The following is a 69,620-nucleotide window of genomic DNA, read 5'->3' on the forward strand; positions in this document are numbered from 1 at the left end:
AAATACATTTTTTAGAATAAAAGAAGTTCTTTTTTTATTAAATTTCAATATGAAGAGTTTTTTTCTTTAATTTTTTCTTGAATAAGTCACATTCAAATTTTGGAATTTTAATAACAAAAATGTGTTTAGCCGATGAATAATATTGATTTTATACATTTTTTTCTATGAATTGCTGATTTCTCGTCTTAAAATTCAAAATAACTGGAGAATCTGACTTAATGAAGTAATTTGGCCAACAGTATTTTGCAAACATTACCTAATTTATAGCATTTGTTGAAAAATGAAAAATTCATGTATTTCGTTATTTATTCATCCGTCTATTTCCAGGAACAAAATAAGATAATATTAGTAATAACAGAAAGTATTATGAGTAATATCTCTAACAATAGAATAATAAGAGAATGATATCTAATAATTATATAAGGACAAGTGAGATGGAAGTAGAGTATAAATATTCTCGCGCGCGCACGTTCTATTTTCACATTTTCGGCGCCATTCGGTGCTAGTCGGAGCGTCATGCGTAATTATCACGGAATTTGATATCGAAAAGTGCGCGCTCGCACCCCTATATAACGAATACAGGTTTCGGTCTTTTAATTATGGACTCATTAACGAGCGGTTTAACCTGAAAACTTTGCGCCGCGAACCTCGTTTGTTTTCTGTACCTAATGTTTATCTTTCACGGTTCCCCGCGCGTCGCGACCGCGGCGATTCAGATGCGATTAAAGCACCGTAGGGAAGGGAAGAGGTGGGGAAGGGGGGGGGGAGGATAGCGATTACGGGGGGGCCCCGCTGCTCCTATACCGCATGCCGCATTTACGTAAATTCCTCTTGTTTACCTAGCGACATGAATATGAAAGAGCTCTTCTGGGATAATTATACGTAATTTTCGCGAGCGGCTCTCATTAAAATCGTTACGGCGGGTTCTTATTGTCGTTTTTTTATCTCGATCCGTCGAAGGTGGGTAACGAGCGCGCGTACCAAAGAAGCGGCGGGCATGCAGCATTATCATATTAATATTGTTAGCGAGATAATATTCGCGCGAGTCGTTTGATGTTACGAGGTCATAATCATGTTCAAATATCCTTGCGCCGGCCGTGGACTCACCGTCTCTAATTAACCCTTCGCAACTCTCAGTCTGGCTTTCCAGTTCTATACTCTTAGTCGGCTCTTTGATACCGTTCCCTCTCACGGAACCTTATCAAACGCGTAAAATTAAATATGTTATTATCAAGGCAATGCACACGCGCCTATGTGTGTGTCTATGTGTATGTTTGTGTATATGTGTATGTGCGCAATTGTTTCTCAAATTTTGTAGATCTTGACGAGATTATTTATTTATTTTACATAAGTTAATGCTCTTTGATATGCAAAAGAAAGCGAAATATAATTTATCGTCGAAAACGATATGATAATGGTTCGGAGTTGTCATAGAGGTGGAAAATCAAGAAAACCGAGAAAAGTCACGGAAATTTAAAACGTCAGGGAAAATCTGGAACCTTGAACTTTGCTCACAGTTCCCTCAAATGCTCTTAACTCTATTCTTTTGTCCACTACTCATTTATTTATTTTTTGTTGGTCTGAATTTGCATTCAGGATTATATTATGTTACTAATTTTTACGTTTGTATTGTTTCTAATAACATAAGCTACCTTTCCTGCGATTCCTGCTTCTAAACCTAAAGTTTAAGGTTACATATTACTCATGGAAAATTTTCCACTGTCCTCTGGGAAATGTGGAAAAGTCAGGGAATTTCAAAATTCATTTTCTGGCACAATCCTGCGATTACATAATTATAAAAGTGTACGAATAAAGTTGTGGTTAAAGAGACTCAGAAAATTATAAAAAAGATCAATTGAATTGGAATATTCATTAGCTGAGACACACATTCTATTAATGTAATTATGTCTTCTATAAATGGTTCGGTAAAATTCGAAAGAAAAACATTGGAAGCGCATATTATTTTGGGGAATGCATGCGAGCCGACGAACTCTAGAATTTCCGAGCAGACAACATTACGATTGAGAAAGTTAAATACAAATATCAGATTAATGGATATGCGTCTTTTCTCTTAATATTAAAATTACGTGATATTCGTATCATGAGGAAAAAAGGGCTAGTATTCGTCTCCTCAGCTTCCACTCGGCTCTAAAAATATTAGTTCCACATTAATCTTGCGAATGCATCCTGCATCTTTGAAAGGGCCATTTTCGTGGGTCGCTCGAGTTCGACCGAATTCGCAGAGTTAATGTAGAACCGGGATCTCGACTCGGGTAATTATGTAGGTCTTCACAGGCTGGAAATTCTACGTACATATGTCGACTACATCGACAAACTGATGTTTGAACGCGATTAGGGTAGAAAATTCACGGCTAAGAGCGTAGAATGTTTCAAGTTCGGAACGCGCCCGCAAAGGCTGCGCGACTGAAAGCTGAGGAAACGCGAAAGTCGGTCCCTTTCCTCTCCCAAGATATAGATATTACACGAGCAGGGCGACACGTGTATTCGCGCGGGACTAATATGCGCCGCGACTGGCGTGATTAAGCGCGCGTTTCGCATGAATTTAGACGCGCCGGAGACGAGATTAGTCGGCGTCCCGACTGGCCAGCTGGAGGAGGGCCGCGATCAATTGGAGATCCGATGTCTCGCCGACGCCAATCCGCCAGCCTCGATCCTCTGGAGGAAAACGAAAAGCCCCGGCGTGACGGAGGTGGCCAGTATCGGCGAGACCCTGCTGTTCTCACCGATTTACAGAAACCACGCGGCCGTTTACCTCTGCGAGGCGTCGAACATCGAAGGCGAGAGCAGCCCGGTGTCGGTGCAGGTGTCCGTAAACTGTACGTAATGTCGCCGCCGCGATCATCTCTATCCGAATCGCGTTTCGAAATTGTCGCGATCCGTAATTTACAGGATAATAGTATATAATACGTAATAATAGGGACATTCTATACCAATTTGTGGCATTCGAATAATGAGTTTTGCCTATCGATATAATAGGGCTGTCCGTATGTTCGTCAGCTATCAGTAATACAGGCATACATGTGTCATATAAATTAGAACCAAATGAAAGTTACATGCCACTAAATGATACTCCCGTCATTTTTAAAAACATATTATAAATTCATTAAAATTTTATCATAAATTAAAAAAATTTAATATAATTAGAATCCCAAATATTTAAACTTTCAAACAGGACAAAAGTCATGTATTTTATAACACGTGATTATTGTAAGAATTTATTAATTTATTTTCACTATGAGATTACTTTGTCACTAATCGGGACATTCATCTTATGCGATGATTTTCACGCCGGCAGCAATTGCAAAGAGAATTCTTCTCTCATTGTAATTCTTCGCACTCGAAATTACTATGAGAGAACAACGTCATAAATATTTTTTAATACATGAATATGTAATTTGAAAAAAACAAAATTTCAGTGGAAATGGAAATAAATAGTATTCGAGCGTAAAAATACGAACATCACGGTATAATCGCGAGTGAGTTTCGCCGTGAATGATCTAACGCCGTTTTTTTTTCCATAGATCCGCCAACGATCAGCGCGGTTGGACCGGACCGCTTGACCACAGCGTTGCTGTATTCCGGTGCGTCCTTCGAGTGCCACGCTGACGCCATGCCGCCGGCCGAGTACAGGTGATCCGTATTGTTTGCTTCACATGATTAGGCCTCGTTTGAATTCTAAACGTTTTTCGAGCGCAATATAATTCCTCGTATATAGAATTACTATTTGCGGAACGAAAGCAGCATGCTGTGTAGTCTCGATGTCATATTAGATCGTTAATTTATGAGTGCACTTATTTTACGGTTATTTTAGCCTTTCCCTGTCGATGTTGAATTCGCAAGATAGATATTGCCTGGTTACTTTTTTATATATCTCCATATTTTATATTTTTAACTCTTCCGACATTGTATAATTATCCATTAAAGCCTTACATCCGCGCGATGATATTGCATCACTGATGCAGTTTTTTCGAACGTTTCTAAATATAACTTCTCATGTAAAAAAAAAAAGATATTGTCCGGAACGAATGTAGCACGCTTCGTGGTCTTTATATCATTAGACTACCAGATTATGAATATACTTATTTTGCATTTCCAATGCGGATATCCATCTCTCGCAAGTACCTGCCGCGCTTCTTTTTACATATCTCTGTATTTTATATTTGTCATTCTTCCGACGATTCTCTAATTGGTTTACCTTTTTTTCTTTCTTTTTTTTTTCTTTTCATGTCCACGATGATATCATATCATCCGCGTAATTTTCCCGAACGTTCCGAGCACTGTATATTTTTTCATATAAAAATACCGCCCGGGAAGGAAAAAGTGTGCTTCGCAGTAGTAGTTGTGTCATCAAACTACCAAATCATGAGTATCATGAGTGAGTAGTTTATCATGAGTATACTTATTGTATATTTCGAGCACGCCGATGTCCATCTTACAAGTACCTATTGCTTCCCGCCACGTGTTATATTTTGTATCTTTATATTATATTCATATTATATTCACTTATATCTTCATATTTCACATTTTTAATCCCTTCGGGGATCAATAACTCACAGATACTCATACCGTACTAATATCAATAATATTTCACCAATATCGATCGAACAATATCAATGTGTTACCGATATTGATCCACGATATTTCGATATTATCGGATTATTATTGCATCCCAATCTCCGAGGACTGTGCGCGCGCAATCAACGCGTTCCTTTCCAGCATTGAGACCCTCATATTCGCGAAATTTGACATCGTAACGTCGTAACGTTTCTTCACAGAGAAGCGTTCCCATCCATTTTTCCGTTCTTCGTCTTGAATTTCTCCCTGCTGCCGGCACATAGACCCGTCTATATCGCGACGGATTCGCGTCAGGAAATGTCTTTAACGTGCAAATTTCCGTGCGGCCACGTGTGTGCAGATGGGCGCAGGTATTCACGGACGGCCGGATGCCATTGGAATGCGGCACGGGGCAGCGATTGATCCTGACGAACGTGACGTACGAGCAACAGGGCCAATACATATGTCTCGCCTCCAACAAGATCAATGGGAACGTCAGAGAAGTTAAAAGCGACCCTGTGTCCCTGCAAGTGGTCGGCGCGCCACGGGTAAGACGGCGACGGCGGAACGTTGAAAAAGTTTCGTCGCAAATCAGAATTACCGGCGCGCCCTGGACGTGTGTGAATCGCGTTTCCCGCTTGTATCGCCGCGAAAAAATATATCGCTTCATTACTTTGAAGGATTCTGGGTCATTGAATATCTCTGCCCGCGCCGCGGTAACGCGATATCAGCGAGTATATCTCGCTCTTCCCACCGTTCTCGTCCGCTCGTCCGCGTATAATATCGTGGCGAAATTGTCGAAATGCAGTTTTTTTCCCCCACCAAGAGGAAACATCGCTAACGCGTATTAATCGCGTTTCGCTTCGTCACTACGAAGCGGGAAACTGCTTTAGATCGCGCTGACCGCGCTAACTTTGCGGGGAAAAGAGAACTAAAAATAACAAGAGGACTCGGGGCGCATCTGGTGTTTAAAAGGAAATAATTGACGGGCAAATTGAAAGTTATGAACTTCTCCGGATTATCTTCCGCGTGTGTTTTTTTATCGTAATATACACGAAATTGCCTTCGGCGGTGACGTAGTCTCAGCGGCGAAAAGGTTACGATGCTCTTCAATTTGTCGGGTTTCGGAACCGAAACCGATGAAGATATCGCGTCCGACGATTGTGTTCTACGATCGTCTGCATACATTCCGGAGCATATATCTCGCGACACTATTTATTCGTCGCCTAATAATAATGCATCGATATTATTATTTAGCAAGCGTCGCGTTAATATTTCCAGTAATTATGATAAAACGAGCGACGTAGCTCGAAGATTGTTCTTCAAATAACGCGCGGGGCAATGGATGTGTGCACACAGAGGGGCGCGCGCGCACTCGACTCCGAAAGCAATTACAAATAGTGATGTATACTTTGTAATATTTCTATTGTCAACAACGCGCGCATATTACGTCACGTCGAGTTTCATTGCGCGCTGCACGCGGCATTAAAAATCGATATCTGCGTTAATTGTCGCGAACACCATATTGTTCCGTTTAAAATAGTGCACTCGATATTGTGCACCCCATCCCGCTTTTATTTCATTCGAGCATATAAAAATAATCGCGATAACAATTAAATTAAAAGCGTGCCATCCGCTCGATCTCGCTCGTAATCATCTATCGCGGACAATGAAACATATATACAGCCACCATGGCGACCAATCGTCGACTCGACCGTCGAATTTCCCGCCGTATTTAATTCTCGCCGTAGGAGCCGCGCGTAGTTTCGATTCTTTTCGCGTGCACTAGCCGGCAAAATGGCCTTAACCATGCGGTGCAATTAGGTTACCGGTATTTTTCAATCGTACCCGCGCGTCGAGTTTGCTAACATTAACGTAAAGCTGTCACGGTGACAGATTGACCGTTTTGACACATCGCGCGCGCGCTCTCTCTTCTTCGTACGAGCAATAAACGATAAACCAATAATGCATGCGGTTAGAAAATTCTAATGAAACTTAGTTACACCGCGTATTGAAAGTGTCCCGTCGATTAATACGCACCCGACGACGCGCGCTCCGCAAATAAAATCTGCGAATATGCCGTTATGATAACGTGATAACAACGGCGATTAAATTGTACTCCAATTATCGCGACATTACGGCGGCGTTTCGCGACTCGACCGTTCCAGCAGTCGCGATGGTCGAATCCGATAGCTAATTACTCGGCTAATAACACCGATAACGAGAAGAAGTAAAAGAGAGAGAGAGAGAGAGAGAGAGAGAGAGAGAGAGAGAGAGAGGGGGGAAAAAAAGAATTCCAAGTTGTGCTTTGTGATGCAACGCCGTGGGCTCTTTTTTCTCTCCCATCCTTTTTATTTTTTTCTATCGAATTTGCCCACCGGCGAAACGCAGCCGCGGCTTAGCACGGGTCACTGACTATGCAAAGGTTTGATTTCCGTTTCATTTAATACGGGGTCGTTTCATCTGCTAAAATTTAGCAGCGCTATTAATGTCGATACCTCGTCCAAATTGATTTCGGCGTTGTGCATACGCACACACACATAAACACAGAGCGCGTTATATTACACGTGTATAATGTGAGGGTCAAATATCGCGCATAAAGGGAACCCCGATCGCGATTCCGATCGCGACCGCGATTCGCATCGCCGCGGCATCGTTACCTGCCCGCCCGAAATCAGCGCGCGATGATGCTCGTCGTATAAAACGCGAACCGGAAAAAAAAAAACAAGAACTCCGCGTCATACTTCACGATGATACCGTAACGTATGTTTGTTTTTTTATAGTTTTTTTCCCTTTATAATCGAATTCGCGCAGCACGGCGGACGAAACGCAGATATGGCTTAACGCGGATCACCGGACGGCCAGCGCAAAGGTTTGATTTTCGTCATTTAATAGGTCGTTTCATCTGTTAAAGTTCAACGACGCCATTAACGTTCCTACCCCGTTCGAATTGATTCCGACGGGCACACGTATATATATATATGAACACACGCACACGCGCGCGCGTGCGCCACGGGCGTTATATTACACAATGTACAGCGAGAGACGAATATCGCTCATAACGGAGGAGGAAGCGGGGACGATTTTTATCGTGCGATTTGTTGCGCCCGCACAGCGGTGCCTGGAAATCAGCCGAAATGTCGATACGGCATGATCAAATCAATGTTTTAATTATGATCACGGTACCGTACGGTGAACATGACAAGTGTCGCCGCTATAAATATTGGGGGCATGATGAATTGCATTTACACGCTAAATTAGGTATACCTCTCTCTCTCTCTCTCTCTCTCTCTCTCTCTCTCTCTCTCTCTCTCGCGTGCGCGAGATGGAACGTAGAATTTTGAAACGCGATACGGCGGAAATGAATACGGATTATTGCAGCGCATTCGCGTATAATGCGAAAAATGTATCCCGATAATACTTTTTTCATTTCGCGATGCACGGATTAATATTACGAGTTAAATTAAGCTATAAACGGCGGCCTGACGTCATCAATCACGCGTTTCTTTCGCGATCAAATATTTCGTTTGCGCAGCGAATGCCGGATATTATTTCCGCTTTCGCATTTCGTTTAGTCACGTTTCCGGATCGTTTTTATCTAAATTAAATTGCTATTTTTATGAAGTCGCTACCATTCCTCCCGATAACGTTTCTTCCATACACACGCATTCACACACACGTACGCTCTGGGGCGCGCGCGCGCGAGCACCGCGCAGCTTTCAGTGTGTGCGGCGTAATAAAAAGGATTGCGACGATCCATCAGCGATGGTTTCGATTCTCGTTGCAAACATTTCCACGCCGTTGCTGAAAGAGCGATGCGTCGACAAATTTATATCGTCGAACGGATCGACGGCTTTTGTGGGAAATGCGTTATTCACATGTATAATCTTCGAGCTCACCTGAAGTGTCCGAAGAAAGTCTCCAATAAGTTTCCCGGAATTATTAATGCCACTTTTTTATCCGACTTCATTCACCCGGTAAATAGATATAATTTAATATGGTTCATTACAGATAAAATAACGGTTTTTATTTGCGTCTGTAAAGATCTCGGCACTTTACGACGATAGTAAGCGACACTTTTAAAGTAGTTGATACGTCAAACTATTTTCTTAGGAACTTTTTTCAATTTTAGCTAATTATTTATGAATATATTGTCTACACGTCTGTAAATTTAGAAAACGGTTAACCATTCGGAAGCTGAGATACTTAAAGATAACACTTTTTACAAGTATTCTTTTTTAGTTCGACATTAATGTCTTATTTGTAACTTCTATTTTTAATTTCTTCCAAACCATATTTAGGAATTAATAGAAAATTACTGATATTAACACGTTGAGTGCCGAGCCAATTTCACGTATTTTAACTTTCCATTTACACCGCGTAGGTTACCGATGATCAACGATTACCGCATTACATGTCCTTATAGCTCGGTTTTTCATTTTCTGATTAACTTGTAGTTTAGATTTAAACTGATGATAATGCAAAAATTGTGTTTTTCTATCCATGATTAATCATTAAACTGATAATTTTGTAGTAATAATTTTTAAAGTTTAATGATTAATTAAATTAATAATCCAGAGCCATGAAAAACATAATTTTAACATTATTATCAGATTAAATCTGCACTATAAATAAAATAAAATATGAGAAACCGGGGAGATGGGGACACTGTAAGATATATCTTATAATATTTACAAGACTACAAACATTATTATTATGAAGAAGAAGTAACATAAATTATACGTTATACAATCTAAACGCAAAGTCTAATGTGGGCTACCGATGGTCCACGCAGCACTCAACATGTTAAAGACTAATATAAAAACATTATACAAAAATTTCAGAATTATCGATCATTTTGTTTTGAAAATATAATAGAAAATTGATAATTTATACTAATATCCGCGATATACATATATATATACACATATTTATTAATTGATTTTATTAATAAAGCATTAATAAAAAAAAATAAACACCTCCGTGTTTATATTGCATGTATATTTGTCTTAATTTCGCTCAAAATTAACATTTATTATTTAAATAGTTAACTAAAGTTAAATAAGGTAGGAAGTATTTTGTTCAGTAAATAATAAACTTATATAAGGGCCTCCCTTTTGATATCGTCAGTGAAAATCCGGCACTTAACGGGCCAATTCCCTTCATCTTTCAATTGTTGGATACGTGCCGAGGTTACGCCACTTAACACGCGTTGACTGTTGCGCCGATCTCCGTTGATTATTTCACAACTCAATTAAAGTTCGAATATAACCGGAGGCACGATAAATAAATGCAACGCGTGATGCATATATCTGTCAGTTCGTGTAATTGGCTCGCTATTGGTCACATATTTAATTTGTCGTGTACAGTTCGTTATATCTCGCGCGTAAATTAATGAAATGCGACAGTATTACCGGTGATCGCCATGGCGGTCACGTGTTGATAGACAGATAAACACGCGTCCATAGCATTTCTATAGTAATACAGTAAGCCTGAAAAACGGTGGGAAGGACAAACCGGTTCGTCCCAACGATGCATTTGGCGAATCTGTGCGCATTACGACACACTCTCTCCCAGCTTGACGGCTCATCGCGGCGATCGGAGAAGCGGTTTCGCATAAAGGTGAGCCGTGACGCTCACGTACGCCGTTTGATGATCGCGTCGGAGGTGGGGGAGGGGGGGGGGACGAACGAGGAACTTTCTATTCAAAGGACGTTAAACGCGTGTCGCAGGTGGTGAAGCCGGCCATCACGGAGAAGTTCGTCGTGGCGACGACGGAGGGTAGCCCGGCCAGATTAGAGATCAGACTGTGCTCCGACCCGAAGCCGCGGCTCGTAGCTTGGGAATGGGGCAGCACCAGACTGCACGCCGGTTAGACTGCGCTTCCCCAAAATAAACCCCATCGCACGAGAAGTATTCGATCTCGCTTTTGCTTTTGGCTTTTTTTATTTCCTCGATACACGGCGTATTCGGCACGCGTGCCGCCGATTTTTCGGTTCCTCCGCACCGAAGGGGGTGAGCGAGCGCGGGCAAGTGGAAAACAAGCGGGATGAGGGGATGATAATCGAGTCGAGCTCTTCCGAATTAAATCGCTGTTATTTAAACGACGCTACTGTCCGGCGAACACGGGCGACACGCGGCAGCTTTTAACTCGGACAATCGCGTCGACATTAAATGCCGCGTGTTCGACGATTTTACGTCACCGGTCTCGCGCCTGATGTAATGATCGATTTTGCGCTAATTGGTGTATCTCGCGAGAGGATTCGACGGAAAGAGAGAGAGAGAGAGAGAGAGAGAAAAAAGCGCCGCTATTTGGAGAAACACGTCACAAATTGCGTCACGTTGATTTTCGTGCTAACGAAGGGCCGTGGGGGAATTAATCCGGCGTTTAACAGTACGTGAAATAATAAGGTTGTGCCGCAGCGTTATCGCGGCGGAGCGACAAGTGCGTCGTTCGCGTCACACCCAAGTAAACGACAAAGCGCGGCGCGGCGCCCGGGGCCGAAGGACCGAGGAATTAATGGGCCGACTCACGGAAACTTTCTATTAGAGTTTAAGGGGCGCATTGATCTCCCAGCCGCTTTGTTTTACTCCTCGCAACACGATAACGCGGGCACGTGAGCGCGAGTGCCGGCCGTAGATCGAGCTGCCCACAACGACGCGGAGGCCCTTTATCTTTCGAAACGTTAGAAAGAGAGAGGCAGGACGCGCAAGGACGACAACGACGACGATGCGTGTGTGTATGTGTGTGTACCTACGGTACGTACGAGAGAGGGGCGAATTCCGCTTTCGCGGCACGTCGTTCTCGCGCGAAATTATCACGGCTTGGCCGCGACTTTAACCGTGCTCTTTGACTTTCATCCCTGGGCCCTTCGTCGCGCAACTTTCCTCCGTGATATTCCTCCCCGCGGTCGTTACGCGTCCACCTCGTTACCGCACGACGCGTCTCCGGCAAACCGTGAGACGTCCGTCACCGAGAGCGCGCAACGAACCGTTAACGTATAAACTCCGCTTCGGCTTTTGTTTCGAGATACTATAAACGACTGTTCTTCTTTCGCTGCTCCTGTTTCTCTTTCCCTTTTCTACCTCCCTTTTTTCCGGATCTTCTTCCTCTTCTTCTTTTCTCCCCACTTCTGCCTCTGCTTCCATCACCTCCGCCACCGAACTACACAGACCCGTTAAACTTGCCGCCACCACCTCGCCGAGCGAACGGGGAGAGCACTCGAGCTTCCCCGGAATTGCTCTTTCGTATACATCCTTCTTTCTTTTTTCTCCCTTCCTCCCTCCCTCCCTCTCCCTCTCTCTCTCTCTCTCTCATTCTCCTCTGCGCGCTTCCCGGCATAATTGGTACTCCTACGGGTACCTTATCGACGGTCCCGCTCGCAATTACCCCTTTGGTTAATTGATCATTCGCTCGTAGTAACCCGAGAGCCACGAGATCGGTTCGGTCTTGAGACATCCGTCCAATTTCCGCGAGGCCCCAAATCGACGCCCTCTCTCTCTCTCTCTCTCTCGCTCTACCGAATACTCACGCCCTAAATTTTTCCGTTCCCGTCGTCACTCGAGATATCAGGCAGATTAATTAATCTTCGTTAACACGGTTCTTCGCCCCGGAATAATTGTTCCACGCCACGCCAGAGAACGCGATATCCGGGGGATTTTTACACGCCTCCGACGACGTGCGTGCGGGGATACGTTACTTTCGTTTCTAATTTAATATATTTTCGTCAGCTGGTATGTAATTTTCTCCCCCACGATTTTTCTCGATTGATGATTCGCGCTCCTCCGTTTGCTCATCGCTTGATTTTCTATGATTTCCAGTCGTCTTATGGAGTTCGCGCATTAATCGTCCGTTACTTTGCGACGTTTTATTTCAGTTGAGACCGTAGAACCGGATATACGGAATAAGTGCAAATTGTCGAGATGCATGGCGTCGTTCTATTATCGGTAGGTGAGGTTCTGGAGCCGCGCTACCGCGCGCTCGACCTGGAACCGTTGGCTTCGGAGGACTGTTACATAGCGATCTTGGAGCTGACGAGCACGGTGAAAGAGGATCAAAGGCTGTATCACGTCATCGTGGAGAACGACCGTGGCAGTGATAGGCGTGCGCTCATGCTGAGAGTCGATGAGCCTGGTCAGGTAAAACGTCGCATTCGTTGCCATCTATGCAAAAATTACTCTTCGACGATACAGCTTCTGGTATCTCGCTGCAACTGTCCCTGCCTCATGACGTTAGAAGCAAGAAAACGCATGCCAAGGATTCTTGCGCGTTGTACGATCAAATAAAACAAAATATATCCACAAAATGACACTTGTGATCGATTCAGCACACTTGTAAAATTGTCTGAACACTTTTACAAATATACTGAATTGATCACAAATGTCATTTTGTAAATATATCTTTTTACTTGGGCATATAACGCAAGAATGTTTAGTATGCACGGTGAAAATTTTATGTCACATTTAAACTGTTTTAATACAGTAAATTTACACATTTCACATATTCCAAACGATTCACACAAATTTAACACAAGGTGAATACGTTGAGAATACGTAATACAAATATAACGTCAAAAATTGACACACAGAATTAATATCTACAATCTGTGTTAATCGATATTAAAGTATAAAATCTTTTAACACTCACAAGTGTTATTTTAATACTTGCATGTTGAATACCAACTCAACACAATATTGATTTAACATAATATGTTAAATTAACATATTCGTTTGTTAAAAATTTAACACCAAAATTTTGACAAGGACCGATTGTTTTAACACAGATGCACAATGCTTTTTTATTGTGTCCGCTTTTTCGCTGCTGACGTCATCAAACAAGAACGGTTGCAGCCAGAGACCAGTCTTAAATGAACGCGATCTTGAACGCGATCCGAGGCACCGAATTCTCCTTCGCACGCGATACGCGAAAGCGCTATTAATATTCGTGCCGATAAAGCTCCCGGTGGAGATCCCACAGAACGGACGCAAAGTCTACTAAACGATCGCACGCCGCGCGTACATATTTTTTCTACGATACTCTCGGTGTGGAGAGTCATTAAACGCTGTAACGATAATCCGATGGTACTGCAACGTATTGAAATATTTAACGGCATAGTGTACGAACGCAACGCAAAAGGCCGGGGGGATGCTCCACCGCGTACGCCTCATGAATAACGGTGCGAACGTTCGCGCGAAAATGTTTCAGCCGCGCCCTGCACACACATAGAGTATTTTTCTCTGCTGCAGATCCCGCTCGTTATCGGCGCCGTAGCCGGATTCACGGTGCTCTCGGTACTGATAATGGGATTCGTTTGTTTCCTACGTTCGGATAGGTGCTGCGTGGCCAGAAACACGGTGCCGGCGCTGCAGCAAGTGCATTGGTAAGCACGCGATATTGCGCAGCGCGCTGATTTATACGGACGGACGCCGCCGTGGATCACGCCAGCGCGCACGATGCTCCAATATTGTGCACATTGGAGCGCGCGAAGCCGTGCCGCAGGAGCGTCTGCGAATTTGCATACGCGGGGACTTCGGGGATTTTCGCCGCAGAGAGAAAAAGAGAGAGAGAGAGAGAGAGAGAGAGACATGCATTTCAGGGACCGAGAGAGCGAGCAAAGAAAGTCTTCCTCTCCCGAAGCTCCTACGTTTTTCCTCGTCGCGTTTGTCACCGGCGGCTGAGACGGAACGAGTAACGTTTAATTCGCGGAAAAAGAAGGGAGGATCTCTCTCGATGAGAGTATTTAGACATTTTTCTATTTGCGCGCCTTTAATTTCGAGAGGAAAGGAGAATCATTCCTCCGCGTAGCGAGCGTCTTTTTCTCGAGGAGAGGAACGAGTCGTGCCGAGTAACGAGATTAATAAATTGCCCGACAGCCTGACGTTACGCGCAGATTCTTACGGTCTGGAGTCCCTTTTCGAGGTAAATGAGTCATAGAGAGCGCTTTTAAAAAGAATCCCCCGGGAAACATTGCCGCTCGCTCGCTCGCGCATATCACGTGGAATGCGGTGCACAAAGCTTCTAATGAAACGAAACCGAAATGATATCCGCGCGCTGTTCCGCAGTACAAAGGCTTCCAACGCGATGATAGAGGATCCACGCTTGGCGGTGGATACGATGGAGCGTACGAGTCAGCAGTTCGTCCCGGAGAAGCGAGCCAATCACGTTCTGAAGCCCGTCCCGTCGCAGCAATACCAGCAGGAGTGCTATCAGCATGACCCGCAACACCAGCAACAACATTATCAGAGGCATCATCATCATGGGCAGCCTCACGGACAATACACGTTGCAGGTCAGATAAGTTGACAATAAGACAGAAAACAGAAATAAACGAACCCGTTCTTTCGCACAGTGCGTAGTTGGATTCCCCGACGCGTTCCTTTTCTTCCTTTTCTCTCTCTCTCTCTCTCTCTCTCTCTCTCTCTCTCTCTATCTTTCCTACTTTTTTTCTTTTTTCTTCTCTCTCTCTACCTCTCCTTTTCTCTCTCTATCTCTTTATTTTCTTATCTTAGTATCTGTGTCAATATCTATCTACTTAAATCTATCTGTCTCTTTCTATCTATCTAACTATCTCGTATGTACTCCTTTCGTCTCTGACGTGACGTCGTTGCTTCTGAATTGCACGTGAAGTTTGCAGCAAGTTTTTGACACACACACACACACTAAGATATATACACACACACGCACACGGTCCTTTGAGTCCTTTCGACGTTCAGAGTTAGTTATTAGTTGGCTGCGATCGTAGAGTTTTGCACGACATGCTCTACAGTACGTACGTAATATGTCATGTCCAGAGGGTTGTCAAAGAGGAGAAACTTGTACAAATGATACACACTATATACACATCATATGGCAAACTATTATATATTATATAGCATCACTTTGCGTATACACATGCGTATACGATTTCATCACGTAATATTGGAAAGCGCGATCAAACGGGAGCGTTTTTGGAGACCACGGAGATGAAAATTCGAGCCGAAAAGTGATTTGTTTCACCGTTAAAAAGTCCTGTGATTTTGCACACAAAATGTTCCATTGAACAATGTGATATCTCCCGAAGGCATGATTTTCGCGCAAGCAGTCGTCGTTAAGCAGAGAACGCGGTTCGGTCGGATCTCCAATACGGCCGATTCGCGCCCATATTTCCCTTCGCATGCAAAACTCTACTCGCCCGCGTTAATGTACAGCGCATCAAATCTGCTACAGAGTTCTCTCTCAATTTTGCCGAATCACCGGCAAACACACGTCACTAGCAGTAGCTCTCTATTACGCTCCCGACGAGATACTTTTTCAGCTGCTTGCTCATTTTGCACTCGTCTGACAGTAACCAGCTCGACCGGAGCACGCGCGTATAAATTTAATCTCGATGCATTCGCGAAAGCGAAACTGCAAGTGCATGCGACTTGACCCGAATGCGAAACTAACCCCTTCCCCGTCCGGATTATGCGTTGCGATTTAACCGGCGTCGACGGCTCGTCATCACTACGACCTATTTTTGCCCGTTAATTCGCCGGATTGTTTGCCGGGGACTACCGGGTATTATTTATTTTTCAAACGTTCGCTTGCGGGGGCTCGTCAAACGGAATGTATGCACAGAGAGGGAAGTAAAATAACGGCTTGTTTAAACATTGACGCGTCCCAAATCCCCCCTCCCGCCCACTCGCTCACTAACCCATTCACCCACACGCTCATATTTGTGTCCATTAATTGAATGAATGAGCGAGCAATCTTGGCGCAGGAAAAATTCCTTCTACAGGACGAGGAACGGGACACGCTAAATCGGATTAAAAAAGGCAAGGAACGAGGAGCGCAAACTTTTCACCTTTTCTCCCGGAAAGATCTCGAAGGTTTTATATATAAATAAAATATTGTACTGTTTCGATACGTATACACAGTTACACGCGGGCGCACACACATAACCCCGTACAGACACTCGCACAGACACGACCAAACGATGGAGATGTATAAATATAAACACACGCACACGTTACGCTTTAATGTACCGGACATACGTACATGCACCACAAAAACACACTTCTACTGGGTCGTCCAAAAATTTGTTGACACTCCGACCGATGAAAGTATATAAATAACGCGTTACGCCCATTCCCATTCGCGATATTACGCGCGTAAAAGTTTATCGTGACGTTATGGCCGTTATATAACTATTGCGATCACACGTGAACCCAGGTCGCCCCCTCGTCGTCAAGATCTGCGCGGGAAGTTTTTAGACGATCCAAACGCGTTGTGAATTATTACAAATACTAATGCGGTGACAACGCTCGCGCTCGCGCAACTATCGAACTATCACGTTCTCCGATCGCGATAGTCGCTTGAGTGATTTATGCGCTCGGTAGGGTGCATTACGCATGCATTTGGTTGCATCCCGGATCCCGGGCGTCCCACCACCAATTACCGCCATGTCCTTGTTTGTAATTTAATTCAGATGGATGTACATAAGTAGAACGCGTGTCGGCGATAACGCCGCCCTGGACGGGCGATTGAACGCGTACGAAAGAGAGAGAGAGAGAGAGAGTGTGTGTGTGTGTATATGAGTGTGAGTGTGTGTGCAATTTAGCCGTATATCTCGTACTTGTAAAGAAGACAAAAAAAGAGAAAGAAACACTAGCCAGATCGAGTGGAAATTCTTCCCTGCGAAATTGAGTGTTTGATCTCCTAAGGAGAACGACTCGTTGATCTCTGCCGTTTTCCCTACGAGCGTGTGGAGCGGTTGAACTATGCAATTTAACTGCGAGAACAGAACATTTCCTCAACGTCACGGAGAAATTCGACCGTAACGAAACGTGACTGTAACGTTCGAGTGTTTATCAACGATCATTACCAGTAAGCAACGTATAGTTTAGCACATAAGTTCTTGTCTCTAACTTGTCGTTGGATAGTATCATTGAGTCAGTCGAAAAATTCGGCTGGATTTTCTGCCTTTTTCGACGGTAAATCGGCCAAGGGTGTATTGTATTATATGCCAGGACTTTGGCGAAAGATCGTAAACAACGACGTGATTACTTGTGACTGATGAATAATCGGTTTACGTTGAATGCGATAGAGACCAAATGATTAAACGATCGAACTGAACTTTTTGACTGACCGGATAACTGTGAAGTTGTAGATTCGAATCCGGTCGTTCCACATATCTCATTTGCATGTTTTACACAGCAATAATTATAGAGAGGAAATCATACATTTGCATATAATGAGTTGATTCTTAGAAATCTTATGATAAATAAACGCTCGAACAGTACGTCAGAATTTTTCCGGTACGTACGTATGAAGCGTGCTTGCTCATTAATACGGTTAATTGCATGTTTCGAAAGCGCTACGTGCTCGGAAAGGCCAAGAAGAATCGACGAATCGCGTGTCACGACCAACCCTCGTTAAGCCCGAATTCCCTGCCGTCGATTCTCCCGAATTCGCTCGTTTCTCGCGGAGGCAACTCATTTTTCATCCTGTCTTAATTTCGTTTGCATCCAGAAAGGAACGTATACTCTGCAGCCACGCGTTCTGCGGGATTCAAGAACGTAAGACTGACTCGACCGAGATGAGTAAATTTACGCTTTAACCCTTATCGGTCGTAAGTCACCTCTCACGTGACAACAATACTTCGTCGCTGCGGTCGTACGTCACGTAGGAGGTGAAAAGTCGGAACCTGTCGAAACTTGCTCCCTGTCAAATGCAGGTACGATTGCCTTGTCAGTTAAGCATAAGTAACGGAGCATAAGTAATTGACATCTCCAGTGATATATCACTGCCTTTTGTATTCAATTTTTTAACATATTGAGCCCAAAAATGAATAAAGAAAACTGCGCGATATGGAACGCTATCAACAACAGACAATGAGGAGAGATTAGATGGAAAACTACATATATCCTCCAACTTGATGCTAAAGGAAAACATAATGACTGTTTAGTATGTTCTAATCGTAAGTTGCCTGGAGGAAGAAAAACAACAGTATACTTCTGTGAAACGTGCAACAGAAAACCATTCCTTCATATTGGAGATTGTTTCAAAAAATATCATACATTAAAAACTTATAAATAATTATTTGAAACTCATAATATTCGTAATACTCCTTCAAAAAATAAATAATTTCTAACAAAAATGTTATTCTTATAATACTGAAAATTTTTCGCATATTTACCGAAACCAGCTGCAACCTAGTGAGAATCACGCATGAAAAGCTAGCGTCCGATAAGGGTTAAGTAGCGGCGCACTACTTAACGACGGCCGATCGCGTGTCGAGGCTATCCGATTGTTTTGGAAAATTTACACGGTTGTGAGGACAGTCGTGATCGATCGTACTTCACTCGATCGTTTGTCCCCTTTAATTAAAAGTCGTAGGCGCGATTAGTGGATATTGATACTTCAAAATATGATTTTTTGCCTTTTTCTAAAACTTCTTTCGTCCGATCGTTGACGCGTTGTACACTCGAGATACACCAATGAATCGTCGAAAACCATTCAAGGGTGTTTGTATAATAGGTATTAATTAGTCGAAACTATGCTCATTACGACTTAACGACGATATACATATATATATATATATATATAAAATATATTATTATTAATCGAACGCTAAGTGCATATGTACATACGCGTATACATATACTCGCTTAGATCACGATCTAACATACCGAATCGTCGTCCAATAAATGAAAGTTTAACGGTAACAGCGATGTAATCGCCCACTCACGTTCAACACTGCCATGTGCGCCTCTGCATCGCTGTTACAAGCGGTAGTTTAAACTACAACTGAGCCGACGTGATTTTGTTCGCAGTTGTATAGTATAGTCGTACGAATGATTTATCGGTTCAGGAATTTTCGATAAAAAAAGAGAGAGAGAGAAAGAAAGAGAGAGAGAGAGAGAGAGAGAGAGAGAGAGAGAGAGAGAGAAGAAACGGGAACCAAGCTGTACAGATCGTTTCAGAGCGCGTCGCCCGACCCAACGTCCGAGCATGTCGGAGCTGCATTTTTGTATGTACCCCTGCACCCTACGAGATATGTGTACAGAGAAAAGAGAGACTTCCCACTAATTACTTTCCATCCCCGAGCTCAAGTACGACGCACCGTTGTTTGCTGTTATCTCGATCAATCTCCATAGTGAGTAAAACTTGTATCGTATCTCCTGATTGTTGTCGTCGTCGTTCTGATGCGAATTACACCGACTCTGTAATCGGACTAATAATATGATGACGGGACTCCGTTGTACGGCGTATGAAATAGTTCCGAGAGGAGTTCTCGAGTTCTCTTCCGTGTATAAAGTTGTCATTAAAAGGTGATCATACATGTACGCGTATGTGTTGCCCATTTGTCATCGCACCCACGCATATCCCCCGATCCTGATCACGCGCGTAAAAGCCTCTTGGGCCATTACGATTTCACTTTCAAATTTACATCGTGTACGAGTGATGAGCATTGACTTCGTTTGTTTTACACGTTGGCTCGATTAATTTTGCACGTTGACATGAAGAACATTTTTTTTTTGCCGTACAAAAAATCTATCGCGCGCATCATTCGTATTCGTTCTTTGTTATTTGTTTCGTCGGCCCAATTATTCATTGCTCGTTATCAGTCATTGTGTCATAGTCATAAAAATTTGTCTTTATTATACATCCCAGTAAACACCACCAACTAACAGCAACCGACAGTAACATAACATCAGTGTTATAATTTCCCGCTCAATATGTAAATAACGCATGTGCTGTGTAATGTGTTATGTACAGTTACATTGTTGTGCGGGGAATGATAATATTGATGTTACGTTATTATTAGTTGGTGTGCACCGGGATTCCATGTAAATATATTGAATAATTGTATAATTACTATCACATGATTTCTCAACGAAGGAGCATAAATAGTTATCGTATTTATACGATATATCTGTATAATATTTACACGATTACGTGCAGTTCAAAAACGTACGTCTTCGTTTACACACTATGTACATATCTACCGCGTACTGTGTACTTACTCCCTTAGTTTCGATTTTTGCCTGTCATGCTGGATCTACCCTGACTGTTATAACCTGGACTGTTTGGTACCTGCGCCGCGCCGGGGGGGGTTGTAGAAAAAGACCCCGTGCTCTCGCGACTTTACCTCCTCGCGCGCCATGTTTTCGGACGCGCGTAGAATTGCACAGATTGCACACCCATGCTAGTTTCTAGATCCCTGACTGCCGCAAGTAACAACCCGTAGAACGTTGATAGCAATTCGTGCAAGTCAGTGCACTGTTGGCGTATGCATACGTACGAATGACAAATTCGCATTAGCCCTCTTCAGCTCTGCGTGCGTTGAATACGCGTAGAGAACCATGCGTGAATGTTTTCTCTTTCTTGTCTTTTTTTTTTCTCCTTCAGTCACGTTCACTTTCGTTACTTTCCGCCACAATTTATTGAATTAATTTGCAACGCGACTTTTTTCTCGTGCTGTCTCAGCGGAACAGATTGGAATAATTTCTTACGAGATAGTATCTAATACCCGACATACCACGAGAAGATCTAGATAATAAATATTCAAGATTCAGTCGGCCTACGAGCCGTAGCGGGTTAATGCGGATGGAAATTAGCGAGATATCGAGGGTTAAGATCCTAAGATGGCGATTGTGCAGGGGGAGCAGCTGTTTCTCAAACCCGATCGCTTAGCGACGTTGAAGCCGCATTTCAAGAGCGAGAAGCCGCCGCAATACACGACATTCAAGCCGAACTCGAACAACTGAGGGGACTTTACTGCGTTTATTTTATATCGATATACACGCAGATGTGAGAATGAGAGAGAGAGAGAGAGAGAGAGAGAACAAGTGAGAGGTATGGAGTGCGAAAGTGAGATAGCGTAAGAGCGAATGAGAGAAGAATGAAAAAGCGAAGTGGCACGAAATCAAATACGAAAGCTGTAGATCTACTTCTATCATCGTCGATTATTACGTGTATGGAATATAATTTAGGAGAAGAGCGTGTACACACATACACACGTACAAACGCACACGATATATGCATGTAATAATTACGAACGACTCGAAACGAGCGAATCCGTCGTGACGACGAGATTTCTCGCGAAATATACTGCCGAACAGATTCTTCTAAAATAAGACGCACCGATCAACGCGATCCCCAGAACCAATCAAAACGAGAACTACGCGAGGCGTTCGTTTGTAACGCTCACAGGCGAATTTTAATAAAGCAATGATTTTCACCAATCGCTATTTTTATTGACACTTTTTGAGGTTGAGCAGCGCGCATCGTCCGCGAACTTGCAAATAAACGGATCCGATAACAATTATTGCTCATGCATAAATATGAAGAGGAATAAACGCGAGACAATATGACCCTCCGGAAGGAGGAACGTAGCGACGATTTTCCCGCTCGAGCTCGCGAACGATGCCTGGCCGCCGCTGAAAAATGAAACTTTCAGTTGCGCGGGGAACCTCGATCGCTCTCACGATAATTTTGCGGCGTTCTCATAAATCGAATTGCCATCGGTCGTAATATATACAACAATCAAGCGTGTTTGTTATAAATAAACTTGCAACATCGTATGTAAACCCCTCCACTTTTAATCCCAGTCTCGTGCGACCGAACGAAAAATTGTGCCACTCTTAAACTGATATTTTCATATAGTCAGATCTTATATTTAAGATCGTCTTAAGTTCATCTTCAAATACTATGCAGATCGTATTATTGGCTACAATGCGCCTGAGAAGATGAACTTAAGACGGTCTTAAGTATAAAATCCGGTTATAAATACCATAGCCTTGGTCTTTTGAAAGTCTTTTTCGTCACGTAGAACTTATCTGTTAGTGTTTCGATTCGCAAATTTTCGGATATTCTATACGGAGAAAATATTGCAGTAAAAATTACCACCAAATTTTGTAACGCCGGGCCAGAATTATGGCTGAAATTATGATGTACGTTGTATATCTTTAATAATGTATATCATAGATTTATTTTCTGTTCCTGAACTAGATAGCACTGTTCCATGCTAGAATAATACAAGTATATCATCATTTAACGTTGAAAGAAAGGAAAAGGAACGAGGTTCCAGTGCAGCCTTAATTCAAGGACAAAAAGCAGATCTCTAATCTGTACACATCATTAAAGATTACAATACACATAATAATTTCCACTACAACATTTTTGTGCCATCAATCATTATCAATTTTATATCGTAACCGATTGAATGTATTTCGATTTTTTGGCACTTTACCGTCGCGCTTTAAGATCGTTTCACGCCGCAGCGAAAATCGCGTTTCGGTGGACTGAGCGATCGTCCACAACAGGCCGATCTGCCGGTGCAGCAGAGGGCGGCGCAGCTCAGCTTCCTGCTTTTGTATCTCGCGCGACGCGACGCGCAATTAGGAGAACACCCGCCACAAGTGTGCGCCGCGAGGCACACGTCGCAATCGCAGGTGACGTTTCCGCGACAACTCCTTCCCGGCCATCTCCCGCAGCTCGCACAGGGACCGCGACGGGGAAGTCGCGAGACGTCGGGCTCGCGCGATATCCGCGTGTCGTTCCTCCCGGCCGACTCGCTGGCGACGTTGCTGCGCGCCGATATTTCTCCGCTGGCGGTTTCCTTCGCGATGATCGAAGCCTCTCTCGGTGTCGAGTCTTATGTTATTCAAATTCGATTCGATGGTAGTGGAGGATTAAAATTGCAAACCAGTGGGAATTTTAAAGCGCCAGTCGAAGGGAAAACATTTCTGATTGTTGCTCCTCGGAGTGTGGATGTAAAAAGCGCTTAAGGGCTTAAGTTACTTTTCGCTTAAAAGAAGAAACACCGCCGACAAGGGGTGTTTCTTCGGAGCGGTTTGCGAATAACTGACGTATTTTCCGGCACGCGCACTGTTGTTCGATTTATCTTCCCGCAAATTCCTTCTAATGTATGATCGAGCAAAGTTCTCGGATTTATCAGATTTTTTCTTTTTTCGTTTTACTCACTCCCGGCAGTCTCGTGTCGCCGTTGAATAGCATTTGAACCTGGTGGCACCTCGCCGTCAGGTTTCCGCGCTCCGTCGACGCTAACTGGAGAAGACCGGAACACGGCAGCTGGATGGTGCTCGTCGACGACAACGAGGTCGCAGCAGATCCCACAACCGGGACAAAGAACACCGCACGGCGGCGGGAATGATACTGGACGCAGCATCACGGCTCTGCATCGTTAATTCTGTAGAGGCATAAAATGAATAAAAAATCAGAAAGCAATCGAGAAATGTAATAATTAATGAAAGTTGCTCGAAATTTGCTTTATGTAGAATAAATTAATCTTCCCTAATTTCATTAACATTACAATGGAAGAGTAAAAGTAATTTTAGACGGCTTCCCAATTGGAATTAATAGATTAGCGAATAGATTAACACGGAACAGTGAAGAGAACGGTGTACTTATTTCTGGTAATTCGAAAGTCGAACGAAAGTTAGAACTCACGTTAGAAATCACGTTAAACGTGATTGTTACGTACTCTTTCGTCTCTTCTCGCCCGTATGATCGAACGCGACGATACAAATCTTCGAACGATGTACGTAACCATTAACTCCCGTCGGCCATTATTGCGCTCGCACTGAAGTATACGCAAATTTCAAATTATTCTCCGACTCGTACTCGTCTGTATCTCTATCGGTAATATACCGATCAATGGAATCCTCAGTTGACCGACCGTGGCGCGATGTATTTGACTGGTATTATGAGGATTCACTCCGATGTCCGACGTACGACGATCCGATATCCAATAGGAGATTTTACTTCATTTGTCTTCGTCAGAAAACGTATCCTATTGGATATCAGACGTCATATGTCGTATATCGGAGGCACTGTAAATTCTCAATTATATGCATCGTACGATGAGTTTATCGGATGTGCCGATTGGCTCGATAGAGAATTTCTAGGACATCTAGAGAAATTGTCGGGTACTCTAGAAATTCTCCATCTGACAACCAATCGGTATATCCGACAATATATATAATCCAGCCTTTAGCTAAGCTTGAAGTTGGTCGCTAACAATCTATACTTCCATAATGAAAGGTTTCTAATATCGTATTCTAATATCGTTGGATAAGATCCATTTGACGCTTCAAAATATCTAACTGCATAAATTGACCTATTCCGAATGTAATAAAAAATGTAGAAACTTACAAAATGTTAAACGAACCGCACTCGACGCCGAAAATCCGGCGGATTAGTTCACAGCACAGGATAGAGGACTCTCCACCCGAGCCAATAAGATTACGAAGAAGAAGATGGCGTAGCCTCGTGTTATGATGTAAGAAGACAGGTTTATTATTTTTTTTTCGAAGAACTTTCTGAACTGACGTGCATTGGTGCGATAAGTTAAAGCCAGCGGTACACGGTGCTTATTTTCGTGCTGGATTGCACGTTGAATAAAAATACTGCGTTCTGATTGGTGCATTTCCGAAAATAGATGGAAATACACCAATCAGAACGCAGTATTTCTATCCAGCGAGCAATCCAACACGAAAACAAGTACCGTGTGCCGCCGGCTTTACATCATGCCTCGTGTTAGCGGGTCCCGCAAACGACGTCGAGACACTCGAGGGTAATCAGGACGCCGAAGTCGATGTAAAAGATATAATCGTGCACTCATAATCATGGCGGTACGTGTACAATTTGAGAACAATAACGAGGTTGGCGTTTTTGCAAAATTGACAAACTCCTATTGCTTGGTAGCAATTGGCGGTTCCGAAAACTTTTACAGGTAGGTATGACATCACCGAGAGAGAGAGAGAGAGACAGAGATAGAGATAGAGAGATAACGTAATTTCGGGAAATTGCAGTTTCGTTGTTAAGAATCTGTTTTTTATTTGCTTTGCATATTGATAATTTTTGATGTGATAGTAGAGATACACCCCTTTAAATCGTAAAGTTAAAAATTATAAACCACGTGCTCGCGTAAGAGAGACGAAATAGAGCATTGATTAGGAATGGCAATAGAAACTCAGGTGTTTGCCTCACTCAATTAACTAGTTAGTGGAGAAAAAACTGTCTTTTTTCACTGTCACCGTCTTGCCGCCCTTACGTCGCTCCCTTCAAGAATATTATGCTACAGAGAGAATATCTAACCTCGTATATCTGTCCTTCAATGTTGTTATTAGTCAAGAGTGCTTAATCTATATACCCGAATCTATTGTAAATTGTATATTTGTAGAATTATGTACAATTAGAATTATATACAAACATACGTTACAATATATTTCTTTAAAAGTAGAATAGATGTGCAATTCAGGTCATGTAAAATTAATCTAGCTTGGAACGTGTTAACTCATTATAAATATTGGTTAAATATATATTTCACTGTCACTGTGTTCTTACAATCTTATTACCACTTGATTATAATTGCTATAGTTCCACCACTATATTATGTTGTGTATGCATAATGTTATTATATTATGTATGCATAATGTTATTTCAGTGTATTCGAAGCAGAATTATCTGAGACGATTCCAGTTGTTCACGCATCTATAGCTGGATGTCGTATTATTGGTCGGCTATGCGTTGGTAAGTACATAACAATAAGAATAACTGTTTTTACATAACCAAACTTGAGATAACCAGTACTTAAAAATGTTATGAATACCGCAAGTTATTGTATATAAACAAGACGATACTATAATATGTATACAATGTATGTAAATACTTTTATGACCATAATATAGGAAACAAAAATGGACTGTTAGTACCAAACACAACGACAGACATAGAATTGCAACATATTCGGAATTCTTTGCCAGATAGTGTGAAAGTACAAAGAGTAGAGGAGAGGCTTTCTGCTCTTGGCAATGTTGTAGCATGTAATGATTATGTTGCTCTTGTTCATCCTGACCTGGATCGGGTATATAAAATATTTTTTTATATTAAGGAATAAACAAAAATTTATAATTGAAGCATGCCAATTTGATAATACCAAGTTTTCACAATCTTGACTCTTAGGAAACTGAGGAAATTTTGGCTGACACACTGAATGTGGAAGTATTTAGACAAACGGTCGCGAGTAACGTTCTCGTTGGATCATATTCAGTCTTATCAAATCAAGGTGGTATGGTGCATCCAAAGACCTCTATACAGGACCAAGACGAGTTGTCATCTCTTTTACAAGTACCACTTGCGGTAAGACAAGCTGAAAAAGCCCAACGGGAGCTTTTCTTTTTTTTTTTTAACTGGTTTAATTGTATTTTAGGCTGGTACTGTAAATAGAGGTAGTAATGTAATTGCTGCTGGTATGGTTGTAAATGATTGGGTGTCTTTCTGCGGCATGGAGACTACTTCAACCGAACTCTCAGTTATCGAAAGTGTTTTTAAACTTAACGAAGCTAACCCAGCTGCTATCACATCAAGTATGCGCGCGTCTCTTATAGAAAGGTGAGATTCTAATTTGAATATAGAGATTTAGTAAGTAATTTATGTAATTATGTTGATGATTTTTTATATACAAGACTTTTATTCCTCAGTATGTCATAAAAATACAAAGGCGTCCCTGATAAACTGGAAAGTTTGTGCTGGACTGTAGATTGTGTACATGTACATAAATCCGAATATTTATGGCAACCTACGATTGCACAAGATTATGCCATGCTTACTTTTGACATATCCAAAGTAAGCACTTCTTCACAATTCCGACATAGGATACACAACTCACAGTGTAATAAAATATTGAAATTCACAAATAAAAGAACATACTTTCCGTTTGTTAAATCTGATTTCTAGAATATCATTGTAAGAAAAACTGTCAATAATTTATCGCATTCGTTTTTAGTGAGTATGTATATCGCTCATTTTTACTATTAAAAAAAGGAAAAAAAAACGAGCAAAGATAACGAAAGTTGAGCGATGAAAAAGTCAATCGAATAAATTTTTAATAGATTTTTATGATGCGAGATATCTTATTTTTCTCTATACCGCCTGTCTTTTTGCAATTCTCTTCGCAGAAATAAACATATATAACAGAGTATCACTGCAATCGTATTTGTAGAGAAAATTCGATATATTTTTCCTTCTTATTAGTGAATATGACTGCGTATAAAACAGAAATATTCTCTATTGAAATATATTTTGATCAGTAATATATTCTCTCTCTTTGAATACAAACATGCGTTTTTGTGTGTCAAAAATGTAAATTATGTTCGTTCCGTCGGGTCTGTGTGTTTATCTCTGTTTACATAGTAAATAAACTATAAATATCATTGCCGACCGGTCTACTAATAAAATTCACTGTAAATTAAATCGACCGGTCTGCTCTATTTATTGGTTTTAGAATAACAGGACTAGAGTAGCGGTAGTTGTTCGGCGTGTAACAACTCGGTGGCGGCGGCGGAATCCGCGCACATGACCAACGTAATGCCCGCTTGGTAAGACGCCGGTATGCGAATGTGAGTGGCTCCCGTGGTAGTACTGTTGGGTTGCTGCCTCTGGCTCATTGCTCCGCGCACCATATTTACAACTTGTCCTGTTGCCGACGAATATTTCATTGAAATTATTACGAGATAAAGACCTTCAACGGTATTTCCAGAAAAGATGCGTTTTCCACCCTGTCTTTTTTTTTCCTACGTACCAAGAACATTAAGCTTCCGCCATTTCTGATCCATCGTTGCGAGCGGCGTCAGATCCGTATTCGCGTTCCAGTGCGCTAGAACGTCCGTCCTTCTTATTAACAGGATACTGGGGCTAACTAGTTGATGCCACAAGAGCTAAAAGCGTGTTACAAGAATAAGATCTCGTTCTAACGGACGCAGCGGCGAGATAATTGTTTGCACGACAAATCAGCGTGATGACTCGCGGGCTGGTGTGTCAGCTGATACGAACCTCTTCGGGCAAGCATTCTAAGGGGTTCGTTAAGTATATGCCAGCCTGTCCTACGCCGAATATCATCTGATGGTGCCACGCGTCCGGTATATCGCAGCCTTCGCCGCAATGCTGCAGATTCAATGTTGCGATTGGCGCGGCACCTGAGGAAACATGGAAGTAAGATTCCGTGCTATACACATGCGCCAAACCAAATAATGTATTCGACTCCTCTTACCTTTGGAGATCCAATAATGCAGCCAATGAGACAATGACACCTTTCGTTCCGGATAAAATGCGAAGAACTTCGTTACTGCCGCGCCGTTTGTTGACAGAGATATCCCTCGCGCTATGTCCTTGTGAGTTGCCCCCGCGACCGACCGACTCATAAGATATCTCGGCAATGAGACCCCCAGTTCCCTCAATCTCGTATTTACACCTTTCACTAATACTTCCAGGGAAAATGATACGTTCAAAGCCAACTGTAAACAGAGACGGCGCATAGAGCGATAGATATGTGCGAACTTATTTGACTCGAATCTCGTCTGATGATAATAATAATAATAACAGTAATAATTTAATAAATCTCTCAAGGTTACCAAGGCGTTAAACGCAGATGTGGCGCCGCAGGCGGAAGTGCCGATTTGCGTCACTTGTTTCATCGTGGCTTCCTGCTCACTCCAAAGCATCACTTTTTCCACCGGCGGTAGTCCGTCCATCCGTTCGTTGCACAACTCGCTCTCCTGCATGCGAACAGAATTGAGAATTTATCCCCCGTTTCTACAATCGTGCTTGAAATTTAATCGACAATTAACTCAACGGAATCGACCAGTCGCATTGGCCAATTGTCTGAACTGATCGATGCGATTGGTCAATTCCATTGAGTTGATCGTCGATTGGATTTAAACTATGACGGTAGGAACGGGCATTAGTCGCATGGCTCGCTCGATTTTTGAATACTTCGTGCTGTCGAGTTGTCGGTTGATGTACAGACCAGATTCGAATCGCCGCTCTGGTTGAACGCAGTCTGCTTATTGAGCATCAATTTCTTAGCCATCATCCGATGGTAAAGTGTCGAGGTGAGATTGATCTTTCTGGCGTTCAGATTCGAATTGTCCGAGGCGGCCGCTGTCGACGGCTCGGCCCACAATTCCGAATCCGAGTCACGATTGTCGCCGGGCGAGATAAGATCGCCGCTTGTGTTGTGATAACCGTAAAATCCACGCAGCGGACAACCTGTGTTGCGATAGAGCGACGTGCTTTCCCATCTTCCTGTAAGACGATGACAATGCTTCATGCCCTGAGTCTTTACCTGAATTATCATTTGTTCACTTTCTTTCCATCATACACGACGATTTGTCATCGGTCACAAACAGAATAGCGTTTTGGTTTAAGATTCAAGACAAGACAGTTATTATGCGTTATTTAGGGCCTTAGCGGAATGGCTGAGCTTATAATTCCGAGACGATGTTCTGCGCCATAAATCTTGGTCTAAATTAATATTCTATTACATTTTCCAGGCTCCAGACACAAGACAGTCATTGTGTCGCGTTGCTCAAGACAAAGACTTAAGGCATAAAACATCGCCTTAAACCGATAAAGCCAAACCATTCTGCTGAGACCGTAAGAACGATCACGGAAAACGAGGAATCGTACCAGAGCTGGTGCTAGGCATCCACGGAGCGGAATAGGTCGACTTTGCGCTCTGCTCTATCGCGGGTTGATTACTGGCGCACTGTTGGAAGGCCGTGTGATTGACGTTCTGCGCGCTCTGTCTCGAGTTCTGCGGCACAGCGGCCATCGTCTGCCTGGACACCACCTTTCCGCTGCTCAGATCATTCAGAATCGGATCCGGCTCCACGTGGTCTAACGCTATGTTCTGTATATCTTCGTTTATAGAGGCCAAGTCACTGTCTCCGGTATCCTGCGAATGAGAAACGTTGCGATCCGACACGACAGCCACAGTTTGATGTGATGTGAAGTTAATCCTCACGGCAGTGAGATGCTCTACCTGCTCGCAAGAAGGCCCAGGATCGAAGTCCATTTCCAGAAAGTCCATCTCTGGACTCGATCTACCACTGTGATATTGCCCCGCTGCTCCGCGATCCTCCACGTGGCCTTGATTCAATTCCTCTTTCTGATCCAGATGAATCGCATCGTCGTTCCCCTTGTAAGTATAGATGCAATAATCCTCCCCGTCGGACATGTCGCCTTCGTTCCCAGAACTAGAGTCCATTCGCTCAACTTGTTCCCTCTGTGAAACCGTATTATTTACTTACTTTGGATTAATTGGATTAAAAACTGACTTTATCGAACTTTACTTCGTCGAGCATTACTTTCTCCTCCTCAACAAGAACTCAGAACTCTACGACAATAACCTACCCTCTGTAACCCGCTGGGACCAGCCGCTTCCCTACTCCCGTTGATATTAGGTCTCAAGACGCAACAAGTACCTTGACTCGTTGAACCTATACTACCGCCTATGTTATTCAGTACACGTTTAGATCCGTAGGACTTCGATGTCCAGGAACAATCGGCTTCTGGACTAGAATCCGAACTGCAAGAAACCTTAGAGGGACATTTCTCTATCGCTGACGCATAGTCCACGTTATTTTTCATATCTATATCGTCATTTGGTTTGATCATCGATAAATTAGCAGGCGTTAATGACGAGCTTGACGTGGACACGCCGCAGTGCGACGTGGCATTGTTGCTGACCACGCCGGAGTTGAGGGAGACCGACGTCGAGTTATGATTATGGTGCACATTCGCCTGAGCGGAAGATAGATTCAAGTGCATCTGGGATTTAGGCAGATTCAGTGCGCTTGTATTCGCGACAGTCTTATGCATCAATTGACACATTGCTTCAATTGACACGGCATTGGTGTTCGCAGTCTGAGGCTTGATATTGCTGCTACTCATAAACACGGAAGACACGTTCGCATTCGACGCGTCCTGAGAAGCATTCTGTTCCAGAGAATTGGCACAATCAGACGCGGCAGTCTGGCCGGACTTGGTTCTGTTGGGGAACACGACGTTGATCTTGGATGGTATCAGCCTGACCGAACTGTTCTCACTGCTGTTGCTGTTCAATCTGAGCTGTTCACCGGCAGCTCTGCCCTCCAGCTGCGCCACTTTCGACGTCACGGTGACCTGGTCGCCGGACTGATTGTCACTCTTCATACCGTCCATCCTGACCTCCGCCCTGCCCTGACCACTCGCGCCGTTCTCCTCTGAATTCATGTTATCCTCGACGATACCGGCGGTGAACGCGTTACACTGCATCCGACTGCAAACGAAGACACACGTGGATGCCAATCTCGCCGACGGAGATAGATAGAGAGAGAGAGAGAGAGAGAGAGAGAGATCGGAGAGGCGGAAAACTAATCCTTATTTCTCCTAACGACGTTGTCGTCGCGAGATCGCGCTTACCATTGAGCGCGATACGTAATTATCCGCTAAAAATCGGGTGAAAGAGCTGGTAGGTAATTTCGCTGCACGAAACTTCGTGTCTGGGTGGGTGACTCCGCGATGCGCGGTTAGGCGGGGACTGACATCGCGTTCCGGCCGGAACTAGGCCGCGAGGAAGCGCGACGACACTTCGGCTCGCGAGGAAGAGACGGACGGTGTCTCGTTCCTCTCGCGTGTAAAAAAAAAACACACTATCCTTCGCGTCAATGGGACTGCCGCGGAGACACCTTACATCTCTACCGTCTCGTTTAGTACCGGAAGTCAGCTGATTGTACACAGGAACAAGAGTGTACGCGAACCCTGCTCTTTCTCGTTCCTCTTTTTTTTCTTTTTTTAATTACCTTCGTTCCTTTTTCCGCTTGTTGTTCCTCCGTTCTTTTTCTCTGATCGATCGAGTAAATGGATACGCTTCTCGTGGGCGCGCGATCGCCAATAGCGAGTTTTTCGTCGCGAATTGACGCGACGGTTAATAGGAACACGTCGTTGCCCTGTTCCGCCGGTCACAGGTGAGCCTGACCCGCTCTTGAGTCGTACTACGACCATGAATTCCCGTTGCAGACGGTGGTTGTTAGCGGGGATTTCATTAGTGATAAGAGTAACAAGTCCAATCGTAACGAGTCACTCAGTAGAAACTCAAATTCTATCATCGAACGGCAATAGCGAGGCGGACCTTTGTTTTTGAATAGTACGATTTAATAGCAAATCAATCTTTCACCTTTTAAGTAGTACGACTCAACGGCAATTAGATCATTTATTTATAGCTAAGGTCGGGTCTACAATAATCTGTCTCTTTGTCGTGAGTGGCTACTGGAAGCCCCGAGGCCACAGTCCGTACGCCATCTTTCGTACGCGTCTACATAGTGTAGTGAGTTTTAAATAATTGACCAATCGTAATCAAATGTGAGAAGAATAATCGATTGTGATTAGTCAATTTCTAACGACTTAAAGCCCGTATGAGACTACGGATTAGGCTCATTTCATTGGCTACGAAGCATCTGAAGATAAACATAAGACGATCGTAAATATAAAAGATTTTATACTTTTCATGATTTTTATTTTTCGCTTTTTATAACTTTCCCAAATCCACGCTGCAGGAAAAGCTTCATGGTCAACCTCCAAGAGATTATAAATCTTTTTCTGTAGGTGAACTGGTAAAATTTTCTGAGTAGGTGAACTGTAAATTTTCTAATTTGAAAACATTTCGAAATTTTACTTTTCACTCAAAAAACTTCCAATAATGATAAAATAAGTGTCCCGCTGAGTGTGATCAATGCCATGGTTTCTGCACACAGACGCGGAAATGCTTTTCGCGCGGCGAAGAGCGACACGGCAGCCAATCAACATGCTATTTTTCCATGAGAGCTTAAAGTTTATTCGATATCGCGTCGTTTCTTATCTCGCGGCAAGCATTTCCGCGTTCTATGAGTAGAAGACATTATTGTATACATATATCGTAAATATACTCGGTGCGAGACGCGTTCGCGTTTTTTGATTTTATATATGCGGAAGAAGCTCAGCAACTTGAACGGCGAGGTTTTCGGCGGGTGTAGTAACCAGCCAGTGAAACGAATTGTCACTCAGAATGAATGTCGTGCGAATCAACTCGAGAAATGTGATATTTCTTCTCATAGCACTTTTATCAACTTCCATTCAAGAAGTTCATATGGGTTATGGTCAGTATATTTAACTCTACACAACTGTACATTATTTCAACAGCAATGCATATTACATACACAATGTTATTTATATCTAAAATACCATTTTTATGTTTACAACGCACTTAATGTTAAATATTATGTCATTATTGTATAATTAATTTTTACAGAGCTCCTACAAATAAATTACAATAATTGTAAACAATAAATAAATGTTTTTATCATAACAGACATTGTGACGAATAAACGATATTTTAATTGCAGAAAGCTTAGTCAGTTATGCTATGAAAGATGCTAATGTCAATTCTACACCAGCCTATAGTAGTAAAAAGGTAAGATCTATTAAATCCATACGCAATAAATTTAAAGAAAACAATATGTATGTATAATTTGAGTTATTTAATTATAGGAGGAATTAGCTAATCTGTGTCCAAGTGGGACACCTTGTATGGAATTGAGTAGCGAGTGCTTAAGGTGTAATTTGAATTATAATTGTGTATATGGCGCAATGTATGTCGCTAACTGTTCTGTGTTGGAACATGTCGACTGCATAGTATGTAAAACTTATGAATACTTGCTTATTAAATTCAACAACTCTTTCATAGATTTAGAAATACATCATTATGTTAAATGCTTTGCTGTTCTTAATAGGGAGAGCAGAACTTTCAAAAGAAATATATGTGTCGTTATTGTTATCAAACTGATCACTGGGAACATCAGTGTCAGCAGAGAAATTCTTGTAGCTCAGTGGCATCTCCGCAACAATATTACAGGTTTGTGATGTCGTTTAATTGTTTATTTGTACTTGTGATAGCATTACTGGACAATACTTGGAACAACTGTTGTAGAACAAATTGTTCAGTGAATGATGACATACTGTGCCTGGGGAGAAGGAAGTTCATGAAAAACTTGCAATGTAATTGGACAGTTGGCTACCGGTGGTCTACGGCTCTGATTTTGAGTATCACTCTTGGGGGATTTGGAGCGGACAGGTATGTCGACTTTTCAAATATCATATGAAGCAGATATGTCTGTTTTCTATAATTGAATGTGAATTTCATGAGATATTGATCGAAATACAGGTTTTACTTGGGACATTGGCAAGAAGGAATTGGAAAGCTTTTCAGTTTTGGCGGATTGGGTGTATGGACTTTAATAGACGTGATATTAATTTCTATGAGATATTTAGGACCTGCTGATGGTTCTTTGTACATTTAGATGTTTATGGACAGTATTGTTAATGAGTGATCATTTATTCAATTACTTTTATTCTAATTTATTATCCTATTTCTCTAAGAGAAGAATATATGTAATATTAGTTATAAGTAAACTGAATAATACAAGCAAAGTGATATGTATATACATATATATAAATGTTATATATAAATATGAAGTGTTTTATAAAAAAAATAGATTATATTGGTTTGTTATAGTAATTTGTGAAACATTTTAATATTATATTTACCCTTTATAAGTTATGTTACTCTATGGTATGAGACAATATATACATATTGTCTCATACCATATATATTATATCATATAAAAAATATATATTTTACATAATATACACATTCTCTCTCCATAAAATATTTTATGCTAAAAAATTCTAGAAATGTTGTGTGTGTGTGCACATATACACATATATATATAACACGCTCTGAAATGTTACAACTTTCTAATAGTTTGAATATTTTGATAGTATGAAATACTATCACATATTTCTCAACAAATTATTGGGAATAAAACATAGGTATTAAAAGATCATAATTCCAATAGAAATTGATATCCATAGAAGAAGAGGAAGGAAACGTTAATCCATAAATCGACTAATCATCGATTAGTTAGGTTAGAGTTCTCAAAACACACACCGGTGTTTGTAACAGCAAGGAATGTCGATGAACATGGCACAGAAGTATTCTTACCTCAAAATTGCTAATTATTCATAAACACATTACAAAACAAGAGATTGAGCCTTAAATATGGGAAAATTTAATGTCTTATTAATGTATTAATTATACATCGAGCTTAATAGATAAAGAAGCAACACACGTGTTACCACAAGCTTCCGCATAACCTGTGTGTTATGAAATCTATGAAGCTTCAATCGCGGAGATTTGAGGGCTGTAATTTGATTTATGAATATGTTATGAGATATTCTAGTATCTCCGGTATTTAATTTTATTGAAGTTTTGCTCTAGTATCAAGATGCCTACGGTAATTGCACTGGATGTTTCTCTGTCAATGAGAAGAGTCTTGTTGAGCAATGGAATGAATGACAGCCTACAAAATGAACAATTGACACGGCACAATTTAGCAGTACACGGTATAAACGCTCTGTTGCATTATTTGCAAGTTAATTCAAAGCTGGAGTTTGTGTCATTGGTGAGTTTAATATTATCGTGCGTTCAGTCGACCTACATTAGTATATATGTGCTTGACAAGTAATTTCAACTGGCAGATTGTATTTTCGTCGTTGTACGAAGTGATTTGCCCTTTCACTCGGGACTACGACAGTATACGCGCCAAATTACAGACTATCGAAGAACAAGACAAAACATGTATCGAATCGGCATTACGTGGTGTTAATAATGTAATAATGGCTGAGTGGGGTAATACGACAGCTTGCCAAGTGATATTGATTACAGATGGTAATCCTGGCATAGGGCCTATGTCTTTAGCCCATTCTTTAAGTACTTTAAATAACATACTGGATGTAAGTCCCTTTCCGTTACCTTTCCCATATCCGGGAAAGTTGAGCGTCGTTTGTATTGCACCGCAACAAGGTAAGGGTTTGAGAAATAAAAACACTATATCCTTATCTCCTTATTATACACATATAAGTATATTTGTGTTATATTTTCAGATGCTGCTTTGCAAAGAGGTTTACCTTTGTATCAACGTTTAGTTGATCTAGCTGGTGGTGATAGCATTATAATAGTCCCAGAATCACCGCTTGGCAAATACTCGGTCACAGCTTGCTTCCAGAAACTAGCTGAGACGAATTACGTTTCTTTCCAAGGATATCTGAAATGTGGCCATTTAGGTTCCCGTATTTCATTGTCACCCGCACCTATGGTAATAACAAGCATTGAAAATATGCATCATAGATGACTGTGAACATTTGTGTACGAAGGTTATACTGTTCAATGTTTCAGCCTTACACCAAGAAGACTGACTTCGAATTGGTCTCAGGTCTGGTAATATCGAATACCATAGAAATCTGTGGATTCATATCCGTAGGGGACGTCGGTAGCCCAAGCGCCATTTCCCGGCACCTGGTATTGCCGTTGCCGACGGAGAAGACCGCGAGTATGCAAGGCATATCGTTGGAGGAAGAATCTGACACCGACGAAACCGGCGACGAAGGAAAGATTCCGTCCTTCTGCGTGTTGCTTCACGGAGCATTGAAAGTAGTACCTTCAGCCGTCTAACGATTTAAATATCCGAAATCGATGTGCGTGCGTAAGAAGAAATCGACGTGTTTCACAGGTGGAAAATATGGCGGCCCTCTGTTTGTTGAATAACGACTGGTACGGCTTCATATACTCTTGGGCGGATACCAAGAAGAAGTCCAACTTGATGTTAACGGTGTTAGAACAGGGATGCGACGTTATACCATGGTTAGGTACTTTCAGCAACTTAGGCCCGACGGACACCGCTGAGGCTGCCGGAGCTAGTTTCCCAGTTAGACCCACCGAGAAAAGAAGTTACACGCAGAATTCACCCTCGTGGATTCGTCAGGTCGGCTTGCAATCCGACATTCAGAAGATATTAAGACACGCGCGGAAATTACCCGAGAAAACGCAGAATTTCTACAAGGTAAATCGACGTGATTGTGAAAAAGTACACTCGGTTCATTTTCATATATAAGAGACGATTTTGAAGTAATCAATCTCGCGATCGCGCATAGGAGGTGAATAGATTACGACGCGCAGCTGCATCGATCGGATTCGTCGAGTTGCTCGAAGGACTGGCATGCATCTTGGAACGAGAATGCACGTTACTACCGCCGAATCTGAATCCCGATTGCACGATCCAAATGGGACACGTGGCGTCGATGATCAGGAAACCGGAATACCTCGAGCTTAGATATAATATTCCACCTGCACGGACGAAGTTCCAACACGGTGGATCTTGAATAACGACACAAGTCGCTCGTGTTATTGCATTTGTACCGAATATTGGACATTTATATAGCGGAAATATAATTTGTACATGTTTTATTCGTAGGCTGTACAATATGAACATCACGTCCTTTTACATATTTATATTTTTTTTATTTTCCACCATGATCTTATATTTCCTGGCTCAATTTCTTACTTTTGGATACGTACATATCACTAAATTGAGAATAAACTTATAAATTTGCAAGTACAATGCGTACATACGAAATCTCAGTATTCTCTTTTAATATTACTTCTTTTGGATATATACATGTTATTAGGCTGAGTAAGTATGTAAATTAAGTACAATGCGTGTATATATAAAATTTCGGTATTCTTTTAACACTATGCCGTCCGCACGGTCTAATCGGGATTCTTTTGTTTGGCGCCGGTAGGACTGACTCAGATCATTTCGCTTGTCGCTGGCGGTTTTTCGAGGTCCTCGGATGATCATAAATCATCAAGTTTTACTAATCTCATCGTCAGTTCTCATAATTTCTCAATCCTGTCCCTCTATTTTCTCGAAATTTTGAGGATATATAATCAAACCTGTTTTTGAGCGGTTCTTTTCTATGCGACTTTTTTTGCGCTATTTATTTTGTGCGATTTTTTTTTATGCGGTATATGAATTCCAACAGTGTTGGCATTATAACACTGTTGTAATTTTTTCTATCAGTGTACATATGTACACTGATACAATGTATATGGTATATATACAATGTATGTACATATTGTGTCAGCCAATTATAATATGTACATAGATATTACACCAGGTAGTAACATCAGTTCATTACGAACCTTCGAAGTGCGTACATGTTTAAAATGAGAAACGTTTAAATTTTTTTTTAATGTTTCCATGTGTAATTTAATTATTTATTTTGTTTGGAAAGTACTTTCTCGCTATTTCGTACGTCTTTGACATATTTTCTAAGTGGACTTTTTCTTTATGCGGTCTCTCTCCACCGCATAAAAAAAATTTCTTTAATATGTTGTAAAAAATTACTTGTTATAACTATTTATAAAGTTCCTGAATATTTTTTTTTATACATTTTTTTTATGCGGTCCCCATCTACCGCACAAAAACAGGTTTGATTGTATGTAACTAAATGCAAGATTTTTTTGTATTATACATTTATTTATTTATATTTTCTTGAATACTTAGTATTTCTCTTTTAAATGATAGGAAGCAAAACAATCTCCGAGGTGTAACGCGACTCCACAAGACTTAGACATTAAATTTGTTGTCCTAATTTTTTCGTTTTTGTAACACATATGGCACCTTCGTTTTCGTTTGTCGGTTTCGGAAATTTGTATTAGCTGGTGTTGCTTTAGCTGCCCGGAAAGTCTGTCGATCGAATCACGATTGGAAGCACGCGATGTAGTAACGACCTCCAAGTTCTCTTCAGTAGCAGGTAAATGATCCTTTATCCAAGATTCGCATATTTTCAATAAAAAATCATGAAAGCGGAGACTCTTGCATCCTGCATTGTAATGTTGATGCAGTGTGAACGCATTATATAAAGCGCAATTAAACAGGTATAACACCACTTTTTTCGACCGTTTTATAGTTTTCCTGTATATAGGATGGTAACTAAGAAATTGGTCTGCCCGATCCACTCCCTTCATATATTTATTATAATCCAATACACTTTCAGGTTTTTGAATCGTGCGATTGGTTTTTCTACATATTTTTTGTGTGTCAACTAAATTGGCATTATGTGTGGTAAAAATGATTCGTATCATTTTGGTCTTCGATGCTCTCCATAATTGTGCGAGTACTTCACCATTTCGTTGATATTTAGTTTCAAATACATTTAGTTTTGAGTTCTTTAATTTTGCCGGAAATCCCCTGTTTTGTCGCAGCGTTCCACAAACCCGAATTTTCTTTGCAAGCAAATTCTCCAGAAGTTCTACACTGTTGTAGTAATTATCCATGTATAGATGATGCCATTTTCCACAAAAATGTGTCAATAGTTTCGTCACTGTATCCTTTAAAGGCTGTCCAACGGCAGAGTATATTTTGAAAGAGGAAATATATCCCGTAATGGAATCGCACAGCATCCGGACGAGTATAGCATATTTTGTAATTTTTGGTGGATTATAAACTTTAAAACTTAATCGTCTACGCCATGGTATCATTCATCGATCGAAATATTTTGACCGAGATTAAAGTTTTCTTGAAACTTTTTTGAGAAATAATCAATTATAGTTTACACCTTGAAGAGTCGCTCGGCATTATCCGGTTTATTATTGTTATCCGAAAAATGTAAAAATGATAATATTTGTCGAAATCTATTACTAGACATCGTTTCGCGAAATATTGGTGTTTCCAATAACGGATTCGTCGACCAATAATCGTCCAGCCTTGGTTTTTTTATGATTCCCATAAGAATAACAAGCCCAAACCATTTTCTAAGTTCGGCTGTCTTAACGTCGACAAATTTGGCACTTTTGTTATCTGGCTTCCTCCTGTTGGAATTTTGATTGTAGTACCTATTCGTTTCGGTACTAATAAATTCAAACAAATCGTTCCCTATAAATAATTCCACGACATCCTCGACGTTCTGTATATCTCTCGGAAATACGTTAGGACCCGGAGATCCTTCGAATTCATTATTGGTCCTCGGTAAATCGAAATCTGACACTGTGATCTTCGTATGATTCTTCCGTATCACTTGGCAACGGTAGCGTTCGCCGAATTCTCCGTGTACGTATTTCCGAGTCATCCGAAGATTCTGCTTCACTCTGTTTTTCTGGCGACGTAATGTCTTCTATTTCTTCGCAATCCTCAAGTTCAACTGAAACATCAGACAAGCTGTCCTGCGCATTCATCACCGTATAACCGTGTCCTTTCCTTCGTTTGCCATTATCAAAGGGCACGAGTTTTTATAAAAACAAAAAAACTTGCTAATAAGTCTGTAACTTATTGTTCCTTAAAATAGAACATACGCAATATTGCCGTTCGTTCGATAGCTTTGAACACGACACCACAGTGATGTCACCAGCATTTACCCCCCCCTTGTTTTGCGCATGACACCAACGTGGTGTCACCGGACGGCATAGTGTTAATATATTATTGATATTAAATATGTGATAGATCTCGAACCATGAAAACTATATTACCTATACTTTGAATTATTTATTAAATGGCATAGAATATCATACAAGCCTTTAGCGGTTTGCGTGCTTGTATATTTGTTGAGATCCGGCACGTGCACAAACAGGACCTTTGTTGAATCAATCGAAAGGGATTGATAAAACGTATATTCACATAAGTATCTGCCGGCATCGCATGAGACACAGGCTTTACAACCGCTTTTGACGCAATTTTTATTCACATTATCGCAAAGCTCATTGGTGTCTATCCCAGTTTCCAAGACCTTGCACTCCATACCCATTTCATCGGGACACTTGGTGTGTATGTCGAACCTCTGATAGCCATTATTGTAAGCTCGACACTCTATTGTCAAACATTCAGCTTTGTGCGATACACCGACGTGTAGAACGATCTGAAAGCAAATTTCTTCCTGCTGAAATTTATACCAAGAGATCGCACGGGTCAAATTGAATTGTAACACTGCTCACCATAGGATTGTGTTTCTTCCAAAGCTGAGGGATATGAGTGGACACGTAATTGTAAGAAACCGGGATCTCTTCGGTGATCAGTTTAACGTCGGAGAATTCTACGGCATTCGCCCAGAGTTTTTCCAATTCCTTCACCGCTTCCCAACTAGCGTTCACCGCATGTACATCAAACGGACCGAAACCGGTCACTAAAATCGTGCATTTGGAGTCGACACCCATTTCGCTACACGATCAGTTGGCTGATGTTCGGTCCGATTTATGACGTCCTACTTATCGGTGTGCAACGTTATCACGAGACTGACACGAACTGATGACCGTTGTGTAAGGTAGCGCTCAGATCTCCCCGGATGAGATCTATTAATTTGACAAACCACGGTGAGAGTTTGCGCAATGATTGAGGAATGAATGACGAATGAACCTCGCACGAATATATATAAGAGTGTACTTGCGTCAGTTGCGGATTCGGAAATATGCGGGGATCGCGCGTGGGACACTTGTTGAACAGGGTCCAACTTATCGAACGATTTATTCGAGCCACATTTATGTTCCACGATAACGGTATGCGTTTTTTTTTCGTAACGATAAGAAGTTGCAAACGATCGGGAAAGGCGATGTTCTTTTCATCTCGAAATACGACGGTGTTGATGAAATTTTTTGGAACATTCAGTATCTGTCATTACTTGTGACTGCCTCACGTGTGCCGTGACCAGTGCTGCCAACTCGAAATTTTAAAATCCGTCATACGCCTTACTTGTTCATGCGTACACGCATGCAACCGTTTCCGTCGACACTGTTCGAACAGCTGAAACGTTTTTAAATCTGCAATGTTTTGTATCTTCAAGCCCGTAAAATTGAGATTCATATCAGTATGTAGTATATTAGACTAGAGAGTATATTTCGTTTGGAAGAGGATTTATTTCATTTGAGACTAGAGAGTATAGTATTTCATTTTAGACTACAGAGTATATCTTGTTTGGAAGAGATTTATTTCATTTGAATGAGTTAAATTTTAATTTAAGTACATGGAGCGAGTACAATAGTTAAAATATCGAAAGTATCGATATATATATACGTACATCCGTATGAAATAATATAATATATAGCAATATAGTACACGAATATAGATTCGTTTTCTCGAAGTTTCGTAAATATTTTTATATCTGCAGAAAAATACTTATATACTTGTGTTTCGCTTGCATTACAGAATATAATTTCCAGATCTATGTAATATATATTTCTTATAATATCACCGTAATACCATGATAAAAAATAGTCGAGAGATAGCCAGCGGTAGGAAGACAGCTGGCAGATCGTTACAAGATTCTTACAAAGCAAATACATTCGTATTGACAATAGTACTTCAAAAATTTTACTCACTTCCGTTATTGTCTCAGATATAAAAGTGTTTACAGTAAATCGGAATATTCAATTAAAATAATCCAAACAGTACTTGACTCGGCTTCCGAGTTAGCGGTGTCTTTCACAGATTTGTTTCATGAACATTTTATCTATAACACGGAATTCTAAAAGATCAATCCAAGCAATAGCTAGCATAAATGTGTCTGTGTCAAGTAATTAACTCAGAGATTCTCTAAAACCATTGGAAATTCCCATGAATGATTATTAGCTATGTTTTCGCAAAATTCTTATTTTACATATATCGCAATATGTAAAAAACGTCGGAAGATTTGTAAAGACATTAATTATTTTCATTGTATATACGCGAGCTGAAATTTCTTCGTGTAAGTCTGTGTGTATAAAAATCAATCACATGTGTGGTACAGAATATACGATTGTCATCGATGCAACTGTAATGGCTTCTGCTTACAGGATGTGGCAAACGCTTGCTGCGCGGCGGGAAGTTCACGTGGTAGCCAATCAACATGCCATTCTTCGGTAAGAATTAAAAATTTATTGTCCACCGCATGAACTTCCGCCGCGCGGCAAGTGTTTCCGCGTCCTGTGGACAGAAGCCATTACAGAATGGAAGTAAAATAGCATTCAATCTTTAATCGTGTACATTCACTGTACACTTTCGAGAACTGATGTTTCCCATTTTCTCATAAACGAACGATAAATGCAACGAAGTGAGCTTCTTGCGATCGTAAAAAATGTTTTAGGAAACTAATGCCAATAAGCATTTTTTGTAGTGCCCTGAACAGTCACCCTAAAAGGAGGAAGAATTAAATTTGTACATAAGTACATCACTACGATACATATCCCGTGTTTTAATGTGTTTGGTATACTTACAGAAATGAAATCTTCCAACGATTCTCCGTACTGTTGCACAAACGCGCACTTTATCTCACCCATATCCACTTCGCAGCGTGTCACAACCAGTCGGATGAGACGGCTGTCGTCCGTGCCGAGGCCTTTCATGCTCTTGTACAATTGTTCCGCGAAGAAACCAGCTCTGTTCTTGACGCACTTCACTGTTCGAACGACACAGATAGTTTTATCGAGGAGAGCCCGACAACACCAGTCTCACCGTATCCCGTAAAGTTTATGATACACTTACCGATCGCGAGTAGACCCTTCTTGATATCGCCCGAAAACTCATTCTCGATCGCATTCTCGATGTCGTGGCCTGTTATGTTCTGATACTCCGCGAATATCTGCTGCAACTGCGGCATGCTTCTTTGGACGAGGATCGCGTTGAAGGTGGACTCATCCGTGCCGAAACGAAGTTCCCCTGTACAAATATTAATATTTGTAGAAAATTAAGAAGACTCGGAAAACACGCGCTATAGCGGTAACTCGATTATCTAGAAGTAGTCTTAAAGTTTAGGAGAAGAATCCGTTTTTCCGTATCTCTTCGGTTTCTGTCCCGAGGGTGGGAAGATTCGTTTAGAAAAATTCACGTGCGTCCGGTTAAAACCTACCAGGTTTACCTATTCTTTTTTTTCTCCCGTAAAGAAATAAGAAGCCAAAGAGATCCGCGGAAAAATTTGGAAAAAAAGTGGCTTTCTTTCCCAAAACTTTGAAAACCATATCCAGAAGTAATTACCAGCTTGTAAAAGTTGTCTGGCATCTTCCGCCGCGGCAGCGTGGTCCACGTCGAACGCCTCGTCTCTGTTGGCACAGCACAATGACACCATCAAGCGCTTGAAGTTGCCGGACGTATCGGAAATCAAATCGTCCTCCAATGTTCTTCTGTACACTGCAATTGTTAAATACATGGGTAAATATGTACAGCGACACTGATACCCTTTTCAATGCGATTCCGACACTATTCAGTTAACTTACTCGCTTCGTATGCCTGCTTAATAATGGATATTTCATGATTCGACATGGTGCACAACACCTCGATGAGCACCGTTTCGTCGGTGCCGATACCGGACATCGCGTCGTGGAGTTCTTTGGCATAATACTGAGGTAGCGGCATCATCAGAGCAAGAACGAGTTTCTCAAAGTTCCCGGATAGTTCCGATTTCAAGTCCTTTATAAGATCCTATTCGACAGAGGCGCAATAACAATGTAATACAATATTATTCTTGATTTCGAAGAGACATACTCGAAGAGACTGAGTTACTACCTTTCCGTAAAGGGTCTTAAATTGCGACTCGATCTCTTGACGCTGCAAATTGCTGCGATTGGCGAGAACGTGAATGATGGTCTTCTCATCGGTACCAAATCCCTTCATGGCTTTCCTTAACGCTTCCGCGTCCGCTCTGGCATCGAAGTCGTCGTAAGCCACGACAGTGGGGGAGATCTGTAACAAGATTTACAAATTCTTAACCACCAGAAACCACCAAAAGGAGGACGCCGAATCATCGTTTCAACACCTGCACACAAGAAACGTTTAATATCTCGCATTCACACCTGTCTCTTCAAAGCCTTAGAAACTGCTATTAATCTCACCTTAGGCGCAAACCGGGGGGCTGGGGTGGTGCCATGTGGAGCAGCAGTAGGTGGATTAGCGCCGTAAGGATAATTAGAGCGTACCCCCTGCCCCCCAGAATAGTTTCCGCCTTGATACGGGATTGAACTACTTGCGTGTGTATTTGGTCCTTGAGGATATAGGGAAGTTCTTTTGTTAAAGCATTCTGCAGCCTCTGATGTTTGTTGTAGATTAGGATATGTGTTGCGGCTCTGTTGTTGTGGGTAAGATGGTTGACTTGCCCGTTGGCTGGGACTGGGTGGATAAACGTTGGATGGATAGGCACTGGATGGGTAACACGGCATGGACTGAGCTGGATACGGCACTTGTTGCGCCAAATAAGTCTTGTGTAATGGTGAGCTGCTCGGAGTAGGATGCATGGCTTGAGTCGGATAAGGAGCGGAGATCTGGCCGTACGGTTGTGGCATGCCGAAGGACGTTGTCGGATGAGGAGAGGAGGTCTGACCATACGGTTGTGGCATGCCAAAGGACATTGGCGGTGCATTCGTGAAACCGGTTTGGGGATAAGACGGAGCACTAGGGGCAGAGGGTGCACCAGGTGGGGCTCCAAATGACGTTGGTGGTCGTGCTCGTCCCGAAAATTGAACAGGTGGCCCCTTGGATATATCAAGGTATAAATCAAGAAATGTATACAGACATTGTGTGCGCAAGCTTCACACTCGAAAGTTCTATCGCCTTCTAGTTCCTTCAATGCTTCAGTAGTAATAAGCTGAGGATACTCACTTGGTAACCGTAACTCATTTTGCCTGTTCAAGCGTCGAAACTACCAGAGGAAGAATCTGCAACGCACGAGGACACGAGATTATAGACTTCCTCAATTCAAGCTGTGTCATGGAATTGCTGCGACACACATTATACGTTACTACTAGATAACCGACGTGTTTGACAGTGTGTGATATGATACGTGAAGCGTTATTGAAACAGAATGATAAATGATGCAGTCGTAATTTATTCACGGGAGGTAAGGTTGGCATATTTTGAAAAGCACAAAGTAACATATGGAGCCAATAGAGAGAGAGTAACGTGAGGTGTAACACATCCATCTATGTTACCGAAATTTATGTATTTGCCACCACTTTTCCCGCACAATTTGAACGAACTTCTCTCTTAATGACTCTCAAATCCCACAGTAAAACACCTCAAACACAGATATGGTATAGCGGCGTGGGACAGGTGTATGCAAATGAAAGATCACTCTAACAAAAAGTAGGTCACGTGGCAGCCCTAGTGACAACGATTATGTCGGTCACGCGTGTCGCGAGAGTTGAGATATCCACCTCGAGAAAAGGAAGCCGCGGACGATCGGTGACGCCCAATGAACGTGCGGACGAGTCCTCTTACTGTTACGAAACACCGACAAACACTGCGGGTAAACAGCGAGTCACGCCGGATTTTATAAACCGATGTCACCTATTTTTCACGCTCACCCTGTGGGACCTGCGTTCGTCGAATTTTGTTACGAGATCGCTGACTTCTGCGTCGTGACGCGCGTCACGTCATGAAACAAACGTCTTTGATGACTGTCCTGCGAGACGAACGCGAACGAGCGCCAAACAACAGGAGCGCGGCCGGTAGTGGAAAGGAGATACTGGTTTCCCAGCCTCCGGTCGGTTCAGACGTCATGAAAACCCGGGAAAACCCGTCAAAATGGTCCTCAGTGACGTAGCGTGACATGTGTACCAGATCGCGAAGTGGAGTGGCGGTCGAAACTAGTACTGTCAATTTCAGCTACCCGAATCTTTCAATAACAATTCTGATGGAAATATTTTGCTGCAAGTACCATAGAATTTATGAAAATCTCTCTCAATTGACTTCATTTCTTTTTATTTCAAAATTGCTTAACTTTAAAAAAAGAACTTTAAAAAGAGAAATTGCTAAAAAATCGATGAAATTTTTCACTGAAAAATTGCTGAAATATCGGTGAAATTAATTTTTTTACAGAAATATCGACAAAACGATAATAAAATGGGGCTTTAATCGAGGGAAATTTTCAAATGTACTTCAGCAATTTTGCAATAAAATATTTCCATCGGGATAAGTGTACGGCTAATTTAAAACGTCATTATTATCTGTTGTCGTTAGATAAATCAATAATTTATAAAGTCTGAAATTAGCCGTATATTGAAAGATTCAGAATATCCGGGAAATTATTCACGTTTCATGCTGACCTATGATACGAAGAAGAACCTCGAGTTTCATTGCAACGATTCCCTATTCGACACCACGTATCGATATCGAACGTCGGCAACTTCGCGCGAGTAATCGTTTGAAGTAGAAAGAGGGCTTGTATATAGCCGATATTGTCGTTTCACTTCTGAAAATTACGGTATTATTAGCGTCGTGTTATTATTAGGAACTGTACAGCTTTACTTTTCGCAATTGGACGCTCCGTTTAAAAACGGCTCGATGTTTCAGCTTTAATGTTGCTCACCTTGTAAGTTACGCTGTTAACGCGTGACTGATACATATTAATGACTTGAGAAAATTCGCAATTATGTTAATGACTAGATGCAAACACGCGATGTTTTCCACGCGTACACTAGTAATACACAAAGCGGCCTGATTTTCATCACGAACGGTCACTACACGCGGTCCCCTGCAAGAGCTTCTTCGAAAGTGTTTTGTAGAAGTTACCCGTGATTCAATTACATCGGGGTGTACCGTGCAATTTTGCGTGCTGCACGTAACAAAGAGATAAACGTATCGATACGACGCGAGAAATTAAGGAGGTTTAAACGGTTTGACTAAGTATAAGATAAATCTATAATATATAAAGCAAGTCCTAGCATAAGGAGAACATCGAAATATCTCCTTTATTTTTAATAATATGAGAAACGTTTAGAGCACAACTTGAATAGTTTCAAAGGAGGAATACCGTGAAAGGAAAACTTTCTTGCGTTTGTTTTCTTCGATTATTTTAAGGTCCCCATATTTAGACCCTCAAAATATTTAGATGTTCTCCTTACGCTGAGACATCTTGTGTACATGATATAAAAATTAATTGAACTAACAATGTGCAACAGGTTTTAATAATCTTTACCGTATCGTTTCCGAGATATTTAATTATAAACTTGTATATGTGCAAGTTGGAAGTTTAAAAAACTTTTTGTAATATATATTATAATGTTAAAGATTAATATACAGATAATTATAGAAAAATTTCAGAATTATTGACCGTTTTGGAAATACAGCGGTAGAAATTTATAATTTATAGTAATGTTCTCAAGATACACAAATGTGTAAGCAGATATTTAAACATTTATATATACTTTTTTCTATTACCTGTGTATCCGTATTAGATAAATTGATGCTTGAATACAGCATTAATAAGAAAAATAAAAAAATAATATTTTCGTATTTATAATATCGTATATTAATATTATATATTTATACATATATTTATACCTCAGCTACGTTTCAAACTAACATTTATTACTTAGTTAATGAAACATATAGAAACGAAATTTTGCTTGATAAATGGTAAATTTATGAAAGGCCCCCTTGATGCGCTACTGGAAATTTTTACATTTAGTGTTAGAACTTCTTTAGTATTAGAATCGAAAAGCGAACATACAGCGGATCAGCCTGTACAGGCACAATGAGGTGATATATTACGTAACGCTTAATCGGACGAGGAAACACGTGCGGTTTCCGAGGGACTGAGGTGAAGAAAGCAGAAGAAACGAGAGCCGTGAGCAATCTTCAAAATAATTTATTAAAAATGTCGCATGTGTGTTCGACACCTCGAGTCGGTGATCGTTAATGGTACAATTAGTAACTATATGCATGTCGCGTGAGCATGTCTTCGGAGGATCAATCAGGGTTCTTTATGTCTGACAGAGGGTGACAGATGACGCGGGGAGGGGAGGGGGAGGAGGAGGGTGATATCGATCGTTATTGTTCTTAATTTATTGTGGGATAATTAAATGGCGCGTGTGGTCGTCGCGGAGCTATCGAAGTGTGGCGACACGACACGAAATCGCGCGCGCGTCTATAAATGCAGTCTCGGCAGACTCGCAACAGGACAGGAATCCGTCCGGCGAATGCAAATTCGCGTCTGCATCGTCGTACAATTGTCGACCAACGACGCTAACGCTAAGACCGTCGGTGACGTCGCACGATGCTCTCGGTTTTTCAGAGAGATAGTCGGTGATTCTGTCCACGAATAACGCATGACGCATATACTGGCGTGATGATGATTCATGCATGGGTCATTACCTCTTCCGGATCGATCGCACGTCAATCCAATTTAATGCGAACGCCTGCCTGATCGCGTAATGAATCTCAATTTAGCGCTCTAACGCGAATTTTCTTATTTATCCGCGATGACTGGGAAAACTACGACGAATGACGTGGAAAAGTATTCTGCGAAATTGAAAATTGATCCTTTATGCTTTCATGGAAACGTGAAACATTTCAATTTTAATTTTCCGCGTATCTTCATTCGTTTTAATTCGACTTTTCGAAAGGAGCCGCTTTTAAATAAAGAAATATGAAACCGTTGTTCTAAAAAATTTATAGTTTCAAAAGCTCGGGAAATCCGATTTTTTTTCAAATTCTCCACATATTTTTTTGGTTTCCTTCCGAGGAAAAAAGTTACTTTTTTAAATTATGCAAAAATGTAGATAGATCTGTAGATAAACTCTGTAGGTAGGCTGAAATTTTATTAATCATCATCTCCTCCATTTTATTCGGCTTTATTATCCAAATGAAATGTATTAGCCGCTAACGTTTTGTACCGTATTTAAAAAATAATGAATCTTTTGCTGTTCTCGGCGTTCCAACGTGACGTTCATGCCGTTGCGTTCAAAGCGCCGACGTCTCTCACACCGCGGTTCGTGTCGTCGCCTTCAAATGGAGCGATTGCGAGTAAATATGTCGTGTGCGTTTATGCGTGTCCTGTGGTAAGATCGTGTGCGTGCGTGCGTGTGTGCCTTTATGTTATTGTCAGACTTCTTCCTGACTTCGCGTTCACCATAATCTAATCTTTAGACAACGACCGAGAGGCACGACGGACGCATCTGTTTTATCACGGGAAAAACGATATAATATATATTAATACAAGTAAAATGTATATACACACATAACCAGACATATATATATATATATATATATATTATATATATTATATATTATATATATTATATTATATATATATATAATACATTGATGAAAACAATATGTATAGTTGTATATATTTCGATAGAAACGCTTTGCAGGATGCCTCGCTTCTTTTGTAGAAATTTATCCCCAGAGGGACGAATCGTACAAATGCTCTTTCCACTCACTGCAGTCAACGTATAATTCATTTTGAAACACTTCACATTCCTTTTATTGTTATCTCATTTTTCCTCAATATCGCCGTACAACCGGTCGTGTCTGTCGCGAAAGAGCTTCGCGGTTCTCTGTAAAGTCAACCACGGTCATCGAGATCCAAATCGGTGCACACGGCCCGAGTCGTTAAAGTTCAGCGCTCGACGAACGGCTTATGCCGTTTTCTCCCTCTTTCTTTCTCCCTCTCTTTCCCTCTTCCTCTCTCGGGTCGGGTGTAAAGAGACGGATCGCGAGATATGATCTCTGTGGGTTTACAGTCGATCGAGTGTGACAGAGTCGACGACGAGCGCAAAATGCGGATTTGATCTCGCGGCCGATCGCTTGTTCGCTCGAAGCGCGCGACGAATCGAGTCACATGTGCGCGATTCGCGAAAGCTCCGAAACTCGCTCGCTCGCTCGAACGGCTCGTCCGCTCCGCTCGTCGCCGCAAAGTGAATCGATCGATCGCGCTGTCGCGGTGCATGTGAAACGTGAACGACGGCGTCGACGGTGACGATCGAAAAGGAAGGCGCTTTCCGATGTTACGAAGTGGCAGTGGATGATGTGAAACTTGAGTTGGTAGAAACAACGAGCTGTGCTTGTCTCTGCGACGCAACAGTGCTAAATAGAGAACAGCCCGGCAGTGGCCCTCTAATTTTGTCGGGCTTTTGGATGCGTTGCCAAGCAGCCGAAAACAAGAGACTCGTGCTTTTCTCCGACGTCGTTTCCCTCTCGCACGTTTAGCGATTGAAAGCGAGTCCTCGGAGTTTCGTGCAATAAAAAAATCTCGTGCTAAATTTCACACATGTCCCAAACGCGTAAATAAATGTTTGCGTTAATTTAACACAAGAACGAATGTGTTGAAAAGTGGCATCAATATTATGTAAAAAATTAACGCAAAATGAATATCCGTGATATATGTTAATCGACATTGAGAAGTGTAAAATGTATTATTTCGACATTTACATATGTTGAACATTGTTTCAACACAAAATATATATCTTGAGATAATAAACACAATATGTTAAATTAAGACGCGGGTGTGTTATAAATTTAACACAAGAATTTCAAAAAGGATCTAACACAAAATGTTCCTTGCCGTTCATACATGGAATTTTACGAATTTACGTGAATTCGTAAGAATAAAAGGAATACAAATTAAAGAGGCTTCCATGCCGGATTTGATTACGTATGTTACAATTATTTTCTGAGATCACATTTTTGAGATACGAGCTGTAAACTTCGCGCTGCAAGCTACCTTGCGTCCGGCCCGCTTATGCTTACACGGTGCTTCGTCGGGCGTACAACCCAGGCATCCCGCGCAACAACCCGTCTGCATCTACTTATGGAGCGTCGTTTACATGGCCCAAAAATGTACCGTACATAAAGCTACCGCACATAAATTTTTCGTTCAAAACATTTTCTTATATGGCTCGTGATATTTTCAAGATATTTCGTCTACTACCAATTTTATCGAGCTACTTCCGAGCGGCTGTTCCAACCTCTAACACGTCCAAGAAGGCACATATAATTTTTCTTATTTTTCTTTTTAACATATTTCTTATTTTCAGCTGCCTTACAACGCATCTTCAAACCTATCGACATCGGTGAGAGACATTTTCAAAGGTTTCCCTGTGAGTTAACGATGTCGTATGCATCATATCGACGAATAGTTCGTGCTCGGGCGCCTCTCGGGGCCCATATTACTCGGATGAATTCGGATCTCGATACTATCGAACGTGACTTCTATACGTTTAATCGCACTGGTAGCGTCAACAATTGAACTTACCGAGATCACGTCGGCTTTAGTTTCTGCTAACGGTGTTCCGTGGCCCGTGAACGGTATTTGTCGGTACTCTTGATTAGAACGGCAAATTGATGCGATATAGTACAGCCCCGGACAGTCGGGAGCTCAGCTGTCTATCAGCTGTCGGAAATTGTAGCCCAGTCAATTTGTAACTACGGTCGTCGCACAGGCGCTGTGTATATTTCGCGCGATGTTCTTTAATGAAGAGACCGACGAATGTAGTTATCCGCGGGCAGCCGCAGTGCGAGTCAATCGCAGTGTGGCTTCTGATTACGCTTCTTAGAAAATAGCGGAACAACAACGCAACGGACACGTGTCGCCTCCTGAGCGGCGTAATTAAATTTTCCCCGAGTGAAATTCCATTCGAAAACTCGAAGTAGCAATCGAGAGTCGTTCAAATTCGAGCGACTGTTCACTCGTGTAAAGTGAATTCTCCACTTCGATTCGCCGAGTGAGTATCTTCATTCGAAATTGAAGAGTGAATCCGACTGAGCGCTCCATCGTCGTAGGAACGAGTTCGCTCTGATCGATTGAAACATTCACTCGTATGGATTAATAATTCGCTTTAAATCCGAGTGAAATACTCACTTTTGTGGTCGCGGGTGGCAGTTTGTTCACGATCAGCTTCGAGTGTATTTCCATTCGTATGAGATTTCACTCCGTGTAAAATTTAGAGAGCGCGGGGTTTTACGTGTGCATACAATCACGCGAGTTCTCCGTCTCGTTGCAACCGGTTCGTTTACATAATAATCGCGGCGCATGGATGATGCACGAGATAACGCACCACGTGGTTGACACGCGATTCGGTTGCCCGGTCGGGTTGCGTAACCCGAGCTGCGCCGATGTGACGGTTCTCTTCGGGTTCGGTTCTCGTCTCGTTTTTGACAGTACGCCTCTCCTTCGCTCGCGTAACGGCCTCGGCAAGGAATTTCGAGTAATAACGAGGGCGACCACCACTCGCACGGTATTACAACGGTAAGTTGTTTCTTATTTCGTTGGAATAATGGCTAAATAATCGTCACCGAAATTTCTCGAGAGCGTTTAACCAATGACGAAGAGCGAAGGAAAGTCGCGGGTGTGCCGTGGCGAATAAAAGTTCACGATATTTCCGACCTCTCGAAACACACGGGTGTTTCAGAGAATTCTTTTCCCCGAATAATAACAATTTTATTATTCGAGAAAAATCTAATAACATGATTCTCTCTCGTCACGTACATCGTCACTGCGCATCTGATGATTTCATCGTGACTCTTTTTGAAACATCGATGAATATCGTAAAGCTCCACCCTTTACCGGGCACGAGAGTGACTCAAAGCCGAGAGTAAATAGCGCAAACGAAGTTTCTCAGAGATATACGTGCGCTTCGGTCGTTATTATAGGCGTACGACATGTTCGACGGTCGACAGTTTGATCGCGATTCGTTTGTATTCCTCACAATCGCAGTCGCGGATATGGATCTTACATCGTTAATAGAGAGTTTACGCCTAAAAATCGTCTACATAGTTAACTTTACTGGCTTACATCGTCATCTAGTATCGCTTGAATTCGCTTTACGGTTATGCCTATTTACAGTCGAAACACGAGTGAGCCGAGAGAATTGGCCGATAATCGAAAAATTCGCCTCGCCGGCGAGCACGCCAATTATTTACATAACGATCGATATTTACATGTAGCACAGTAGGCAAAGGAGGAGCGTTTGCGCGTTCCAATTTCCTTCGGGGCGATTTTACGCGAGCAGGTGAAACGCTTGCCGCTTTCTCTCTCTCTCGGAATTTCCTCTTGAGTAAAATTCCACTCGAACGGCAGAGTGACCTCTCTCTCTCTCTCACTCTCGCGCAGAGTGAATTCCTCCATTCTGAACCGGCGAGCGAATATTTTGCGCTCGAAATTGAAGAGTGTACCTGACACGTATCCCACCGTTGCTGGAACGAATTCACTCTGACCGGCTGAAACGTTCGCTCGCACGGATCAAGATTCACTCTCTAGATTTTGCACCCCCCCCCCCCTCGAACATTCACCCTCGCGATTCCGAGTGGCAGTGCTTTCATTATCGCTTCCGGTGAATCTTGATGCGTCTTCTCGATGCGAGATCTCACTCCGAGAAACTTCGAGAGTACAATGCGCGCTCTCTCACGCCGAACGTGTCGATGCAGCCGAATGAACGAAGGCGCGATCCCGATGGGAATTCGATATCATCAACAGAAACAACGGATCCGCGGCTTTGCGAGGCAGGTACTTTTCGTCTTTGGGCGAAGCCCAGGCAGGCCCGGTGGAGGACGCGGGTGCGCAAACGCTCAGTTCATTTCACTGTGGCTGAAGCCGATACGGCGTCCCTCTCGGCTGACGGAATCTTCATCAACTTGGGAGTCGAGGGGTGTCCCTCGTCGTCGTAGCCGGAGGACAACCGTGACTCTCGGGGGGTGGAAAGCACGTGGGAAGTGCATGCGAGGCAGTACGTTCGCGTCCTGGAAGTTCCAGGTTGGAACCCAGACGATGTCGCGTCTACTTTAACGCAGATCAATCTTGCGGATCGTGGAGACTCTCATCCTGAGGATAATTAATCGGCCCGTTTATCTCGCGAGCAGCGGCAAGTACGTGAGTTCGTTCCGCGAGAGAAATCTCTCTCTCTCTCGTCGAAATTCGCGGAGTCTCGAAAGACGAGACTCTCGTTTGTCCCTTCCTCGGTCCCGTTTTCGGATAAGCCGCTTAATTATTAATTATGCAACGACGCCCTGTGTAGTTTAAGAAGCAGCCACGCGACCGCCGGTGTGGCTTACTTACAGGCGAGTGTCAAGTTCATCGGACTTCCGCGTCTCGTTTGGACGCAACTTCGTCGCACATTAAGATCTCATTTGATCCCGGCTAAGACCGAAGTTTCGCCGCACCTTACATGGCCGGGCTTCTCCCTCGCGAAGTTTCCGCGAGCAATTACGTGTATCTCTCTCTCTCTCTCTCTCTCTCTTACTTCCTGCGATCGGCTTCAGATTTTCAAGGATTCCTTGAGCTTATCTCCCTCCGCTCGTTGGCTCGTATTCAGATATCTCGAATGGTTTACATTCGAGTGAATCATGAAATCGACCATCGCGGGTCCGGCAGAGCAGCTACACGCGAAATCACGTCGAGTCGTCGACTCGACCGACGGAAGCGTCGCCTTATTGACGAAATGAAGCGCGTTTTCCGCGAACACTCTCTCGATGAAGATACAGAGGAGAAGGTGGTATTATGGCCCTCCTTGATATTTCCGCCATTGGGTGATGGATTTTAGTGATTAGCCGAGTCGAAATTTTCATCCTACATTAAGTCTACTTAGTTCTACATTAAGTCTTCTAGTGGGGAAAACGGCAATAACTTCCCATCTGTAGCGTCAAAAGAGTACAATAGAAGACCTTTGAAGATTTAATGTAGAACTAAAATTTCGAGTACTCGTGGAATCATTTGTTAGTCGGTTTGCCCGTTGCTAATTTGCCAATATACAATATTTGTTACAACGGACATTTATTTTCGAACATTTCGAAATGTTTTGAAAGGGGGAAGGGGGGTACATTTTAATATTTAATTATATATTTCCTCATTCATTTTTAGATATATTATCACAAGAATATATGCATACTTGAATGTTTGATCGTAATTTAACATTTTATTTCGCTGTACATATTTCAAGTTATGCAAAAACAATAATATGACATTTTGCTAATTTGGCCCTCCATTAAAATAAATTTAATACGGCTCCTTTTTCAAGGTTTTCGCGTCGAAGTAGTTATTCGATAAATAAAAATTCAAGTTTAAAAGTCTGTCCGTTTTGTAGAAACGGTCCTTTTGACAGTTTATATCTTTCTTCTGACAAGTTAATGTTTATATTAAAAACTCACAGTTACATTCATCGTTGTTATTTCTTTTGTGAGTTTTTATTTCGAATAAATATATATATAAATTTGTAACAAAACATTGATTTTTTTTTTAAGCAAAACCAACATTTCAAATCTATTTTAGTGGGGGGCACGTTACTATCCCTGTACCTCTTCGACCTGTTTCGCCATATTTCTATATAAATAACATCCTAAATAATAAATATTTCATAACCTTGAGTCTATAATCGATTGAACAATATTTCGATAAATGTAATCGTTAAGTTTCCAATTAAAAATATTGATTATTAACAAAGTTATTGTACAAAATGTAAACGGAGATCATAATACCACCTTTTCCTCTACGTATCGGGGGTAACCGCGGGATCGCTGCGAGCGCATCACAGTTTCGCCGATTGCGCGCCTTCCGCTGATTGCACGCCGTTCGCCGATCCACGGAGACGTCTTGCAGATGCGTGGACGGCGATCGCGCGGGAATAGCGACGATAAAACTTCAGCGGCGCGGTAATAAATAGGCGATATACGGAGGTCGAAGCTGCATTTTACCCCCGGCGGTGATATTCGAACTGCCGCGGCGATATACGGTTGTATACGAATACGCCCCATCGGCCGGGCATCCCCTGGCCGCAATAAACTTTTACAGTCGCCGGATACGCGGTCTTCGAAGGCAGTGCTGTGCACGCGATGACATGTCCTCTTCTCCGCACGCGGTCGTTGTTTACCGCGGCCCGATGTGGAACGCGCGTGCGATCGCGTGTCCGCTCGGGCCGGCTGGCGGCTTTTCGGAAAGACATACTTTCGATGCTAATGCGAATTGCGACTGAAAAAAGGATTTGGTAACGATTACCGCAGAGTGAAAGTTATTTTTGGTTATACTGAGGGAAAAAGATTTGATAATTTACTTGTGAAGTATAAGGTTTATTTCGTAGAAATAAACGTTCATTTATTTAAATACGGCGAATTGAAATTGTATTCCTAGCAAATAAACGATTTAATAAGAAAATTTTGGTTAACACGGAAAAAAATTCCGGCTGCATTGACCGGAAACAAGGAATAACCAGATGCGTTCTGGTTGAAGGACACAAGAATTTTTGATTTTTATGACCCAAATATAGTTCTTATAATCAAAAATTATGTTTTCTTTTATTAAAATGCATCTGGTTGTTCCTTTTCTGGTTAATACAACCAGACTTCTTTTTCCGTGCATATTTCACAAAAATATATATTCCGTCATCACAATCAATTTTTTTTCCTAACCGATAAATATCGAAGAAAATGTTACGAGAATATTTGCTACGCAAAATTTAAATTTTTTTTTCTAAGTGTAAAGACGGTCTATTGAAATTCTTGTGTTATCTTAATACGGAGAATATATTAAAAAATACACCAATATATGTTAAATTAACATATTTACATTATTAACATATTACTTTTTAATATATATATATCTTGTTGAAGTAAGGTTCAATAAGCCGTTATTGACACAAAATTTTTTACTGTGTGAGATTTGGTTAAATAATTTCAACTAAATTGATCGGTTACTGCAATCAAATCATTTAGTACTGTATACCGTACATAATATATGATACTACAATACAGTATATGATACTAAATGATTTGGTTGTACTTACCAAACAATTTAGCTGAAACCATTTAACCAAACCTTGATAATTGTTACCAAATCTCTTTTTCAATGCGCATGCGCGCTACGACGTTGAGTTTCGGCAGTTCATTTCCGATCATTTCCGATTACTTCTGATGGATTGACACGGCGGGAGTTCTTCATCAGAACCAGGGAGATAATCGTATTGCTCATTATCAATTCATAAAGCGTTAATTTAAGCGAAGTCGTGGATACATCGGACCCTCTCGTTCGTTCCGTCTTCGCGGTATTGATTTCATTCGAGCATTGCGCGATGTGTGTATATGTGTGTGTCCTGTGCGATAAATTCGAATGAGAACGAACTCATAATCGGATGTATTAATCATTTTTTCTAATTTAAGAGAATCCCCTGAAGAAATAACAGTCGTGATATATACATAGGTTCTTAATTTTATCTCGTCGTTTTTCGCCATTACAAGAGAGACGTCACAATGTGTTATATTACTTTTAAAAGGAGGTCACCGTCTGTGTGGGTGTGGCTCTGTGTGTGTACGCGGTACAATTATCTTTTCATTACATCTCCTCTCCCGGCGAATTAAAAGCTGTTGCTATAAATGATAAATCGTGCCTGCGTGTATGCAGTTTTTCTGCAAGGCGCGGTTAATTACACACCGCTGGCGTTCCGTGAATTAATTTGCTCGTGTCAGGAGCGATTAACGTAATTAGAAGGAGACCTTCGCGACGACCTATTTTTGGAAAAAAATTTCTCTCTGCCGGCCGGCCTGGAACACATCAGCGAAGATTATTCGGTATCTGGGTCATGGCTTTAAAGCCGATATCGCCGTGTTCGCTCGCGGCTGTAGCTTTAAATTACAAAAGTCAATATTACAGAGGGATCGTGTAAAATAGATCGAAAAATTTATCCTCACCTTCACCGCCTGAGGAGCGTGTGATCATTTGAATTCGACGTGGTTCTGATGTATCTTAATGTGAGCAAATATTTCATTCTCTTTCATCGCTTCGGGAAATCATCGACGGTGGCGAACGACCGGCTCGCGGTAATAATTTATTCGCAAACGATCGTCCCTTATAAAAGGGTTGTTTTTCCTTCTTCTTTTTTCACGCGTGGCAGTGGCGAATCGTTCTGATGACGGAAGCAAACTATTTAAATAATCAGTCTTTGGTTCTCCGAATCAGTCGTGTGTCAATTAGAATTCTGATATCTTTGGCGACGTGATCGCGCCCGATCACATCTTTGGCAGGCCGAGCATCGATAAAAAAAAATGACATCTTTGGTCCCGGGTAAATAAAAAACCCCGTGAAAGATAACCAGCACGATGTCCTGACCTGACACCTGTCGTGACACGAGCAAACATTTTTCCTCTCCCTCCAGTCGTCGGGAAATATTCCCCCCCCTGTGAACAGAATTGACTTTGTCGCGTTATTCTCTCTGTGCCGTCTTACTTTGTCCGTTACTTCGAATCGCTCGATCGTACGAGCGGAAAGAAAGGGATTAAGGTACGAATGCGCGTGTTTGTAGGTGCAGCGGAATCGAACGGAAAAATGTCGGAACTGTGACCTCCTTTTCGATAGAGAACTCCCGAGTCGAAATTTCGACTCGATCAACCCCGTAAATCCTGCAAGCACAGATTAAGATCGCACGAGTAGGATGTTGCGATAATTGAATATTAAGTAACTCTGAAGTGAGTCCTTTTTTATGGAACACAAATCAACATGGTGGAAGTGGCATTAAGTATCCAATTTGTAGCGTCAAAGTGGGCCAGTAGTCTGTATATTGTAATGTATCCCGAGATTCTCCATCAATTTTATCGCTTATTATGATCATTATCCTTCGATTTCGACGGAATCGGCAAAAACGTCGTTTAATTTCCGTTTACCCGGAAACGCTTCGTGCGAAGGCGAAATTTCGACTCGGGCTCGTCTCGATTGAACACAAGATGCAGCAGTCTACGGAACGGTAGGTTCGCGTAAAGTATCGCCATATATACGCTGTCTCTCGCCGTCTGACCAATCCGCGACGTTACCACTTGTGAAACGTGGCACGTTCAGTGTCTCACCCACCGAAGCATATCCATACTGGAAGAGACACTGGGCTTAGAAAAGTGAAGCCGACAGAAAAGCCAATTTGAGGGCATCTTTCCTTTGCTGTACGCGTCGCTCTCTTTAGAAAGAGATCAGTTTACATATAAATAAAAGATAGGTTGCCCTAAACATCTATCTGTCTCAGACGTGTTCTCCGTCTATAGATGCCTCTTTCAGTATGTTTATATTTCACTGGTCTTACCTCGGAACGAATTCTAGCGCGTGCATATCGTTTCCGGCACAATCGTGGAGTCGGGATCAACTGAAGTTCGCTCGATCCAGCCGATAACGAGCGACATTGGCGATTGTCTTCGTTCGGTGATTTGCGCGCGCGCGGGCGTGCGAGGAACTTAAAAATACTACGCTTCCGCCGCACTTGGGATCTTAGTCTCGCCGCCTGCTTTTCTTCACTTATGCGTGTATTAGTTACGAGCGCGATAATGATCGTATGCGCGGAGAACGGTGAGAAAAATGGTTGGCGGTGTTCCCGGCTAGCTGAGGGCGCGCTTAGATCGCGCGCGCGCGCGCGCGCCGCGTTCCTCCTCTTCGCTCCTCGACGCTCTCCATCGTCGTCCTCCGCTTCTTCCGTGTCTCGGGTGCCGTGAATGGGTGTTCTCTCCAGAGAACGTACGCGATTCCTACCGTGATTCTTCCAAGGTCTACGCTTATCGACTAGTAGTAAAGCGGCGGGATGCGAACTTCCGCTCGCGGCGTCGACGCACCGCCTCCTTCGGCAGAAGATCGCGATAACGTCGCGCGCGAAGATGAGAATATTTTCCCGAAGAATTTCGGAGAAATTTCTCTTTCTCTCTCTCTCTCTCCTTCTCGTTTCTTCGCGAGAGTTCACGGGAACTCGCGAATCCTCCTCCGTTGGTCGGAGAGAGCCGGAGAGAGAGCGTGTTATCTCGCGTATCGAATAAGAAAGAGCGGCCCTTCCTTTAGAGTTGGCGCGCGACACTCGGTACTCTCGAAATTCCTTGGAATGAAATCCCCACTCGAAAACTGATATGACAGTCAAGTAACTCGAATTGGAATGACTTTTCATTCTTACGAAATGGATTCTCTTACCCTGCGACGTGGAGTGAATATTTTCACTCCGTGTCGTGGAATTCCACTAGGAAAATGAAGTGACTACCGAATTACTCGAGGTTGGAGTGACTTTTCACTCTTATAGAGCGAATTCTTCCGCTGTGTGCGGTGGAGTGAATATTTTTCATTTCATACCGAATCTAATCTAGTAGCTGCAAGCAGCAGAATGATCAAACCTTACTTATTGTCACCATTGTGGTCGTTGCGTCCCTTTGTTCGACTAACAATTTCAGTTTACAATTTATTACACTACGTACGGAATGTATATTCGAATAAAATTACTTAAAAAGCTGCTCCATCTCTCTTTTAAATATTGAAATCCTGTAGGGATTATCGGGACTACAGGCGATATGAAATTAACTTATTAATCAGAGCGAGATGGCGTAGTGTGAGATGCAGCAGGATCAGCATCCCGAAGTTCAAACTCAGTCAGTGGCAAGGAAATTTTTCAAATACGATACAAGTGGAATCGTTTAAATGGCATGTAATTAAGAAGACTTTCAGACAAAATCATTAGTGAACCTTAAGAACGACGCGACAAAAAAGGATACTCCGCCCGTTAAAGAACGTAAGTCTGAAGAATTCATTCTTTTCGAAACAAAATATTCATTCCAACCGAGTGAAGCACTCACTCGAAATGGGCAGAACATTCACTCCACGGTCGGCGTGGGGACCATTCACTCTTGTGAAAAGTAAAATGCCACTCCATTCCGAGTGAGGATATTTTTCCTATCGCTCGTTTAGAGTGAGGTTTCACCCCGAGAAATTTAGAGAGTGAATTTGATCGAACGCGGACAACATTAGAGGCCGCCATATCGCGCGGGAAGATTCCTACGAGCCGGGATCGTAAACGCGAGAATTTTATCGCCTCGCACACGGTGGACGCGGTCGGCTGTAAACCCGAGTGACAGGCTCGATAGTGGTGTCGCGACTCTTCTCTCGATATCGGCCGCAGCCCCGGCGTCCGGAATTATTCGAACGGAGCTTCTCCGCGCGGTCGCTGCATTTGCGGTTCCCGCTGGGACAGCTGTAATCGTAATGGGAATCGCGACTAAATTCTCACTAATTAACGAAGCCAAAGTATGGCTGCAGCCGGTTCGTCACGTCACTTCTAAATTGGCTGATTTAAATTAACCGCGGAATTACAAACCGGATGGCACGATGCGTGTGTGGGCGCGTGGGCGTTCTATGAATATTCCATCCGGCGTTAGAATATTCCCTCGTAAGAATATTCTCGCGTCTTTAGATCCCGGAGAGCTGCAGCGTTATTTTCGCCGGATATTTTCGCCCGCATCGTCCTTAACAGCGGCGATGTATTCACAGTTAAAACATGTATCCGCGACGCTCCAGCGAAGCAGCACGTTCTCCTAATCGAACGCAGATAGCACGTTACGATTAATAAATGCTTCCGGTGATTTCCGGAACTTACGAGTCGTCGCGGGGAACGAGAATTTCGTGAGAATATCCTCGCGAAAGTTTACATACCCCGGCGCTACGTGGGAATATTCCGGCGTACGGTCCGAGAAGAAAGCGGAAACGAGAGAGTCTCGGTGCGAACGAGAAGCCGAGGAAGCACGACGGTGGGGGCGAGACGCGCGGGCGGAAGTGCACGCGCAACATCGTAGTTCGATACAAATAGATAAATAATCGATTATGTACAAGTATGAACAAGGTGTACAAGCCGCGGCGGTGCGACGTCGGGGTGCTCGTACGCGTGTGCCCGAGACGAACAGAGCGGCCGAACCGTCGACATGTAGCACTGGACGGGGCACGGTCAAAACCGTGTTGACAGACCTTGGAAAGAGACAAGATGTGTGTGTGTGTGTGTGAGTACACTGAGAAAAAGAAATTGAAATTTCGCGAAATGAATGTTTCTCGTGGCATATTCTTCGATATTTATTGGTTGGGAAAAAATTTAACCGTGACGATGGAATATATATTTTGGTTTCTTTACCGGAAAGAAAATTTTATTTCGCCGTATTTAAATGAACGTTTATTTCTGTGAAATGTACCTTATATTTCACAAATCAATTTTTAAGTCTTCTTTTCTCAGTGCAGTAGAGACTCGTATAGACCGGGGCCAAGAGGCACTTAAAAATTATGAACACTTCTTTTGCGTAATAAATGTTGCATAAATAAAGTGGAAGCTAAATTTAATCATTATTTCCCGCGTATATAATAATTTTAGTTATAACACTTTGAGTTTTTACGCGACATTTATATATAGCGGGAAATAGTACTTACAAATTTATTTATGGGTGATGTAAGGGTTTATTTCGCATAAAACAAATCTTATCCCGACAACAGGATGCGAACATCCGTTTGTTTGCTCTACTCCTAGAGACAAATTTGTTCCGATTGAAGAAACGTTATTGAACGCAAAGAAATCTTTTTCTCTGTGTACAGTGTCACACACACACAGATTGCAACGCGTTTGAAAGACGTTCCCCAATGGTAAGAGCACGATGGTGTTCCCCTTCTCGTTCAACAGGCAAAATTCAACCAATGAAAATACATTGAGAAAGAGAGATCGATGCCTGAGCACTTGCTTCTCTCTTTCCAAATCCGTCAACACGAAAGGTCAAAGAAATCTTGCCGCAAGCTTCAATACTGTCTGTCCAATACTACCTGTCGATGGGCCGAGCACTCTCGAGTCCGCTCGTCCGTCTCTCTTCCGATGTTCGTCCGCTCTCCGTCGTCCTTGATGCTCGCGACGACGACGGGACTCCCTCCTCCCTACGTCGCGCGAGAGGATCGAGAGTGACCTCTCGAGATGCGTTTCCGCCGATCCGACGGACGCCGTCCAGCGCCCGGCGTAACAATGAGTGTGTCGGAGCGCAGCTCCGAGGAAAACAGCATTATATATTATCACATAATTTCAGGCTACTGAAGTTCTACACATCGTAATCCTCTCCTCCCGCCTTCGCCCTCGAAGTGGCGTGGTATCGCTAAGGTGAGTAATTAAGTCGCCTAAGGATCGGCTATCTCGCCTCTTCGACTTTTGGTCAAAATCTCGAGCTGAGAATCGAGTCTTCCTCGCCGCGGGGTTGCGCTTCGACGTGAGCTGGCCGAGAGACCGCGACCTTCCTCCGTCGCGGCACTTTTCAGCGGGCGAACTTCTGACGCGCTCGGCGCCGATCGGCGTCGTCCCGCCGTCAGCAGCCGTTCGATCGATCGCATTTTTCATCCCTCCGGTCGAAGCGCAGCCCCTGCGATGCAGAAAGAGGCCTGCGGCCATGATACGTGGAGGAGAGCCTCGTGCGGCTACCGTATCGCGCCTTCCGGTGTACATTTCGGCGCTCTCTCTCTCTCTCTATCTTTCGGGAGACGACGGTCGACACGATCGTCGGCCGGCATGCGACGAGAAACGACTCGCGATCGGCGCTTGCACGCGCAAGATACCGACTACACTCTCGCTCGCGCCCACCCGCACGTCGGCTAGCTGAGTAATCGACTACTTAATGTGGCAGTAAACGCTCTGAACGGCAACGAGACTCCAAGGTTTCTCGCGTTACCACGGCCGCAACGGCGCGCCGCAGCGCGTCGGAGTGACCTCAGAGGTGTCGGGTCGACATTCTCGATCGGCGTCTCAATTCATCTAACAACCTCGCGACTCGACATGGCGCGACGGCTCGCCGGCCCTTTCGAGAATTACCTAGTGTTATCTTACTCTTTTTTTTACACGGACGACCTCTCTCTCTCTCTCTCTCTCATGTGGTGTGTGAGTCATGTCACGCGCGTGTTCCTTCTCCCCTCTCTTCCTCTCTTTCTCCTTTTGTGTCTCTCTTCCTTTTCTATTTCTTTCCTTAAAAAAAGAGCACGAGACGAGGCGCGGGGAAGGTACGCCCCCGGCCCTACACGACCGCTCTCTCTGAATGAACTCTCTTAATTCTCACGAGGAAACTAACGTTTATGGTACTAGCGCGTTGCGCACGACGCTCGATGTCTCGGCTCTCTGAACGAGGTGTTTCTTAATAATTCGCGAGAGAGTGCCGCCGGTCGGACCGACGCGGCGTCTTGGTCGATTAATCGAACCGCCGCCGACGGTCCTCCGCTGAGAGAAGTTCTTCGTCGAACGTGGCGTCACGAGCTCGATGTCGGCCGACGACGAGCGTTGCCGGGCGAAACGAAGATGGAGGGACCCGGTCACGTCGACTCGTGAACTTCCGCGAGACTTGACAGGCGCGTTCCCACCGGCAGATTAGCTGCGACCGAAGAGGCGAGCCGCCGGTTTAAGGTCAATCGATGAGGACGAGACCGGCGACCCTCGCTCGCAAATCCGCCAACAGAGCGCATCGACCGTCCGTCCGAGCCCGCGCCGCATCGTTTACTCATTACACCGTCCGACCTCGGTTATTAACGTCGCAAGGTGCGCGTCGTCCGGTCGCACGGCTAATTTTCCGCGCTAATCGTCCAAGTCCGACGAGCAAGGCGCAGCGTCGCCCGACCGCGGCACCGAGTCATTCTACCGTAATAGCGACGTACTACTAGGATTTTATTACTTATTGTCCTCGTTAAAGTAGTTCGCACTCGAATCCTGCGGCTTACGCTACGCGTTTTCGTCTCATTCTCTCTCTCTCTCTATCTCTTTTCCTCTTTCGGTTTTTCGTTCCCCTCGAGGCTCGAGGTGGCTCTCGCGACGGCACTTCGACGGGGAATCGTTTGCGAAACTTTCACGTGTCACAGTTCTTCGGGAAAGTAATCAGGCATCACACAGGCCATAGTGAGATCCACGTGCGCGATGATCGCGAGAGCGGCGAAACTGGAGAACTTGCGGAACGCGTGTCTCTCATCGCGCGGAAACGTTAAGATACTGGTAGAGACGAATCCGAGCTGCGATCCAACCGCGTCGCGTCTGGGATTCCGCCGCTGAACTGGCGGCAAGTCCCGAGTAGCCTTATTAGATCTTCGAGTGGAAAGTCGTGAAGCGAGATCGCTCTGATTTCGAGGAGACGAGGAAACTGTATATAGTGGCAGTGTACCGTTAGACATTAAGATGCAGGGTGGGTCACGAGGGGGTTGAACATTCTTGTAACTTTTGTATCCGTTAATTTTCTCATTTCATTTGTTTCTTCGGGTCCCGATAGGGTATATACGGGAAATTAAATGCGGAAAGAGATTCACCGTCGAACAACGAGCGGAAATCGTACGATTCTATTTTGAGAATCAGCTCTCGATTGTTTCAACGCAAAGAGCATATCGCCGTCATTTTAACCGTCAGAAATGTCCCCTCGGAATCAATGATTCGTCGCTCGATCGTCGAACGTCTCCTGCAACAGGGCTTCGTACTCGACTTGTCGCGATCACGGAGACCATGTTCAGTCCCGGGACGAAGGGGAATATTTATGACGCTGAAACGACAGCGGTATGCCCGTTGCGTTAAACCAATCGAGCGCAGATCTTCAAAGCAAAGTGGTACGATTCCCGCTCGTCGTTCGGTCAGCTTCTCCGTACTTACTTTCCCGAATCCCTTCAGAACCCGAAAAGAGTGAGACGAACAAGTCAACGAATACGAAAGTCGCAACAATTTTAAAGCCCTTCGCGACTTACGGGCCACCCCGTTCAACCGTACCGTTAGACGCTAAATGTAGCCGCACGTGCGATTATGCAACGGCGCGTAACGCGTTGACGAGTGAAAAGTGGCAGCGATTAATCAATCCACCCTTAACACGCTTCACTTCGCGCCGGCTCCGTTCCGAACGCGACGGACCTCGGCGGATTCGATTCTAAAAAAAGAAAAACCGCCCCACGGTCTCATCCGATTCTCGACGCGTCACCTGGTCGGATCGCCTCTCTCAACTCACCCGTCATTATTCCCCGAGCCTAACGAGAGCCCCATCTCTCTTTCCCCCTCGAGCCGGCCAGCCGGAACGAAAGCGCTCCTTCGACGAAAGAGACTTCTTCGCCCCATCACCCGAGTCATCGAGCATCGAGCGCGTTTACCGATCAGCAAGAACCGGAGCGGTTCTTCCTGGTTTCTTCTCCCTTACGATGCGACAGTTCTGCGCGTTACGCGGAGGCGTTTCCGCGGATCCCCCCGGCGGCGGTGGTTCTCGGCTCTCTTCACGACAGGAGCAGGGGGAGGAGGAGGAAGAGGAGAGCCGAGCGGAGTCGTCCGACCGCGCTATGGAGGACCGCTGGAACTCGAACCGACCACGGAAACGACGACGACGACGACGGCGGCGACGGCGACGACCACCACGTGGACGGCGATCGTCACACGGTGGTGACCCGGTCGACCTCGACGTAACGCACAGAACTGTCGCTGTGTCAGCATATCACTTCCTTGCCGTCGATTATCGCCGTCTCGGAGGAGATGCTCTTCAGCCGGTGCTGGGATATCGAGCGGCTGGTGCGCTGCCGGCAAGACCGCCACACGGCGAAGCAGACCACGCTGAGGACGACGACCACGGCGAGCATAGCCAGGATCAGGTGCAACGGCGCCAGCTGCAGCAGCACCGAGCAGTGCGTCAGGGCCTCGTCGTAGCCGGAGGGACAGTGGGACACCCCGTCGCACCACAAGGAGGCGTTTATGCACGCGTCCAGCTCCGGGCAACGCTGCTCGCAGTCCCGCGACATTTGCAGGCCCGCCGTCACCGAGGGTCTGCGGGTCAGAGGATCGATAGAGTTATTGCTCCGTTGCGTAACGACGAGCGTCGTCGCCGTTGCCGCGGCGCACCGGCTTAATCGAGGCCAGATAACGTCGAGTGGATATTAATTAAGGCGTTTTCCAGAGAGACACCCGTGTGACCGGTCACCACCGCGTGATTCGACCCTTTCGCCGTGGCAATCGTGAGTGTACGGGCTAGTCATAGAACGGTTACATTTTTGTTTTCGATGAGTTTCGCATCCCGTGTCCAATAGGGAAATGTATCTCCTGAGAATTGCCGAAAAACGAATTCTCTTATTGGACGTGGGATGCGTTCCGAAGCTTACAGAAAAAAAAATGTTTCAACCGTCCTGTGACTGGCTGTATCTCCTCGAAAATTAGCCTGTCGTTTGCAAAGTTGTTAAATTAGTTTTTAATTGTTTAAGCGAGCTTTTTAATGTTCCGATTATTTTTTCCCCGGGGAAAACAATTGGTCGGAAAATTCTGATTTTACGTTTCTTTAAGTTTCTTAGGTCCCAATTACTCTAAAACGGATCCTAAACGCAATTTGATCTCACGGGTATCAATATTTTTACAGCCCGGCCGGAAATGGGTTAATATTCTCCATCGTGACTAGACAAATCTACGTATTTGTATTTAGTTAAAATACAGTTTTCCGTGAAGTTTACTACTATAATAAACAAAACAGTATATCACACAGCTGCGGAAAACTTCATTTTAACTAATTATATTTAAGCTAACTAGGATACGCTATTTCTTTTTACACATGATTTCATAACATAAAAACGCAAAGAAAGACACTCGCTATCATCGTTGTTTAGTCAATCATGACAATTAGTTGTCTGAGAAGTTTTGACACCGAGATTCTGTCACCGAGCCTGCGCCGGTCTCTCCTACATTTGCATAAACATTCGCAAATGAGAGTAATTTTTCAGGATGTATATGTGAGGGTTCCACGGCGTAAGCGTGAAAGCGACATTCAGTGCGCCGCGATCAGTGTTGACGGATATCGAGCGTTTTATCTTCGCTCGCGTTACTTTCCGCCATGAAGTTTAGGTTATCGATGATCGCGCACGGAAAGGCGCGAAATATATTACGACCTATATTGTACCTTAGCGCTATGTTTTATGCATAATGTTAGCAGCGATACCTCTCTCTCACTCTTTCTCAGCAACACCAAGCAGAAGCACGGATACACCGCGTGCGTCCCTCCCGCAGCAAGAGGGGCAAGAGGGGTAATCTTCGTTTCTACGAGATTAATTATTCCGCGCAAGAGATTGCGAAAGTTACGGATAAAGTTGAACGAAGTTTAATGAAGGGGGGTTTTGAAGAAGAAGGTCGCACGATTGTGAAGATCGCGTCAATTACGTTCTACCGGTGTCCATTGTGCTCGCTATCCAGCGATATACTTTATCGACTTTTGAAAGTACTTCTAATTAATGTAATATCACCCTTATCCCTCTGAATTAAAGTCGATACGTTCCGTTTTTTCAATTATCTTCTATCTGCCTCTTCGCTTCTATTTTCGTGCCTGTGTTGTTGTGACACCCCACGCGTGTAAAAATATCGCTTACTACGTGTAAAAATATCGTCTACTACCTTCTGGTGAGCTCGAGCCACGTGACCGTGTAGGAAGCGGGCTCTTTCACGATGAATTCTACGGCGATGGTTCGGATCGGGTCCTGCCCGGGCGCGAGGATCATCGCGTTGCTGCTGACGGCCCAACCGTCGCTGAACACCTCCACCACGTGGTGCCGTGAGTCGGCGGGTGGTTTCGGGCACACCGACACGTGAATCGCGCCGCCCGTGTGCACGACGATGCGATTCTTCGTCTCGCACTTCGTCTTGTTCGACATGATTATGCCGTGCATTTTCACGTACAAGTATTGACCCGGGCCGGGGTCAATCAGCCACGGCTGGTTCTCGCAGTTCTTCTGGTAGTGACAGAAAAAGATCATTCACGCGTTTCTTTCAGGCGCCGATACTTTCAAACGCTTGCGCTGTAACGACGAAAAATTGAGAAGGCTGCTCTTACAAAAATACTTCACCGTTTTTACTCCTCATGCAGATAGTTTATGGA

General features: G+C 43.1%; 8 protein-coding genes across 20 annotated transcripts in view; 4 read left to right on the forward strand and 4 right to left on the reverse strand.

Annotated features, from left to right (window-relative positions):
• Positions 1–21,782, forward strand: part of LOC106746499 (hemicentin-1-like) — a 246,767-nt gene extending 224,985 nt beyond the window's left edge. The window contains exons 6-13 of the mRNA XM_014623150.1: positions 2,568–2,837; positions 3,543–3,651; positions 4,937–5,123; positions 10,308–10,446; positions 12,527–12,714; positions 13,822–13,955; positions 14,638–14,863; positions 21,198–21,782. Of these exons, the coding sequence (XP_014478636.1) occupies positions 2,568–2,837; positions 3,543–3,651; positions 4,937–5,123; positions 10,308–10,446; positions 12,527–12,714; positions 13,822–13,955; positions 14,638–14,863; positions 21,198–21,305 (1,361 nt within the window). The 3' untranslated portion in view covers positions 21,306–21,782. The remainder of the gene's footprint in view (positions 1–2,567; positions 2,838–3,542; positions 3,652–4,936; positions 5,124–10,307; positions 10,447–12,526; positions 12,715–13,821; positions 13,956–14,637; positions 14,864–21,197) is intronic.
• Positions 21,783–25,055: 3,273 nt separating this feature from the next.
• On the forward strand, positions 25,056–27,465 carry LOC106746510 (eukaryotic translation initiation factor 6). Its single transcript, XM_014623166.1, has 6 exons — positions 25,056–25,294; positions 26,009–26,094; positions 26,253–26,428; positions 26,527–26,703; positions 26,774–26,955; positions 27,045–27,465. The coding sequence occupies exons 1-6, from the start codon at positions 25,188–25,190 to the stop codon at positions 27,052–27,054; spliced, it is 738 nt and encodes a 245-aa protein (XP_014478652.1). The 5' UTR covers positions 25,056–25,187; the 3' UTR covers positions 27,055–27,465.
• A 392-nt stretch (positions 27,466–27,857) lies between these two features.
• Positions 27,858–32,121, reverse strand: LOC106746509. Of its 2 annotated transcripts, none has more exons than XM_014623164.1 (10): positions 31,807–32,121; positions 30,758–31,663; positions 30,386–30,638; positions 30,031–30,298; positions 29,369–29,646; positions 28,974–29,117; positions 28,613–28,856; positions 28,396–28,538; positions 28,145–28,280; positions 27,858–28,039 (listed from the first exon to the last, which is right to left on the reverse strand). In XM_014623164.1, exons 2-10 carry the CDS (start codon positions 31,657–31,659, stop codon positions 27,858–27,860), a joined length of 2,550 nt encoding a protein of 849 aa, XP_014478650.1. In that variant the 5' UTR covers positions 31,660–31,663; positions 31,807–32,121. The 2 variants fall into 2 exon arrangements, with proteins under 2 accessions (XP_014478650.1, XP_014478651.1); XM_014623165.1 differs by having other exon boundaries at positions 30,386–30,628; positions 30,757–31,663.
• A 1,168-nt stretch (positions 32,122–33,289) lies between these two features.
• On the forward strand, positions 33,290–34,868 carry LOC106746511 (TM2 domain-containing protein almondex). The gene is made up of 6 exons (XM_014623168.1): positions 33,290–33,518; positions 33,765–33,832; positions 33,910–34,053; positions 34,152–34,273; positions 34,349–34,492; positions 34,583–34,868. The coding sequence occupies exons 1-6, from the start codon at positions 33,428–33,430 to the stop codon at positions 34,716–34,718; spliced, it is 705 nt and encodes a 234-aa protein (XP_014478654.1). The 5' UTR covers positions 33,290–33,427; the 3' UTR covers positions 34,719–34,868.
• A 368-nt stretch (positions 34,869–35,236) lies between these two features.
• LOC106746507 (von Willebrand factor A domain-containing protein 9) lies at positions 35,237–37,723 on the forward strand. The gene is made up of 6 exons (XM_014623160.1): positions 35,237–35,882; positions 35,959–36,283; positions 36,364–36,575; positions 36,656–36,910; positions 36,990–37,319; positions 37,411–37,723. Exons 1-6 carry the CDS (start codon positions 35,706–35,708, stop codon positions 37,636–37,638), a joined length of 1,527 nt encoding a protein of 508 aa, XP_014478646.1. The 5' UTR covers positions 35,237–35,705; the 3' UTR covers positions 37,639–37,723.
• Positions 37,724–40,374: 2,651 nt separating this feature from the next.
• Positions 40,375–41,965, reverse strand: LOC106746508 (pyroglutamyl-peptidase 1). 2 transcript variants are annotated; one of them, XM_014623162.1, is made up of 3 exons: positions 41,249–41,965; positions 40,787–41,172; positions 40,375–40,461 (listed from the first exon to the last, which is right to left on the reverse strand). In XM_014623162.1, the coding sequence occupies exons 1-3, from the start codon at positions 41,465–41,467 to the stop codon at positions 40,458–40,460; spliced, it is 609 nt and encodes a 202-aa protein (XP_014478648.1). In that variant the 5' UTR covers positions 41,468–41,965; the 3' UTR covers positions 40,375–40,457. The 2 variants fall into 2 exon arrangements, with proteins under 2 accessions (XP_014478648.1, XP_014478647.1); XM_014623161.1 differs by lacking the exon at positions 40,375–40,461 and having other exon boundaries at positions 40,779–41,172; positions 41,249–41,602; positions 41,694–41,965.
• A 527-nt stretch (positions 41,966–42,492) lies between these two features.
• LOC106746489 (annexin B11-like) lies at positions 42,493–53,101 on the reverse strand. 11 transcript variants are annotated; one of them, XM_014623131.1, is made up of 10 exons: positions 52,858–53,101; positions 52,252–52,389; positions 45,873–45,928; positions 45,110–45,745; positions 44,784–44,960; positions 44,495–44,699; positions 44,256–44,408; positions 43,767–43,940; positions 43,499–43,680; positions 42,493–43,415 (listed from the first exon to the last, which is right to left on the reverse strand). In XM_014623131.1, exons 3-10 carry the CDS (start codon positions 45,888–45,890, stop codon positions 43,365–43,367), a joined length of 1,596 nt encoding a protein of 531 aa, XP_014478617.1. In that variant the 5' UTR covers positions 45,891–45,928; positions 52,252–52,389; positions 52,858–53,101; the 3' UTR covers positions 42,493–43,364. The 11 variants fall into 11 exon arrangements, with proteins under 11 accessions (XP_014478617.1, XP_014478618.1, XP_014478615.1 ...); XM_014623132.1 differs by lacking the exon at positions 52,252–52,389; XM_014623129.1 differs by lacking the exon at positions 52,858–53,101 and having other exon boundaries at positions 52,252–52,516.
• Positions 53,102–62,947: 9,846 nt separating this feature from the next.
• LOC106746459 overlaps positions 62,948–69,620 on the reverse strand; it is a gene marked incomplete at its 5' end in the record, with an annotated part of 28,792 nt that continues 22,119 nt past the window's right edge. The window contains 2 exons of the mRNA XM_014623063.1: positions 62,948–67,534; positions 69,140–69,474. Coding sequence (XP_014478549.1) covers positions 67,201–67,534; positions 69,140–69,474 — 669 coding nt within the window. The remainder of the gene's footprint in view (positions 67,535–69,139; positions 69,475–69,620) is intronic.

This window comes from Dinoponera quadriceps, unplaced genomic scaffold (genome assembly GCF_001313825.1).
Source record: "Dinoponera quadriceps isolate SergipeBrazil2010 unplaced genomic scaffold, ASM131382v1 scaffold1850, whole genome shotgun sequence".
In the NCBI taxonomy this organism is placed as follows: Eukaryota; Metazoa; Arthropoda; class Insecta; order Hymenoptera; family Formicidae; genus Dinoponera; species Dinoponera quadriceps.

Bases quoted from the DNA above. Each gene is read 5' to 3' on its own strand.
- LOC106746511 (XM_014623168.1), top strand. From the start codon at position 33,428: ATGAATGTCGTGCGAATCAACTCGAGAAATGTGATATTTCTTCTCATA. The intron at 33,519-33,764 runs GTCAGTATATTT...TTTTAATTGCAG, and splicing joins AGAAGTTCATATGGGTTATG to AAAGCTTAGTCAGTTATGCT. The intron at 34,054-34,151 runs GTATGTAAAACT...TGTTCTTAATAG, and splicing joins TGGAACATGTCGACTGCATA to GGAGAGCAGAACTTTCAAAA.
- LOC106746507 (XM_014623160.1), top strand. From the start codon at position 35,706: ATGCCTACGGTAATTGCACTGGATGTTTCTCTGTCAATGAGAAGAGTC. The intron at 36,576-36,655 runs GTAATAACAAGC...TCAATGTTTCAG, and splicing joins CATTGTCACCCGCACCTATG to CCTTACACCAAGAAGACTGA. The intron at 36,911-36,989 runs GTAGTACCTTCA...CGTGTTTCACAG, and splicing joins TGCTTCACGGAGCATTGAAA to GTGGAAAATATGGCGGCCCT.
- LOC106746509 (XM_014623164.1), bottom strand. From the start codon at position 31,659: ATGCAGTGTAACGCGTTCACCGCCGGTATCGTCGAGGATAACATGAAT. The intron at 29,647-30,030 runs GTACGATTCCTC...ATCGTCTTACAG, and splicing joins GATGCCTAGCACCAGCTCTG to GAAGATGGGAAAGCACGTCG. The intron at 28,539-28,612 runs GTAAGAGGAGTC...ATGTTTCCTCAG, and splicing joins GCATTATTGGATCTCCAAAG to GTGCCGCGCCAATCGCAACA.
- LOC106746510 (XM_014623166.1), top strand. From the start codon at position 25,188: ATGGCGGTACGTGTACAATTTGAGAACAATAACGAGGTTGGCGTTTTT. The intron at 26,095-26,252 runs GTAAGTACATAA...ACCATAATATAG, and splicing joins TATTGGTCGGCTATGCGTTG to GAAACAAAAATGGACTGTTA. The intron at 26,704-26,773 runs GTAAGACAAGCT...ATTGTATTTTAG, and splicing joins TTTTACAAGTACCACTTGCG to GCTGGTACTGTAAATAGAGG.
- LOC106746489 (XM_014623132.1), bottom strand. The intron at 43,681-43,766 runs GTAAGTGTATCA...TCGTTCGAACAG, and splicing joins GAAGGGTCTACTCGCGATCG to TGAAGTGCGTCAAGAACAGA. The intron at 43,416-43,498 runs GTAAGTATACCA...TCCTCCTTTTAG, and splicing joins CGTTGGAAGATTTCATTTCT to GGTGACTGTTCAGGGCACTA.
- LOC106746508 (XM_014623162.1), bottom strand. From the start codon at position 41,467: ATGGGTGTCGACTCCAAATGCACGATTTTAGTGACCGGTTTCGGTCCG. The intron at 41,173-41,248 runs GTGAGCAGTGTT...ATTTGCTTTCAG, and splicing joins GGAAGAAACACAATCCTATG to ATCGTTCTACACGTCGGTGT.